Genomic DNA, 72,089 nt, shown 5'->3' with positions numbered 1-72,089 from the left:
GGTTGGGGGAGGGCAAAGAGGTTGTAATTCGCGTAACTTGTTTTTGGACTGTGGGCACCACAACCGGAAGCGCCCCCACCATCTTGGTTGTACAGTACCTCCCCACTCCCTAATTGAGGATCACACATGTGTGTAATAACATTTAAGCCATGGTCTTGCAAGGTTGAAATTAATGATTGAGTATTGGGTTTTTGTGTGAGTGTGTGAGGGAAGGTTCACTTTATCCATGTCACTAACCTGTTCCGGAGAGAATGGACCCATGTAAATTTGGATTGGGCAAATTGGGATGGCTCTGCAGGTTACGTTGGGTATTGTGGCATCCACCGGGGAACGCAGTCTTTAGAAGGGGGTTGGATAAACGTTAATGAGTTATTCAGTGAAGGTTTTGTCTGTTACGGTACATTTTTGTGTGTGCTTTCTGACAATTTCCACCTGCCCTCGGAGTTAGGAGTGAGGAACTAAGAGTTTTGCAAATATTAGAATTGTTGTGTTGAACGGGAGTAGAACGTTAATCAGAATAGTAAGTTAGCTCTGGCTCACTTCCCACAGCCCCTCCTAATTTATTTCATAGATTAATTAGGTGTGAGTCGGTGAGTGGTAAGGCTGGTATGGTAATGCTTGCATTGAACCTTGCAGGAGCTATGGCTCTGGGTGGGGAGGGAGTAAAATTTTACTCTGAGGGAGTAAAATGCCATTACTGGCAATATGTGCCAGCTGCCCACATGGTCATCCATCACCTGCTTCGATCGCTTCACATAACCCTGATCAATAAGCGAAAATGGGGTAGCACACCTTGCCTAAGGGTGTCCTTCAGGTTAATGAATACAAAGGCCACTTCCTTTAAAAAAAAGATTGTTGCCTTTACCCTGTTAAACCCATCGTTTTTGGTTTCAAAACCTGAACTGCAGGACAGTGGCAGATTTGTATTCAGAGTTTACTTTTCCTAGATGAGTTGCTACCAAGGCTAATAAGTCCCATCTGTCCAAAGCAACTGGCTTTAACGTGCTAGTAATTCGCCTTTCACCTCTATAGCCGTTAGTGAGAACAACCCCAGCATGAGAAGACCCATGCGAAGCTAAACTGTCAGAGGCTGTTTAAGATGCTGAGCTACTGGTGTATTTTATACACCTTGAGAGCTTATCCTCAATGTCACTCTGCACTAAAACAATCCATGGGGGTCTCATTGTTACTGAGGTCTTCATTTTCTGTTGTTTCAGAAAAGCGTTTGCAAAATTCATACCGTCTTTTGTGATGACTTTCATTAAGTGCCTGAAAAGTTTGAATTTTGTAAGAAAAAGGCCAATATCTTCCTTCAGTATTCGTTACACTGATTGATTCCTGTTGAATATTTCTCTGCATCCATTGCCTTACATCTTCAATTGTTTCTAGGACATGAGCACGAACACGCCATTCTGAACATTCCCTTATTCCTGTTTTGCAATGATCCAGTATCTTTCATCTTTCATCTTTCATACTAATGCGTTTAGTGTTTTGTATGCTGGTGCATGAGATGCTGAGAATCTTCTCTGAAATTCTCTCTACACCCTCTTTGGCGATTTTGTTTCAATGTACGTGTCATAAATAAAGATATGCGGCCCGCTATTAAATTGCCCCATTACTTTTTAATACCTGTTAAAAGAACAACATTGTATCACAGGCAGTCGAAGGAAATTTGAAATTTATTCACAATCATCTTACTTAAAAAATCTCTGCATGATCAAATGTTGCCCTTTGTTTATCTATTGTTGGTAATTTTTCTGCAAAAGCCTTGTTTTTGATTTTGATATCATGAAAATTTTTATGTCGTATGCTTGAATATCAACAATTTTAATCTTGTATTTTTGTTTTGCATAAGATTTTGTATGAGGTAGGCCAGTTTACCTCTTGCTGATACTGTTTTAAATATTTCATTTTTCGAGATTCTTATCTGCACTTTTTTTGTCACTTTGTAGTTAGGCTGCCTTTACTTTGTTGTGCCATCTTAGCAGGTGTACTTCATCTTGTGCTGCATTTATGCAACAGTCTCAATTGTTGAACAGTCACAGATGACAGCAAACAAAACCATAGAATACAAGGTAGAACAAGAAAAAGAGCAATCAGAGATTGCAGACCCTTGCCAGGACTTCTTTTGAGTGGTGTATTTTTTTTTTATAGGTTTTCGGGTAAATCCAATATGGCTGCCAAACCATGTGACCTTTTTGTTCCTCATGGGCAGGCGGTCATATTTTTAAAGTTTCACCTCGATCTGTTCAGCCACTTCAGAGAAGATTTTTTAAGGTTAAAAAAAACATAAAAAATCAATATGGCTGCCGAATCATGTGACTGATGATGTCATTATTTTTCTTCTGTGTACCATTTTATCCCTATTTGACCCTCAAAATTTTTCATACTGCTCGGAAGTGGCGTTCTACATATGCAATTATGACGTCATAACGAGGGCACTTATGATGTCCTAAAAAAAAAATCACACTTATTCCCCATGAGGAGTACTTGCCATGTGGCAAGTTTCAATTTTTTTCTTGGTGCGGTTTCAGCGATACAGAGGTCCAATGTTTTTCCGTTTTGTAACAGGGCTGCCCCACCATGTGACCTATGATGTCATAAGTATCATTAGAACATTCTGAATGAGTCTTCGCACCAATGGTGAAAGTTTTGTCTTAATCCGACAAGCGGTTGTGGAGAAAAACACGAAAGTTCTGTGTGGACAAACAAACAAACAAACAAACAGACACATAGACAGACAAACAGACAAACAAACAAACTGACCCAAATGCAATACCCTCTCCTTTGACGAGGGTAACAATCATTTATGATGTTGTACAGAAGTTAATCAAAAAGGTCAAAGGTCAGAAGATTTGCGTAACGAAAGCAACTTTTCTACCATATCTGGGGTGACCGAACAGGATATTCACAATCGTCCAAGAAAGGCCTTGAAATATATAAATTTAATGATGTTGAGATTAGTGAATGCATATTGGACTGTGTTTAAATTTTTCCTATTTTTAGGTAGGTATATTTGGGAATACAAAAACATTCATTAGCTCCTTTTTATATAACCCTCGATCGGAATAGAAAACAGTGAAGTTTATTGAACATTAATTTTCTAGCATTCACCTTTAATGAATTGAATTGTGTAAAATAATTTTGTGCTTTTTTATTGTGTGTCTAATAAAGTTTTTGAATACTAACCCGACAACAGTTGGATGGAGGCAGATATAGTTTTGTCATAAGTTTTTTTTTTTTCTGTTTCTTTTTGTTTTGTCTTCCTTGTGTGGGTGGGAGTGGGAGTGAAGTTAGAGTCATTTGACAGCAGGACAGAGCTGTAGTTAGAGCTGTTAGTTCATAGAGGAGGAAATGGCTTTGATCGAGGGATTGTGCATCGGATATTACTTTGCGATGGAGTGATAGAGGAATAAAGTTGGCAAAAACATCTCGTAAAAACTAATTGAATGTGTTAAAAATGCTAGAATCTAATGGAGTTAGACAATGACTTTTTATAGATATCTTAACTTTGTAATGAATGACTCAGTTGAGTTCATCAGAAGGTTTCCAAAAAAAGAGAACATCGGAAATGTCGAGCAAAACATCATTCAGGAACAAAGGAGACTCTGGATGTCACCACCAAGACGCTTTGAAAAATGTATCCAAGCCAGACTGTCATATGGGACACTTGATATATCAACATATTATATATGATCTAAACTTAATGCACAGCATGAACTTCAAAGAAGTGATGTTAATGAGTTAGTTCAAGAGAATTTCACGCTTTATTGCTGTGACTGATTTGACAACAATTTGTAGAAATCTGCCTGGTTGGAATCATGCAGTGAATTATTCTAATGACTCCAACAGCGTTGTCTTGCTTCCCTTTGTATACTGTGAAGAATATGCTGAGGAAATGACAGCAATGAGCAAATTCATCAGGAAAGGTGATTAGCAAGTTGGTGCTGATGCCCTCAAGACCTTACTGAATAAATAAGAAAGGTAGTTTGCAAGGTTCGTGGGAGATGTTACAAGTGGTTTCAACAAGTAAATCTTGATCCGTTGAATGCATGGGGGAAACCTTTATACGTATGTAATTTTCTGACCTTTTGGGGGATGTTGGTGGTGGGGGGAAAGTGAGAGTCGAGTGTTGAGAGGAGGGAGGTGGTGAGAACACAGTTTCAAAGTAGAGATTTCATGCTTGTCAGCTGGGGTTACTTTGAAATTTAATGAGGGATTATGGGAGCAAATACTGAAGCAAGACTTAAACTTGCGTGTATTATTTCAACCGAGATGTAGATCGAGCATTGCAAAGATTATAAGAACGGAAAAAAGTATTTTCTGTGACATAAATAATGAAAATAGTTTTTTGATAATCTTTCAAAATTGCTCTGGCGTTCACAAATGAAAGTTGAAGAATTGGGGGAAGGTATATGCTCACTGTTGAAGACATATATGCGAAGAACTGATCACTTTTTATGGTCCCAACCCCATCGGATCTCAGATATGAACAGAGTCGATCCTATTTCATCCATTGATGGGAGACATCAAGTGGAAGGCCCGATATTGCAGGGTAATGGATGGCAGAGCATCTGAGCTATTTGTTCCAGAATTTGTTTCATTGTAGGGTTAAATGTTTTCTGGGTGCAGTACCACCAAGGGACCACATCTCAGAGCAAACTATCCTTGAGATGGTGATATATGAGAGATGTTCAAAAAGTTATATGAACAAGATGCAATTGTCCAACTGATGCTGACCTTTTAATTTCCCAATACTGTAAATATATATAAACGTTTTATGGCACAAAACTTTAACATTTCAACAATAACAGAGACATGCCAAAACTTTTCAGTCCACTCTCGTCATGGACAAATACGCGAACAGAATGAAGCAGTAACAACATTAATACACGTTATATACACACAGAGTAATAATGTCAACACTCAGTGAACTCTCAAAGGAAGTCTATGAGGCAGACAGTGATAATGAGTAAGAATTGATATTCTCCAGTGTGTATATATTGAGATAGTCTAGGAAAAAAAAACATTGTAAACAGATTATTTTGATTTATCATGGAATGATTTGGAATAGTGGAGGATGCCCAGTATGTGGCTTTGGAGACAAGCTTTGTAATGTGGTCAGCACAGGAGAGTTTATGGCTGATTGTGAGGCCGAGAAGTTCAACAGGCTGAACTTCCTCCAGTGTCTGAGAATGTAAATGGATTGGTCGGTTCGTTTGATAATCTTCGGGAGCAACAGAGTGAGACTGTGAAATTTTCCAGGATTGAAAGATGTGTTCCATTTATTCAGATCAATTGAGAGTGACATAGAGACTGTCTGCCTGCCAACGGATGGAGTACTGTATGAGAATGTGGAGTGCTCTGCAAAAAGGAAGAGAAGTTTTTCATAGCATTGGAGAGATGGTGTATGTTGATGAGGAAGAACAGCCTCCACTCGAAGAGGGGAGAAGAGGATTCCATTTTTTTCCAAGAAGTCAGACAGCCCAGAGTGAAGGTGGCATTGTATGTCCCAGGTACCAAGCTTGACAAGCATAGTCAGACTGGCATGTCATGTCAAACATGTCAGTCTGTCGAATACTCAAGATTTGTCCAGGTACACTGCCCAATTTTATTTTTTCCATCCATCCATTGGGACCATACTCTGTGCAGAGTGTTGGTGATGCCTAAGCAGTCTCCTTGGCTATTGGACACAATCCTGGACAGGTCGCCACACTGACACAGTTTTTTTTCTTACTAAGGAAATATTTTCTTTAAATACAAAAGTTTTCTTGAAACAAGAAAACCACAATAATTTTTTTCCAGCTGTAATAGCAACAGTTTATTTCAGCTGGAAAGACCAACAACATCCACATGTACTCATGATACACTCTGGGTCAACCAACAAAACTGCCACATCAAAACTGATGCATAAAATGGAGGAAAGGGTGAAAAGTGGAAAAAAAAATGACCGTTTTTACAGCATTTTTCCCTGCTGTGCAGGGGTTTGGCTTTTTCTTGAGGCAATGTTTTATGGCCAGATGCCCTTCCTGACGCCAACCCTGGTCGCATCTTACGACACACAGGGATATGGTACACCTATTCTAACCGGGGCATACACCGGGACCAGGACACTGGTACTCATTTTGCCGACCTTGGAAGGATGACAGGCTGAGTCAACCCCCTGGTGTTAATTCAGCAGCCAACGGGGCTTGAACTCAGGACCCTGGGATCCCAAGCCGCCACCCTAACCACTAAGCCAACACCAGGCTTAAAGGGTGAAAAGTGGCAAACCACAAATTCGAGATGCATGTGCAGTTGTTGCAATGTTTCTCATACATACCGTTGTTGAGCTTACCTGCACCATTTGGAGGAATCCCAAAAGTTGTACTCAAAAGGTTGTTGGACTTCGAAAAGACAGTAGACTTTGCATGTGACACATACAAAAGCCCATCAATCAAAGATATTGAGCAGGACATGCGAGGACCAACATGTTCAGATATTGACAAAATCATCTCTGGTCCTGACCCAAATCACCCAAAAAATTTCAACGTTACACTAAACTCAGGAAAATTCAACACTGCCCTCTTGCACTTCTTTCTTAAGGAATGGAAGAGATCACCATTCTTCGAGCAGATCCAAGGACACACATTGATTGTGGGACTAGATGACAAGGCATGCCATTATCACGTAAAGAAAGGTCGTATTGTGATGGAAGCGGTACCCTACCGAGCCTGCGACAATGAAGAGGCACGTAAAACACATGTGTGATATTTGCCCTGATGGAAATATCATTATCCAATCTTCAGAAACAGATGTTCTCATCGTTCTTCTCACACATGCACACACCTTCCTGCCTACCTGTGGCTTGATGCTGGCATTAGCATAAACAATTTGTCAGTACATAGATGTATCTAAACTTGCTGAAAATATGTGATCAGAGTTGTGTGGTGCCATTCCAGGATTTCACACCGACACAGGATGTGACTACACTCATCCATTGACGTTGTTAGAGAAAAAAACACAAATTCAGAAAAGCCTTTGCCACACTGGGACAGTCTCCAGCCATATCCCCAAGTTTGTTTGAATTCATTGAGGCCTTTATCTGTACCCTGACTGGATGGGAAGCTGAAGCAGACGTTGATGAAAAGTTTGACATGTCCTCTTCCAACAGTATTTCACACCAAAGCACCAATCTAAGCCTGTGGAGAAAATCAAGGGATTAGATCCTTCCACTCTACCTCCATGGATGGCTGTTCTCTCCTTGAAAATGAAGCGAACAAACCTGGTTGCTTCTATGTGGAAGAGAGCAAACGCCATCTGATCACCATGTCTGGGAGCCAAAGGAGAATGGATGGATACTGGAGAATGACCAAAGTACCATAAGATGTGTTGAAGGCAGGCAGGTTCCAGAAGATGTTTGTCATCAGATTGACAAGGACACAGACGAAGAGATGAGTGATGACAAAGACCGATGGGACAGCTCAATACTCTTCTTCATCTGATGAGGCAGACAGTGATATTGACTGAGAAGTGACATTCTCCAGTGTAATTGACAAGGACGTCGATGATAATATGTGTGATGCACAGGATGATGAGATGGCTGAATACTCCTCTGATGAGACAGCCACTGATCTGGACTGAAAAGTGGCATTTTAAAATGAAATTTAGTCATTAAGACAGAATCGTGGCATAGGCAGGTCCATCATCGACGTACAACTTGGTTTGCCATAATTACATATAAGATAGTTTCATCGTACAATTAATTGATATATGCCTGATTTTCAAAAGCAATTACTTTTGAAAGACTTAACGATAATGGTTCAGTTTCTGATAAAATGGGGGTAGGGGAAACATTATCCACAAAAATTATGTTCCCATGGCAACTATTATTTTGAATGAACAAATGAGTACCTCCGCCAACTTTCTACATGTATAAAACACAATTTATGATGGGAATAAGACACCTGTTACGTGATTCATATCAAGTGCTGTACAAATCGTAGCAGCCACTTTTTCAATATTCAGACCATATCATCTCGAATAACCGTATTGTCCTTTTCAATATGTCTTTTTAATATTTGCCCATGTGCACCAAGAGGTGAGCTTTATTTGAAAACCTCACACGCATATGTCGTGGTGATGATTGGATAACTCTGAATGAAAAACGATATTTTGACACTTTTGAGTGAAAAAAGTATAAAATGGCGTTTTTCACCAAAAAGTCAGCCGCTGTGGCAATTAACAAATCGTTTTTCGGAATCGGCACAAAATTCTGATTCAGAAATCACCCTCACATCTTTTCCCTCAAACGCATGATTGAAAGTGCCGGAGCTGTTGGACGATCTTGCATCGTTCCTGTGAATGGGAGTGGTGTTGGTCGATTTCCAGGCAGATGAGTGCTGGCCAAAGATGAAGAACAGCTTGAATAAAACAGACAAAAGAGAAGCCAGAGCAGCACCACAGGAATTAATATGACTTGCAGGTACACACAAAGTTGTGCGTAATGTAAAATCAACAACATTGTGCAAAGAACAGTTAAATATCATGTGAATTAAATATGATCAAGCTATGTGCTCTCAAAATATTTTGTTTGATTATATAAATCCCCCACCACCCCAAATCCTCTATTCCACACACTCCAAGTCCTCAACCCACACAAACCTCAAGTCCTCAACTCCCCAACCCTCTCCCAACACCGAGTCCTCAATTCCCCCCCCCCTCTCAATCCGAGGTTCACAACTATCCTCCACAACCCCAAGTCCAAACCCCCAAAAGCCTCAACCCTTCCCTCCCAACTCTCTGCCCCCTTTCTGCCCCACCCAAACTCTGTCTTCCCTTCCCCCTTTTTTCCAGTCTTCAAAGCAAGAGGGCATTCTTATGTCATTACACATTATTACTTGCAAAATCGAAGAGTTTTCACGTATATTGGTTCTTCGATTTTGTCTGTTTTTGTCTGTCTGTTGGGTCGCCGAAATAGGTGACCTTTATTGTTGGGTCGCCGAAATAGGTGACCCTTATTGTCAGTAATTCTGTCTGTTTGTTTGGATGTTTGTTCGTTTGTCATCAGCATAATTGGTAGTAAACGTGGGCGGATTTTGACCAAACTCGGGTGGTAGGTACATCTTATGACCTAGTGCTTTGGAAATTGTGATGGTTGCTAGGGATGCTTTGGTTCTCTAGCAACAACCGAAAAACCTACAAATTCGGTACTGTTCACGCGAAATCAATTCCGAACGCCATTATCCCACGTAGGGTTATGAAATTTGGCACGAATGATCTACAGGTGATGCTCTATAAAATATATTCTGGTTTTTGTGATATATGGAATACTTTACCCGCAGCGCCCCCTACAATTAGGGTATGCGCGAAAATTGGCGAAAATTGAAGGCCCCCTAGCGACCAGGTGAGTGCATCTATACGAAGAAACTTTGCAGGTTCATGGTACTCAATGAGTACTACAACTTTGCCTAAGGACATATTGACCGATTTCGCTTCGGTCAGGGGTCAAAGGTCAATTAGTGCAAAAATCGATAATATGCGAGAGCTGGAGGTGCCTTCGCGCCAAATGCTACTCCTCCTAGGGTTATGGTCGGATGGTCATGAAAATTCACACTAATCGTCTGGAATACATTGTGCACAAACAATCGAGCCGGATTTTCGATTTAGATCTTTGTTCACCCACAGCACTCCCTCGAACCTTCGGGGATTTTGTCGATTTCAAACCACATTTTCGGTACTTTTCATTCAAATGGATACCGAGTAGTTATCAGTAGATGGAACTGGATGAGATTTGATATGCATAATCTTAAGGTGATTCCCTATCCGCTATATGACATCCATTTTGCTCTATGTCTTATAGTTTCCATGCTCGGTGACCCATCGCGCCTTCCGGCTTGTTTGTCTGTTTGTCTGTCTTTTTATCGCCTGCAGGTCACAATTTTAGACCGATCTTCACTAAACTTAACCACCTGGTAGAGTTTGTCATAAGGAAGAATACTATTGTTTTTTGAGGTCAAAAGGTCAACCAACTTTGGTGAGATTACTAAAATCCTCAATTTTCATCTGATTGACTTGAAATTTGAAGAGGATTTATATTTGAGGTCACTGAATTCAACCAGCCAATTATTTTTGAGGTCAACATGGACCAAAATGTCAAAAACTAAGGTGGTATTTCTAAAATCCTCAATTTTCATCCGATTGACTCGAAATTTGAAGAGGATATATATTTCACATCACTGAATTCAAGTAGCCAATTATTTTTGAGGTCAACATGGACCAAAAGGTCAACATAGGCCAAAGGTCAACAACTTAGGTGAGGTTTCTAAATTCCTCAATTTTCATCCGATTGACTTGAAATTTGAAGATGAGTTGAATATTTAGTCATTGACTTCAACCACCAATTATTTTTGGGGTCAAATTTGTTTTATGGATTTTGCAAGTATCGTGCTCTGCACGACGTCTTCTTCTTGTTTCTTCATTCTCTCATTCTTATATCATTGTGAAATAGTGAACTCTCTTTCCTCTCCCCTATCCACCTTAACAACCTGCCATTACCAACTTCACCTACTCCTACTTCCTCATTTCCAACTTCTCCTTTCACTCCATTCAAAATCTCAGCAGCAGCAATCAAACATGTCTCTTGAGAACAGTTATCCAAACTGCAGGGTGTTTCAAAAAGAGTGATGCAACTTCAAGTGTTTATTTACAAAGAAACAGAAACACCAGGAATGTGGACCAAACATTTCTTGAAAGCTTATGACATGGTATTATCTATCACTGCTTACTCTTGCAGTAAATCACTGCTAGAATTAGTGAGAGCCCAAGGTCTGAAATTGGCATTTACGCAAAATCCTAGTAATTGACGTTCTCGTTGTGTGCCCCTCCGCGGTTCAGACAGGCATTGATCCTGATTCCAAAGTTCTGTCCAACTTTTCTGGAAGTCTCATGTGGCACTGCCTGGAGGTAATCTGACACCTCCTGCTTCAGATCATCCAGTGTGGCAGGGTGGTTGGTATCCATCCTGTCACTGAGCCAATGGCACATATCAAGTTTCCTTCTCATGTCATCTTGACTCAGTTTATGCCTAATAGAGAAGATGTATGGGAAAAGCTTCAGTAGCTTAGGGGGGATACGCCAGACTGATGTTGGTTTGATGCCTAACTTCCTGGAGTGCTAGCCGTGGGACTTCTTGGGACTGTCCACTGCAGAATCCCACATTGCATCAATATTGGCTTGGCTCTTAGTCACTGATGCTGGCCTGCCATCGTTACCCTTGCTCTGGTTGTGCACTGTACCCTTGTGCTCAAAATGTTTCACAATACATTGAATGGCACAATTTGTGGGTCCATCACGTGTTCTGAGGTCATATTCCCGGCAGAACCTCAGGCGGGTGCCGACATATGATTTAGTCTCATACCGCAGAGCCACTACTTTTGTCTTCTGCTTCACTGTCAATGTCATAGTTCAGCTCTGGAGCTAGAAATCCCAGGGAACAATTATGATGATAACACCACCAAACCCCGAAAAGGAAAACGATATTGGTCAAAAAACAAAGAAATGGCAGGAAATCAAATTGTATCATTCTTTTTGAAGCACCCTACCCCTTCACATTGCCATTCACAATCTTGTGTGATATATTCCACAAGAATTCCATGGAATTTCCACTCTCAGGTGATTGTGAGTAGCCTAATTACATCATGTCTGAAGGTGGATGGACGGAGGTTATGTTTTCACCCCTGTTGCCTGTTTGGCTGTTTGTGAGCAAGATATCTCAAAAATGCGATGGACTTACTTGGACGAAACTTGGTGGACAGGTTGGGTGTGTGACAAAGATGAATAGATTTGATTTTGGTGAAGATCTGAATCCGGATACAATAATTTTTTCAATTTTTATATTTTTTAAACAAAACTTTATTTTCCTTCTAGTGGTGCATGTTAAAAAAAAAACAAACAGAAAGGATAGGAAGACATAGGGCTCCAATAATGTCAATCCCACAATCATTGATACTATGTGATGATGATAATAACAGAGAAAAACATGCATCTCATTCGAACCCCGATACTAATAGGCCCAGGAAAACAAATTTCCACGATAAGAAAAAAGTAGTTTTAAGGTTCTGAACCTTAGTCCTACCAACATATTTTACAACCTAATCTTACCAACTGGGGTTTATCAGACCCCAATTCAAAAATCACTCAATTTCACTAAATCTGCCAAAGTTTCACATAAATGACAAAACATGGTGTTTTATTGATAAAGTCAACAAAAATAAGAAAAGTAAATATAAATTTAAAATAAATTAACCTTCCAACTGGGTACTTTTATGACCCCAACTCAGAATCACTAAATTTCCTTCAATCTGCTGAAGTGTCACATCAATGTGGAAACGTAATTATTTTGATTAGATGATGTTTTAGTGATAGAGTAAACAAACATAAGCATAAAAAAAAAAAAATTGGAGGACTTGCTCGACACAAATACCACATGAAGTAATCACATGGACAAACTATAAGGGCACTCAGTGGAGCGCATACCTCTGCCAAGTAATGCCTGATCCACGAGAACATATCGGGCCCAATACATTTTTGAAATATCATGCTATACAGTACGATATCGTTTTTGGCCCTATCTCTCAAAGGTGAAGAATCACTTTTAAAATTAAATAATTCTCGTATCCAGATCCGGAATCCGATCTTCACCAAAGTTGAATCAACTCGACCTTGCCACGCACTCAATCTGTCCACCAAGTTTTATCCAAATCTGTCGACAAGTTTTGAGATACCCTGCACACAAACAAACAAATGAAATTGCTTATTGAGCAAGGAATTGCCGGAGTAACTTTGTCATATCTCCATGATCTCTGAAAAATCAAAAACCTGGAAATCAATTTGGTTCTTATAAGTAGATAGTGCTCCTGTTTAATGAGTTATAGCACTTAGTTTGGTCATGATCATAACTTGGAAGTCAATTGGACTTGAAATTGTGATTTTATCGCAATTTGAAATTTTTAACCCGACCCCACTGACATTCGACCCCCGACCGCTAAGAAGGGTGTTGGTGTGACACCCCAATGAGACATATGGTTGGATGCAGAATTGGCGATGCACATTTTGGATTTGGTTTGAAGTCGATACGACCATGTTAGCGGACGTTATTGCGAAAATAAGAATTTTGGTTTTTCGGTGACCTTGACCTTGACCTTTGACCTAGATTCACCAAAAACGACAAGTGTCTAAGTTGGACCATGGTCGACATCTGAACCCAGTTTGGTCATGATCGCTGAAATGGTGTCGCTGATACAGTGTAAACAAACACACAAACAAACAGACAGACAGACACACATAATGACACACACAACCGACCAACATAATTGCCGAAATCCAAAGGATTCCGGCAATTAACAAGAAGACGTCATGCAGAGCACAACACTTGCAAAATCCATAAAACAAATTTGACCTCAAAAACAATTGGTGGTTGAATTCAATGACCAAATATGCAACTCCTCTTCAAATTTCAAGTCAATTGGATGAAAATTGACCATTTTAGAAATCCGGCCTGTTTTGTCCTTTTGGCCTGTGTTGACCTCAAAAATAATTGGTGGTTGAATTCAGTGACCTGATGTGCAAATCCTCTTCAAATTTCAAGTCAATGAGATGAAAATTGAGAATTTTAGAAATACCTCCTTAGTTGTTGACCTTTGGCCTACGTGGACCTTTTGTTTTATGTTGACCTAAAATTAATTGGCTGGTTGAATTCAATGACCTGAAATATAAATCCTCTTCAAATTTCAAGTCAATCGGATGAAAATTTCGGATTTTGAAACTCCATCTTAGTTGTTGACCTTGGGACTGTGTTGACCTTTTAGTCCACGTTGACCTCAAAACATAATTGGCTACTTGGATTCAGTGACCTGAAACATAAATCCTCTTCAAATTTCAAGTCAATCTGATGAAAACTGAGGATTTTAGAAATCTCACCTAAGTTGTTGACCTTTGGCCTATGTTGACCTTTTGAACTTTTGACCTCAAAAGCATCAGGCTTCTTGCTTATGACAAACTCTACCATGTGGTGAAGTTTCGTGAAGATCGGTTTAACATTACGACCTGTAGGCGACAAACAGGCAGACAAACAAACTCGCCAGAATTTCGTTCATAGAACGAAAAATCTTGACGAACCGAAGCACGTGAAGCTCAAACTGAAACAAATACTTGTGACACATTGATCAGAGTCTATCGCTTGGCCTATAGAGACTTGTGGAAAGAGTCTATTGATAATGATCTAAAGATTAATCTTAAGATTGAAAACTACCAATAATATATGGATGCTGGAGAACGTTCTGTTATCGCAGGAAGCATTTTTGGTTCCTTGACAAACTACAGATCTGGAAAGCACTCATCAAGGGCTTTCATATGAGGTATTACTCGATATGGTACGTAAGATTTGAAAAATTGACCTTGGGGTCAAAACAATTCGACCTCAGGCACTAACCATGAAGGTCAAGGCTGATCTCCACCAAAAACTTATCAGCGGAGCGCTAAACCATATGCTACATTCCTACAAAGTTTTGAGAAGATTCGATCAAAATTACTCCTAGAATTAGGGTTTCGTTGAACTCCATGATTTACCACAAAGTGACCTTGACCTTTGACCTTGACCTTGACCATTATGTGTGCTGAAGGGTATTCCAATAATACTATGATATGTGTAACCACAAGAGATTTCAATGAGAATTGCACTCTACAGAGTGATTTAAAGGCGAAAAATAGGCGACGACAAACACTTTTATGAAACAAAGTGACAAACAAACAAATAAACAAACAAATAAATAAATAAACAAACAAACTAACTTACCGACCGATACAATCTTGCCGAAAATTTCGGCAAGATTAACAAACAGACAGAAAGGGGTGAAAACAAAACCTCCTTCACCTTCGGTGGCGGAGGTAAAAATTAAACAAAAACAACTGGGGTCTTTTTGGACCCCAGATCGGATTTGCTTGTTACTTTGCTCAATATGGTGGGATTTTAAAACATCATATGTATTTATTCTTGGCACATATAGGTCAACAAACCCATCAAACATGAAATACATTGTTAAACTAATGAAGATATAACACTTCAAAATGTAGGCTGCGGGTCCAAAAAGACCCCTCTTGGTAGGACTAGGGTTAAAGGTCAAAAATCCCTTGAAATAACCTCTTGCCAACAATTCAGCACTGAACCTCATATTACTGACTTGACTTCTTCAGGTACTTCAGGTACTGGACCTAGACTATCATCAGATTGATTGCAGCTTACAAAATAATGATAAATTGCACACCTCAATCCATCACGTGATCTTTCTCATTCACAAATGTAAACAAATGGAGTATGCATAAAGATAAACGAGTATAAAATGTTCATAAACATGTGGTTTTGGAGTGCATATACAATGTGTGTTTTGTTTTGATTGATCGTTGCGCTCTTTGATCCATTTGATACTTTCCAAACACAGGTGTCGTTGCTCCAGTTGGTATCACCCATAAAAGGAAGGCACCAAAAGATATATGCTTTCCTAATTTCTCATTTCTTCTTTCATCTACTGTATTTTAATCCTCATTCTTTCCTTGGGTGTTGACTGAAATTGACTGGTTTTCGTTGGCGGGTGGTCACATGACAATTCCCTGTTCTTTTGTCTGGCCAATGATTGAATGCCTAATTCTTCTTTTCTTTTCTGTTGATTTCCACATAATTTAATAACTATATATTGAATAATGATATGCTGCCTTGGCTATGGAAATTACACACACAATATTTTTTTATTTGCATATCGATTGATGTCATTCACTCTCAACTTGAGCACGTCTTCGTCTTTGCAATCAGGTGAAGCATGTATTTGCAGTAATGGTGGTGCAGTTGTTGTTTCTGTCAAAAATTATTGTGGTTTGCTATCAAAAAAAAATGAAGTACTGAATCTGGGCAGAATGGTATCTGGTGGGGGTTGCAGAGAGAATAGTATGGACAGACAGACAGAAGTGAACCTGTTGCTTACCCCTGCTTTTCGTTTCGCATGTGCGGGGTAATGAGCTCTATATTTGGGATGCACAATGGGTGAACGCAGTTTCAGCTGCTACTATGCTACACCATTGGAAAGCCATTATTTGCATACATTGCATTGGAGATTCTATCAGACCATCTGACGTGTAATGCTCATCTGAAATCATCACATTGCCATACCTTGTAACGATTGACTGCTCCAATTGTAAATGTATGGGCAATTGCAAGACCTCTCACTGATATTGAAATGTTGTCACTTGACTGGGGGTGAAGATAGCTCTCCAAGAGACAGAGACCCCACCTCCAAGGCTGGTGCCACATTCCCATTCTTAGAGCTGATTGGACAGCTCAGATGAATGAACAAATTTGGCGAAACAAAAGTAAGTCCTTTTCGGGTAGCAAAGCCAGGGGCAAACTAGTCCAGGGCAGCCCCAGGGCCACAAACGATTTTTCACCTCCCCCCCTCCCCCCCACCCGCACATCGTTTTACACTTAATCAGCACTCATCATGTTCTGGTCACCCTGGAGCGACTCGCCCTGGGGTTGACCATGAACGTTTTCAACCCGGGGTGAGAGATCATCGTGTGTACACAGGCATTTGATGGGTTGACCGCACACGAAGCTATAGAGTGCAATGGCCAAAAACACATGCTGTTTGGGTGCAAAATCAATCAAAAAACCATTGCAAATATTTTATTTAGGACGGACAAGTTGAGCTACAATATCGGGCATGCAAAAGTGAAAAGAGAACGATGCAGAATTAAAAGCCGCAGGGAACACACGCTTTCATTTTGACCTTTGTACCCCAAATCATGCTATGTTAATTACAGATGGCTCACTGTTTCTGCTTCCATTGCCCCGAGGCCCCAAGGTGAACTCAATCCCCCTTTTGTTCACACTATACTTTTGGCCCAGGGCTGTGTTCAGCCTGGGGCAAGACAAATCTTGGGTGTGGCCCCAGGGCGAAAACAGCAAATGTAAAAGCTCGAGTATGTTCACCCCTGAGATATGGTCCAGTGTAAAAAGGCCTTTAGAAAATAAACGGACACACACACACACACACACACACACACACACACACACACACACACACACACACACACACACACACACACACACACACACACACACACACACACACACACACACACACACACACACGGTTGCAGTGTATTTGTCTTCAAAAATAAATCCCGAGATCAAAACCAAATTGTCTAATTAATCAGTCCTTGCAAACCCAGGCCAAACCGCATCTTCATTATTTAACCTCATCTAAGCAAGTTACTTAACCCTACTGGTCTTGAGACTTAAAATGGTGGAAGGCTCATGAATGTCCTTGGTGGAAGTGCATTGTAGTGAACTGCACAACACCGGTCATTGGAGAATGGCACTGATAATGAGGGAAGAATAAGATAATCAAACTGTGGATAGCAGCCACACCGCTGTAATGAGCTGTAATGATGTTTTCTCCATGCTGGTGATCTAATGATGACATGTCCAATGGAGGCTGGAAAACGTAAAGCGGTCTCAGTTGCTCAGCGAACCGCTGTGAACAGCAGCATTCTCCGATCACAAGATGGTGGTCCACCGACATAATGAGCTGTAATGAGCATTACATCGACAGCTTCCATTGGCCAGGCATTGTTGTTCCGTGCAATTATTGGTTTCATGTTTGGAGCTCATTGTTAACTTCCTCTTATGTTTTTTTTAATAGGATGTCCTGAAACTGAAAGCGAAATATTGCATCGTCACACCAGGTGACTTTCTCTTGGCAGGTATTGCATGAACTTGTATTTTTTTTTTTTTGGCATTGTGTGGTGCAGGGATGGGATTGCATCAAGTGTCTCACCTGAGTGACCAAGTCCCGGGTGTGCATTCAAAGTTTTAGAAATGCTTATTCTCTAGAAATATTAAATTGGCTGAAAGTTATGTTTTCAGCTTTCTGAACCAAATGTTAACGTTGCGATTCCTTGTTGGTAACTTTGGGATAAACGGCTGGATTCCAAGCTTGGCCGCAGCCCCAGCTCAGCTGCTGCTGCAGTATGTTCACCATTTCTTGGACATGCTTAAAGGCGTGTAATGCCTTAAAAGCTGGCTCTTGATGGGACCAAAAAAAACCCCCCCAACAACCACAATCCACGCTTACCTGCAGCACTCTAATCCACGGGGTTTGCTCAGATGTGCGAATAAACTCTTTAAAAATCCGCACCTCCTCAAGCAAAGCACACAGACACGCTGAGTGAAGGATCAGGGTTGAATCATCGGGAATAATTTAAGCCACGGGATAACCCACGGAATTTCAGAGGCTAGGCCGCAGAGCAATTCTCGAGCTCAAACCGTCGAATTAAACAGCGGGGGAGACAGATGCTCCAGCCGCAGTGGTCACACAAGGCCCATTATGCCTAGCTCTTTTGCTGCTTACAACAGCATCGGTGCCTCGCAGCCTGCGGAGTCCTTTATTTTCCTCTCCGAGTGCAAACCTGGTGAGAAAAAAAAAAAAACAACCATAAAGAGGCCCGAACCATTGGGGAAGCCTTCCTTATAATATGCATTATGCTTATGAATCGTAATCTGATTCCAGGACAGGCTTGTTTGAAGTTATTAAAAATTGTGTGGAACTGCCTGACTGCTTGGGTGGCCACTGGATCCCATGGAATTGATGCAGGCAAGGCCTCACAAAATCATGTGTGCTATGCTAATCACGATAAGCAATAAACCTCCAGAATGTTATCACAAATTACATTCGCAATGATTTGTTTTGAAACAGCGTTTTGAATTCTTGCGGGCGTTACCTTTAGGGCTTGTAATATTCAATTCTCATGTGTATTTTATTTATTTATTTTTGTCCTTGGCTTTCATCTCGTCGTTATATAATGAATGCCTTTGTCTATTCCTTTTTGAGACAACAGCGAAATGGTCTCACCTTCCGCTCACGACTCTCTGCAAATATCGATATGGTAGTTGTGCATTCGGCTTCGCGAGGTTTCAATGATGATTAGAATGTGTTTAGATCACTGATTCTGACCTTGCTGGCTGCAAGAAGCCATGGTTCTCCAAAAACAAGATGCCCCCCCCCCCCCCCGGAGCAGAAATATATAAATGAAATTAGAGGGTGCTTACTCATTTTGACTGATGATAATGTGGAAGATGATTATTATTTTGATGAATACAGAGCCAAGCCAAATGATATGTTTGCTTACAGTTTAGCAAATAATTTGAATTCACAGCCTTTGCCTTTGTAACTGTTCTCTCCTGCAGTGAAAATGCTAGTAAAGCAGTTACTTACCTTTATGAACTGAAACAAAACTCTTTCAGCGTGTTGTTCTTGAAACTACCGGCATCATCTCCATGACCTAAACACCGAGTGTCACGACCACGGTGCTCCTGTTTTTTGAGCTTTCAGAAGGTTTTCTGCTTTAAGGGTCATCTTGCCTGCCCACCGAGTGTCCGGTCGCACCATTAAAGGCAGACCTACACTTTGGCAATCTAACACAACGTGGCATATGTGCAGGTGTAAATTGAATTTCTTTTGGGAATATTTCGTTGCTTGAGGTGCCTTGGCACCCTCTCTCTACCCAACACCTCAATGCAAGATTAAGTGCCCAATTTCTGTCCGTCCTTCAAATGTTCATCTCCGTTATCACTTTTTTTTGCTCTGTTTTGATTGTTCTTCCCGACAAGCAACTCGCTGTGACTTACGAGTTCACATATGCTAATGATACACGCATCATCATGGAATGAATGGTAAATTTGTAATATGGAACAACTTTGTAGCACAAACTTGGAATAGGTGGGGTTAGGAACTCCAAAGTATTTATCTAGAGTCACCTTCACCACTACATTGTCCTGGTTTTGGAACATATCAGGTGTAATATATGATTCCATACCTGTTATTGGTATGTATTTGTACCTCTGGTGGTTTGTACATGTTTCTGTGTTTGAGCCTGGAGAGTAACTGCTAAAATCTATGTCTGGGTTCTTCGCGACATCTTTATTCTTTGTTCCTATCACATTTATTTATAGTGAACGTAGTGAGCTTCATACTTAACACGTGCACATGAGAGAATAGGAAACAACAACAACAACACAATACCCTAGCAATTTGGAATCCGTGTCGTTGGCTATGACCCTTTTGCTTCCGTTTTTTTTTTGCTTCCGTTTTTTTTTTGCTTCCGTTTTTTTTTTTTTTGTTTGTTTCCGGTTTTTGTCATGGGGAATGATGCATGCCGGGAGATAAAGGCATCGTCAGAGACATGAAAAACCCAAATAATATCAGACATGGTGTGTATTTCCTCCACTGATTTTAATAAAGATATCTCCCACATCATCAAATAATAATTATTAATCGTGATTTACGTTATTTGATCGCTGATCCCGAATCCAGGCCGAAGTAACCGGAAATTGCGTATACAGTTGTGAACAAGTTATAGGTAAAGTCAGAAGTGAATGTAAGAAGAATTCTACGTTCGCTTGTAGTATTTATTTTTTTAGATGAGATCATGTTCTAGGCGGTGTAGTTGTTGTTAAAGTAATGTTGAGGATTTTATTTTTTTTCAGATGAGATCCTGTTCGAGGCGGTGTAGTTGTTGTGAAGGTAATGTTGAGGTAATATATATATTTTTTAGATGAGATCCTGTTCGAGGCGGTGTAGTTGTTGTGAAGGTAATGTTGAGGTAATATATTTTTTTTTAGATGAGATCCTGTTCGAGGCGGTGTAGTTGTTGTGAAGGTAATGTTGAGGAAGTATTTTTTTTTTTTACATGAAATCCTGTTCGAGGCGGTGTAGTTGTTGTGAAGATAATGTTGAGGAAGTATTTTTTTTTTTTACATGAAATCCTGTTCGAGGCGGTGTAGTTGTTGTGAAGGTAATGTTGAGGTAATATATTTTTTTCAGATGAGATCCTGTTCTAGGCGGTGTAGTTGTTGTGAAGGTAATATTGAGGTAATATATTTTTTTCAGATGAGATCCTGTTCAAGGCGGTGTAGTTGTTGTGAAGGTAATGTTGAGGTAATATATTTTTTTTTAGATGAGATCCTGTTCTAGGCGGTGTAGTTGTTGTGAAGGTAATGTTGAGGTAATATATTTTTTTTCAGATGAGATCCTGTTCTAGGCGGTGTAGTTGTTGTGAAGGTAATGTTGAGGTAATATATTTTTTTTCAGATGAGATCCTGTTCTAGGCGGTGTAGTTGTTGTGAAGGTAATGTTGAGGTAATATTAATTTTTTTTTAGATGAGATCCTGTTCTAGGCGGTGTAGTTGTCGTTGTTAAGGTAATGTTGAGGATTTTTTTTTTTTTTTAGATGAGATCCTGTTCTGGGCGGTGTAGTTGTTGTGAAGGTAATGTTGAGGTAATATTAATTTTTTTTAGATGAGATCCTGTTCTAGGCGGTGTAGTTATCGTTGTGAAGGTAATGTTGAGGTAATATTATTTTTTTCAGATGAGATCCTGTTATAGGCGGTGTAGTTGTTGTGAAGGTAATGTTGAGGTAATATTAATTTTTTTTAGATGAGATCCTGTACTAGGTGGTGTAGTTGTCGTTGTGAAGGTAATGTTGAGGTTTTTTTTTTTTCAGATGAGATCCTGTTCTAGGCGGTGTAGTTGTTGTGAAGGTAATGTTGAGGTAATATTAATTTTTTTAGATGAGATCCTGTACTAGGTGGTGTAGTTGTCGTTGTGAAGGTAATGTTGAGGATTTTTTTTTTCAGATGAGATCCTGTACTAGGTGGTGTAGTTGTTGTTGTGAAGGTAATGTTAAGGTATAATGTTGAGGTAATATGGAATAGGCAAAGCCGAGAAGCGAACGTAGAATTCTTCTTACATTCGCTTCTGACTTTACATAAAATTTGTTCATAACTGTATACTTGCCAACTATACCGTGGTACGTGTAAGCGCCGCACAGCTGATGATTTTGATGCAATTTCCGGTGACTTCGGCCTGGGTTTAGGATCAGCGATCAAATAATGTAAATCACGATTAAAAAATATTTTTTGATGATGTGGGAGATATCTTTATTAAAATTAACTTTGGGAAAAAATTAATTGAATAAATAAATAAATAAACGATCACTTCTGGTCAAGAATAAAAGAAATTAAAAGTTCCGGAAAGAGTTTCAAAATCACTCCCAGTAATGTTAAATACAAAATAAACACTTCCTGTCATGAAAAAAAAATCACTTTCGGAAGTATAAAATTAACTTTGGGAAAAAAATAATTGAATAAATAAATAAACACTCCGGTCATGATCTCCTGGCATGCATCATTCCCCATGACAAAAACCGAAAAAAAAAAAACCAGAAGCAAAAAAAAAACGGAAGCAAAATGGTCATAGGCAACGACACGGATTCACAATTGTCAGGGTATTGTGTTGTTGTTTACTATTCTCTCATGTGCACGTGTAAAGTAATATTCACAAGATAGAAATAAAACCCAATCGTGTTTATACACCGCATAGCGTTTAACAACAACCGGAAGCAAAAGGTCATAGCTACCGACACGGATTCCAACAAGCCAGAGTATTGTGTTGTTGTTGTTGTTGTTGTTGTTTCCTATTCTCTCACGTGCACGCGTTATGAAGCTCACTGCGTTCGCTATTATTTATTTTTTTAGATGAGATCCTGATTCTAGGCGGTGTAGTTGTTGTGACGGTAATGTTGAGGTAATGTTTATTTTTTCAGATGAGATCCTGTTCTTGGCGGTGTAGTTGTTGTTGTGACGGTAATGTTGAGGTAATGTTTATTTTTTCAGATGAGATCCTGTTCTTGGCGGTGTAGTTGTTGTTTTGAAGGTAATTTTGAGGTAATATTTTTTTTTTTAGATGAGATCCTGTTCTAGGCGGTGTAGTTGTTGTTTTGAAGGTAATTTTGAGGTAATATTAATTTTTTCAGATGAGATCCTGTTCTTGGCGGTGTAGTTGTTGTTGTGGAGGTAATGTTGAGGAATTTTTTTTTTTCAGATGAGATCCTGTTCTCGGCGGTGTAGTTGTTGTGAAGGTAATGTTGAGGATTTTTTTTTTCAGATGAGATCCAGTTCTTGGCGGTGTAGTTGTTGTTGTGAAGGTAATGTTGAGGTAATATTTATTTTTTCAGATGAGATCCTGTTCTCGGCGGTGTAGTTGTTGTGAAGGTAATGTTGAGGAATTTTTATTTTTTCAGATGAGATCCTGTTCTTGGCGGTGTAGTTGTTGTGAAGGTAATGTTGAGGTAATATTTATTTTTTCAGATGAGATCCTGTTCTCGGCGGTGTAGTTGTTGTGAAGGTAATGTTGAGGAATTTTTATTTTTTCAGATGAGATCCTGTTCTTGGCGGTGTAGTTGTTGTGAAGGTAATGTTGAGGTAATATTTATTTTTCAGATGAGATCCTGTTCTCGGCGGTGTAGTTGTTGTGAAGGTAATGTTGAGGAATTTTTATTTTTTCAGATGAGATGCTGTTCTAGGCGGTGTAGTTGTTTTTGTGAAGGTAATGTTGAGGTAATATGCAGTAGTGTTATCACGGTTATAGAAATGCACAAATAATTAATTTGATCTATAGTATACCCAATCACACCTGAAATGAGAGCGAGAGAAGAACCTTCAGAGTTTAGGCTTTATTCCATTTGATTGGAGCCGCTTCTACGGGCACACCGGGGAATACAGGTTCAGCTAGGAGTACATAAGCAGTAACGTATACATGTGCAATTAATAATCTCAGAATAAATCCGCGTAAGCACGGAGTTCGATATAATCTCCATTCTCACCAGTCAATGAGCACCTTCAGTCAATGAGCACCAAGTGAACAGCCGATGTAAATGGCAATGCCCCGGGGACAATCACCCCGTGCCGCGGAGACCTCCCCTTATACGCGAGACGCACAACATGTGATCCCGCGTCATGTCCCTCAATTCACCTCAATTCACCACATTCTCCCCACCTTTAAAATGCAACTAGGGGCCCAACTTACACACCATGATTGCTTTAGCACTATAGGAGTATACATTTCAAGCAACGCGGACTAATAGATCTACAGAAGCATACATGCCAAGCAGTGATTATTTTGAGTTGTAGGAGCATGGTAATGAGCATCGATATATGATATAATGAGCATATAGGAGCATGAGCAGCGAGAATGCCGATAATCCCCTTTACAGATTGAGTCGTCGAGGGGGCCTTATTCGTCGACCTCTCCGGGAGTAAATGGCAGTTTCACTTGAGGGAGGCTTCCGATCCTCTTGGTGAGCCTCGACTTGTGCCGGGGATGACTCCTCGATCGCTCTCGGGTGGAACGCGGCAGCCCCGTCGCCCGGTGGAGTTCCTGGGGGGGGAACACCTGGGGAGGGAATGTCAGAAGGAGGAGTGCCAGAAGGTGGTGTACCTGCGGGAGGAGTACCTGAGGTAGCCAGATGGCGAACCGACACAGTGGTCTCCCTGCCATCCGGGAGCCTGACATGAGCATACTCTGGATTAGTGTCAATGAGTTTGACCCCCTCCACCAGGGGTTCATACTTGCTTTGTCGTACCGGGCGTTTCATGAACACTGTTCCAGGATGGGTCAGCCAGTTGGGCACCGTTTGACCGTCAACATAATGTCGCTGGTGAGTAAACATTCGTTCGTGAGGAGTTGCATTGGTGGACGTGCAGAGCAAAGAGCGTATGGAATTCAGAGCGTCGGGAAGGGCTACCTCCCACCGCTCGGGGCCCAGTCCTCTTTATTTCAACGCCAGAGTTACGGCTTTCCAAATAACCCCGTTATACCGTTCCACCTGCCCGTTACCCTGTGGGTTGTAACCCGTCGTTCGACTAGTTGCTATGCCGAGCTCTAGTAGGAATTGTTTTAGCCCGGCCGACATGAAACACGGCCCTCTGTCTGAATGTATGTACGAAGGTTTCCCAAACATAGCGAAGAGGTCAGACAGACATTTCACGACAGTGCCCGAGGTCATATCCGAGCACGGAAATGCGAAAGGGAACCTTGAATATTCATCAACAACGGTGAATATGTATCTGTTGTCTGTCTCGGTCGGCAGGGGCCCTTTGAAGTCAATGTTTAGTCTCTCGAAGGCAGAAGTGGCCTTGATCAGTCTGCCAGATGCCGCGCCATAGAATCTGGGTTTCAGTTCAGCACAAACAGGGCATGAAGCATTCATTTGTTTAATATCTTCAACAGAATAGGGAAGATTTTGTCTGCGCACGAAATGTGCCATCCTGGTTACCCCTGGGTGGCAGAGAGACACGTGTAGGTCTTGCAAAGCCTGACTGATTGTTGCCGAACTGTAGACCCGAGAGAAGGTATCTGCAGCAGGGTTTTCCTTCCCGGGCCGGTAAACAATGTCGTAACTATAGCAGGCTACGTCTATCCGCCATCTCATAATTTTTTCATTCTTAATTTTCCCGTTATTTTTCCCATCAAACATGAATGCCACGGATCGTTGGTCCGTAACGAGCATGAAGTGGTTTCCCAGTAAATAATGTCTCCATTTCCGCAGCGCTTCGACGATGGTGTACGCTTCCTTCTCTATCGCTGAGTGTCTCTGCTCGCTTCGAGAGAGAGTTCTCGAGAAGAACGCGACCGGCCGCCCAGACTGATTAAGTGTAGCAGCTATGGCGTGATCTGAAGCGTCGGTTTCCACCACGAAGGGCACGGAGCTATCGATCGATAAAACCACGGACTTACTGATATCATCCTTGAGGCTGTGGAAAGCTGTTACAACAGCGGCATCTGGTGGAAAGTTTTTGCAATGCACTAGGGGATGTATTTTCTCGGAGTATTGCGAAATCCATCTCGCATAGTAAGCGAACATGCCGATCACCCGGTGCATTGTCTGCAAGTCCTGAGGTGGTGGTAGCTCACGGAGCGGGTGCAATCGTTCAGGATCAGGCTTAATTGTGCCGTCGGCTATCGTGTAGCCGAGAAGGTCAATTGACCTTGCCGAGAATACGCATTTCTCGTAGTTGAGAGTCAGATTATATTTTCTAGCAATGCTCAAGAATCTGTCCAGATTCATATCATGTTCCCCCTGATCCCTACCGCACACTGTGACATTGTCCACGTAAACAAGTGTCTTTGAGGTTTTCATCTGAGATGATGTCATCCATAACCCGTTGGAAGCAAGCTACCCCATTCGTGACACCGAAAGGTATTCTCCTGAATTGGTAAAGGCGCCTCCCTGCCTGGAATGCGGTGTAAGGTTTGTCTTCCTCTCGGATGGGAATTTGATGATAGGCGCTTCGCAAGTCGATGGTGCTGAATACCTTATAATTGGCCACGCGTTCGACCATCTCGTCTATGCGCGGCAGGGGGTAGGCATCGAGTTGGGTAAAGCGATTGACCGTTTGGGAATAATCGACAACCATTCGTTTCTTATGGTTCTGACTGCTGGTTACTAACACCTGTGCGCGCCATGGCGAATCGCTCGGTTCTATAATTCCTTCTTCCAGTAATCGCTTGGTTTCTGAAGTGATGAAATTCATGTCAGCAGTGGTATATCGCCGCAATTTGATCGCTATCGGTTTGCAGACCGGCGACAAGTTAGCGAACAGCTGGGGGGACGTCACCTCCGCGGTGGTCAACGCATTTAAAATTAGACGAGGCTTGCTTCCTCCAAAGGGTATTTCAATGCTCGTGTGCTGCTTGAGGACATTATGACCCAGAATTACGTCTGCGCACAAATCACGAAGCACCAGTACCCTTACATCTCGATGCGTGTACCCTTTTACGTCCAATTCAACATTGCAGTACCCTCGTGCGTGGGATTGTAGTGAGGTGGCGGCCATGCATACCGTATTGTCTGTCGGGTGGATTATCCATTTCCTGCCCTTTACTAGCGAGCTGTTGACGAAACTTTCAGAGCTACCGGTATCAATCAGTGCCTCAGCCATATGCCCGTTAATTCGTACGTTGATGATAGCCTTGGATAGATTCCCCGGGGAGGCTGCAGTTAATTTATTTTGCGAGTAGAGAGCCGCAGAAGTGGGTTTATTTCTCCTTAGAGTAGATTTACATACCCTGGCATAATGCCCTTTCTTGTCGCAATTCATGCAGGTGGCATCTCTGGCGGGGCATTTTTGACGGGGGTGCCTTTTGTACCCACAAAAGAAGCATTTACCAACCGGAGCAGTTGCTGAGGAGTTTGACGTGGCCTGGGTATCCGGCTCCTCGGGTGTTTCTCCATCCCCTATGTCTGGCTGTGTCTGTGCCAGTGGGGTTCCTTGGGTTCCCATCGTAGCAGCGTTCATTAGCAGCATCGGTGTCCCAAATGACTCAGATTGCTGCTGAGCCGTATCCATCGCTCGTGCCTGATCGACTACCTTGTCAAGAGTGGGTTGCGCTTTCTCTAGTAAGCGTTGCCGTATGTGGGCTGATCTGAGTCCTTGGATGAATGCCTCCCGTGTCGCTTCCTTTCGGTGTTCCTCGGCGCTACGGCCCGGAAGCTGCCGTCTTTTCCCAGCTGATTCAGAGCTTGCAGGAACTGATCGATTGTCTCCCCGGCTGCTTGCTTGCGTGTGTTGAGAAGATGTCGTATGTATACCTCGTTCTTGGGCTTCACGTAGAGCGCCTGCAGCATGTCGATCGCTGCTTCGTAAGTGTCGCACTCCGAGAAGAGCCTGTACACGCTGGGCGAGACATGATTCACGAGAGCGGCAAATTTGTCAGCTCCCTCCTCGATGATGGTCAGATAGTGTGAGAAGGAACAGAACCAATGCGACCATTTCATTTCTGCGTCAGTCGCGTTTGGGTCTGCGTCGAACCTCTCTGGTTTGTAGATCTTGTCCATCGTTGGTTGAGAGAGCCGAGAAAACCAAATGGAATAAATTGAAATGAGAGTGAGAGAAGAACCTTCAGAGTTTAGGCTTTATTCCATTTGATTGGAGCCGCTTCTGTGGGCACACCGGGGAATACAGGTTCAGCCTGGAGTACATAAGCAGTAACGTATACATGTGCAATTAATCATCGCAGAATAAATCCGCGTAAGCACGGAGTTCGATATAATCTCCATTCTCACCAGTCAATGAGCACCTTCAGTCAATGAGCACCAAGTGAACAGCCGATGTAAATGGCAATGCCCCGAGGACAATCACCCCGTGCCGCGGAGACCTCCCCTTATACGCGAGACGCACAACATGTGATCCCGCGTCATGTTCCTCAATTCACCTCAATTCACCACAACACCTTTATGACTAAAAAATTAACAACAAAACTAGAGAGTAAATACTCTCGCAGTTTTAAGTCCACCTAATTTTATAATAAAGATAACTCCCGCATCATCAAAAAACAATTTTTAATCGTGATTTACATTATTTGATCGCTGATCCCGAATCCAGGCTGAAGTAACCGGAAATTGCAGCATCGAGTGTAAGAAGAATTCTTCGTTCGCTTCTCGGCTTTGCCTATTCCATATTATATTTCCTTTTCATTTTTTTAAATTAATTATTTTTTTATTTTACATTAATTTTATTATTTATTCATTTATTTATAATTCTCTTTATTCATTCTAATTCTTGCTTTTTCTTCTCTTTCATCTCTCTATTTCTCTCTTTTATTATCTATCTCTCTAAGGAGAAGTGAATTCTTACAGAGATTTTTCTGTAAGGATCACTTTGCTGTAGCTGGATGGGTTTTGAGGGTCGTGGAGTAGTGGCTAGAACCAGAATCCTATCCAGGTTCCTCCTGATGACTCCATCTTTGCTCGATACTTCGGGTTCTTTCTTGGTCTTCCACTTCATATTTGTGTATTATTATGTTTTTCATTTTGTCTAAGATTTTCTATTTTTGTGTAAGATCTTGCTTTAACAGGGGTAAGTATGTATCAAAAACATCTACCATTTCAAGTGTTTAACCAACCTCAGTGGCATATTGGTTAGGGTGTCTACACTGAGTCTGTCAACCCTGTGGAAAAAGAAAACCTTGAGGGAAATTTTCATCGCAGGTCAGAAGTCCAACTTTTGCTTTTTACCTCTGCCACCGAAGGTGAAGGAGGTTATGTTTTCACCTCTTTCTGTCTGTCTGTTTGTCTGTGTACAGGATATCTCAAAAAGTTGTTGATGGATCCGGATGAAATTTTGTGGACAGGTTCAGTGTGTGACAAGGACGAACTGATTAGATTTTGGTGAAGATCCGGATCCGAATCCGACTACAAGCATTTTTTAAGTGATTCTTCAGCATTGATAGATCGGGCCAAAAACGATGCATAGCACAATATCTCAAAAAGTTCTGGACGGATTTGGATGAAACTTGGTGGACAGGTTGGGTGTGTGACAAGAAATAATTGATTCAATTTTGGTGAAGATCTTGATCCGGATCCGGATTTGATAAGTTTTTTTAAAGTGATTCTTCACCATTGAGAGATTGGGAAAAACTGATATATAGCAAGATATCTCAAAAAGTTGGAGATGGATTTGGATGAAACTTGGTGAATAGGTTGGATGTGTGACCACAACAAATTTATCTGATTTTGGTGAAGATCTGGAACTGGATCCAACGACTAGAATTTTAAAAGTGCTTCTTCACCATTGAGAGATATGGCTAAAACTGACGGATTCGGACACAACTTGGTGGACAGTTTGGGTGTGTGACAAGGACGAATGGATTTGATTTTGTGAAGATCCAAATCCAGATCTGGATACAAGAATTATTTAATTTTCAAAGTGATTCTTCACCATTGAGAGATTGGGCGAAAAACGATATCGTACTGTGTAGCATGATATTTCAAAAATGGATTGGGCCCGATATGTTCTCATGGATCAGTGCCATTACATTTTAGTTTTCTACTGTGTGCAGCCTTTTTATTTTTGAACACCACTCAAGTGACTCATCACTGGTATCTACTGAAAAAAGATTTAAAAAACATAATCAATTAACCATGCTCTATACAGAGCTTCTGTTCGACTGAAGCAGTTACGATGGCGAGGGTTACAATCCTGGTTGGGTTACCACTCCGGCACAAAGTCAGGGTCGGAATTTGATGTTTGTTCAGCTACTCTTCGTGAAGGACACTGTGGGGTTGTTATCATCCACCAATTAATGCTGGCAGTAGGGATGCCTAGTATCATGTCCATCCGAGGGACGACACACTGATGAATCACCATGCCTTTGAAACACCCGGATGACTGTTTATAGCTGAGTCTGGATTCAAACCTTGGCTCCACTGTTTATAGGTGAGGGTGTGTATGTCTCGGGCATCCTGCTAGCCCAGTATCTACTATAAGCTATTATACATATTTAGAACGTTATATAAATTCCACAATTTCGAGTTGTTTTTGTTTTATCACATGACAGTATATTACCATAAAATTTTCAGATTTAAACATTGTACATTAAGAAAGTTTTGCACATAGGATAGAGGAGGAGGAGATCATGACCATACTCTGTGCAGAGCGTTTGTGCTGCCTAAGCAGTCTCTTTGGCTATTGGGCACAATCCTGGACGGGTCGCCACTCCAACAGAGTATACCAGCATGCTGGCACTCATTTTGCCAACCTCGGAAGGATGACAGGCCGAGTTAACCCCACCTGGTATTAATTCCACAGATGAGCGGGATTTGAATTCAGGACCCGAGGATCCAAAGCCCACCACCCTCGTCGTTACCATTAAAGCAACACCAGGCATACATAAGATAGGCAAATCTGATAATCTCCCAGAGCAAGAGCAAGTTGAGTGTTGGGTCATCGTTTGTTGACTCTGGTCCTCAGGTGTCATTCCAAGATGATCCAGAATGATTTGTTGGGTTTAAATCGGCTCTCTGGATTGGCCACAATGTATTTCAACGTTGTTTCCCAGAACCAATTCCCAACAGACACAGCAGGTTGGCAAGGCGCATCTTTATGTTGAAAGTAAGAATGGCCTTCATTATAGCATTGTGCTAAAGATAGTAGTACAGCATTACCACAATGTCACAATTAGATACGTTATGAAACACGCGATAATTTTCAGTGTGGGGCAAAAATAAGCGCGGGCAGGTTGAGCGGGTTCATCTAAACTTTGAGTGTGTTGTCAGACTATCTTTGTGACTGTAGTCAATGCAAAATGGGCTGAGTCCTCCAGGTTCACGTTATGCAAACCATTTTTCACATTTATGGACAGATTTACCTGGAAGAAATAGTTTGTGCAGCTATTGGTACAACAACAACAACAACAATAAAAAAAACAATCTGAAAAGAAAATCTCCCACCAAATACATACACTCAACATTTGTCAACTGTAAAGGACTTGTAATGCATCGCTCAGCCACCTGAGTGAACGAGGGAAGGGGCCATGAGTGGAAGAGTGGAGTGCATTGGATAAGGAAAAGTTTTTGTGTTGAAGCACAGGTTATGTCAAAGTAAAGAGTGAATGAAGAGGAGGGGATGGATGGGTTACAGAGTTGTCTTTTTTCAGAAAACAAACAATATACAGAAATCAGAATTATTCCGCTGAGCGACAAAGATTTGCCAATTGCCGAATACAAATGGTAATTTGATTTCCAATTTGGAATGTCAAAGAAATGCAGTGACATGCATTTTCATAAAGATATATGAATGTTTAATAAAGACCAAAACATTTCACAAGAGATCCACGTTAAAAAAAAAAAAAATGATTTTTCACATTAGCAACATTAAAGTGCACTACACGATACAAACTTATGGATGCATGTCCTACAAATGTCTTCCTCTTTTTCTCTCCCTGGAAAAGTTGAAGTCTGAAGTATAATTAAAAGTGATGGTAAGACATGGAGATGGTGTAAGTGTCATGTATGCCTTTAACGGTTCTATTATGTGTGTGGCTGTGTGAAAACCTGTGATCGTTCAAATGAAACGGACAGCGATAGAGATTCCAAATGACGAGAAGGAATTGTCTGGGCAATGCTGTCAGTCCGTCCCGTGTTACCTGAGGTGAAACATGTCCCGTGCAAGCGACAAGATGGTTAAAGGAAAATAGCAGTAATGTTGAGGGGTTGCTGTTTCATAGCACTCATCTCCAGCATTAAACAGAGAATAATTGTTCACTTCAAATCTGACTTACAACTGAGATATGACTGAGTAAACAGTAAACCAGATGAGAAGCTGCCCCTTGGTGCAGAAGTCTTATGGCCTACTTGGTAGTCAGTGTCCTAACCACTCGAAAATTTGTGTTGGCAGCTGCAGGGCGCTGATGTGGAGATGTGGCGTCAATGATGGCGCTCGTCGTACACCATTTGACTGTCGCATGGAGTCACAAATGATGGAACACCTTCTCCTCTGTGGACTCCTGCCTTGACCAGCTACCTTTGCTGACCTCCACAATAACAACAAGAAAGCCAATAAATGCTTTCAATAATGGAAGAGAAATGTGTGAGGATATGAAAGACAAGGTAAGAATGGACCCTTGTTGATATGAGTGCTAAATGGTGGAAAATGGCCAGCCATTGCCACAACTGAAACTCTTGCCTCTCTTCCAGTCTTGCAATCACCTCTATCGGTTTAACGTTCAACCTTCATGTAGAGCTAACAGGATACCTCAGAGGTAGTGTATTCATCATTTAGTTGTTTCCTCACACACATCGTGCAGAGCAGGGTTAAGCAATTGGTTCACTCAGTCAGTCCATCAGTCTATTTCAATGATGGAAGAACTACTTGGTTTATATTGAATGTTCTATTTTGAGAACTAGAGAACACGAATCGGACCGTGAATTTGGAATACGAACCTGCAGTTTCGGATTACTTCGGCTCTGAATTTGGAAAATTGTATGGAATGTCGTCCCGATTGTGCGTGCACACGGAGTATAGCAATTACTTCAGTCTGCCTGTCTGGCTGTCTGGCAGTCAAACAAACTGTGTGGCAGGTGAACTCTTTGGGTTCTGTCCAGCTACAGTACAGGTAATGTTAATTAGAGTAAGTGTTATCAGGGGCTTTTTTCTGCCTCCGGTGACAATGTCGCTAGTCACATTATGTTTTCAGGTTGTCCATCCATTCGTCTGTCCGTACGTATGTACGTACGTATGTATATGCAAATGTTCTCAGCTTTCTCTACAACCGCTTATCTGATTAGCACGAAATTTTGATCATAGATGCGACTCATCATGCAAATTTTTTTTAAATGACAATTATGATGTCATAGATCACGTGGGATGGCAGCCATGTCAGAAAAACGGAAAAACTTTGGACCTCTGTATCTCCTAAACTGCAAGATGGAAAAAACTGAAACTTGGAACCTGGCAACTACTCTGCATGGGGAACAAGAGTGATTTGACTATGACGTCATCGGTAAAGCGTTATCCCGGTCAAAATTCGACAAGTAGAATGCTGCATTCGATTAGTATTAAAATTTGTGAGGTTGATCTAAGGAAAGATTTCAACACAGAAAAAAATATTATGACATCATCCGTCACATGGTTTGGCAGCCATATCGAATAGAAAAATGAACATTATTCGATCAAAATGAAACTTCACACACATGATCCTCTACTAAATCTTGGGCAGAGTCCAAATTTTTACTGCCATTGATCATGTGGTTTGGCGGCCATATTAGTTTGAAAACTCAAAATAAAAAACCCTTTTCTCCACAACTGCTTAACAGATCAACATTTAACATATTGCATTATCACATGGAGCAAGGGCAGTGAATCACAACTGCAAAGTTTTGCATCAATTGCTATCGTAGTTTAAAAAGTAATTAAAAACATTTTTTTCCTTCAAATCAATGTGGCTGCCACATCATGTGACTGATGACATCATTTTAAGTCAAACTAGCAGATACCCATCTACGACAATACTCGGTTACGGTAGCTGCTTTGGATGTTTTGCACCGCATTCAACAGCTCAGTTCATATTGGTGGCGTGTCTGGGTGCCCATGGTAGCGTTTGAGACTGGTCGCTTTAGATTGTTGGCCTTGACAGTTGACACATCGTGCCGGATGAGTAACACTAACGATTTGACATATTCCTCATTTCTATATTACCTCCATCAGCAGATTAACAACATGGCAGGATAAAAGTCGTAAATGCTGAATTGAACAAACGTCCTGAACTCATGGACTTGGTTAAGTAAAGCACGTCATCTGGGACCATGCCGTCGGTTTGCCGCCGAACGCTGCTGATTGTGACGTCATGGATTCCCTCTGAAAATTATATCTCTGTTCGATTTTTTGAATCTGCTATCACCTGCGTAAATACATGGAACACATAATGTGAAGATTTCGGAAGTATAAACAGAATATGTTCTGAGAAAAGCGTGTTAGAAGTTCCAGGCTTATGCCCATTATATTATGATTTATGAAGCAGAGACAGTGGATCATAACTACAAAGTCTAGTATTGATGGGTTAAACAGTTTCAGAAAAATAATTGTTTAATTATTTTTTTTAAAACCAACGTGGCTGCCACATCATGTCACTGATGAGATCATTGTTCAATAAAATATTTGTAACAAGAGTATGTATTGGATTATCACTGCAAAGCCTTGCATTGAAAGACTAAGCAGTTTCAGAGAAATTTTTTTTTATATGATCGACACGGCATGGGGAATATTGATTGAAAATTTTAACATCATCGGTCACGTGGTTTCGCAGCCATGTTGGACAAAAAGCTTTATCCGATCAACACAAAACTCCAGAGATGTGATCGGCCATCCATTCTGAATTTGATTTGATAAAGAGGACATCGTGGGTCAGGTGTCTGATCAAGGGGGGCGGGGGGTGTTGTCATTGTTCTGTCATTGTTTTCTTATCATCATTTTATCATTGGGTCTATCATTGTTTTTTTTTCACCATATAAATTTCACGAATTTTTCACCATTGATGCGACTGCTCATGTTTTTGTGATAACTATGATGTCATAGGTCACATGTTGTGGCAGCCATGTTGGAAAAAAGGAAAAATGTGGACCCCTGTATCTCTGAAACAGCTCCATAGAAAAAATTGAAACTTGGCACATGTGAAGTACTCCCCATGGGAAAGAAGGGTGATTAAAAAAAAATGATGTGATACGTGGCTTCCTTATGACGCCATCATTTCATATGTCAAACACTTTATCTGATCAGTATGAAAATTTTTGGGGGTCATCTAAAGATAAATTGCAATTTGCAAAAAAATTGATGACGTCATTGGTCACGTAATTTGGCAACCATGTTGTTTTTAACATACTACCTTCAAAAATCTTCGTCTCCATAATGGCTGAACAGATTGAGGCAAAACTTTACAGGTATAATTGCCTATCCATGAGGAACCAAAAGATCTTCACCGATGACATCATAGGTCACATAGTTTGGCAGCTATGCTATGAAAATCTTCTTCTGCAGAACAGCTTGACAAATCGAGGGGAAACTTCACTTACACATTCCCCAGTCCTTGGGGATATCAGGGTGTTCACAAATAATGAATAGGCCACATGGTCTGGGAGCCATATTGGTTTGAACAAAATTCTTTCAAAAACAAAATTTCTCTTGAACCGCTTAATCAATCAATGTGAAACGTCACAGTTATGATTGAGTAGACATGTGGAATATATGTTTTAAATTTCAATCTGATCAGACACATGGTCTGGCAGCCAGAATTATTTAATATTTTAAATCTGGGTTCAGGGATTTAAATCAAACTTGGTACAAGTATCTATAATGATATAATAATGTGGGTGGAGGCATATCTGGTGACATCTTGACGTCGAAGGTTGTCATTCTAGTTGTGTCATTGGACTCCCCTTAAATCCTGATGAATATCAATATTATTTGCATGGAGGAACCATTATTGTAGTAGCCTTGGCATTGCTTGGTTGTGAAGCTGATGGTCCTAAGGTTGTTGGCATTGCTGACCAGTCAATCCCAGAGATCTTTTTTGGGTGAAATGGGGGAACCATATTTTGTTGTTTTAACAGGTGCATAAACACTTTATTATATACCTCCATTATTGTAACACTCAACAAACGTGATAAGTTGGATGTAATATTTTGTTTACTCAATTTGTGCAGCAGATTAAATCATGAAAATATTGGGACAATGTTTGTAATGCACCAAATTGGTTTATGTTTTGACTCATGTTCTTTTGCAGACATTCCCCTTTCTTCGAACATATATCATCTCGCTTTCTTCCCTCAACCCTCCTCCCCCCTCTCCAGACCCCTACCTAAAACCTCTACACACCCATCACTCCCTTCTTATCTCAATGTTCTTTTTGTGAACACCCTCCAACCCTTCCACTCCTCATGTTTCTTTGTAAGTAATTTGTAATACTCATATGTTGAGGACATTTATGTATATTCTCGCAGTGAGCGTTATGTTCAGATGTAAACCTTTTTGTCAATTTGATTTCTCGCTGTGATACCATACATTTCAGTGTTCACTTAGATCCCCTTTTCCATTCACATGATAATATACTCAACAAAAATAAAACTTTACACTCGTTTCAAAGTCAATAATTTGAACACTTTGGAAAATCGGTTTGAAATAACGATTGTATTCAATTTTCTTGTCATTAAAGATGCTATAGCATACAGATGATGTTTGTCATGGAATCGGTTCCACCGGAAATGTGACGACAATGTCCATGATCAAAAATTGTGAGTCACAACTTAATGAAATCATGTCAATATCGGGTGTGTCCTCCATGGGCGTTCACAACTGCGATACAACGTCTCCTCATGGATTGGATGATACGTCTGAACACAGCTTGGGGAATGCGCCGCCATATTTGTACCAACATGGCACCAAGCTCCTGCAAGTTCTGTGGAGGGTTCCTTACTTGATGGAGCCGCCTGCCTAACACATCCCACACATGCTCTATGGGGTTGAGGTCAGGAGATCTTGAGGGCCACTCCATGACATTGATGCCAGCGTCCCTGAGGAAATTAGTTGTTAAATTGGCCGTATGAGGTCTGGCGTTATCCTGTTGGAAAGTCAGACCTGGGCCATGAGCTGCCATGAATGGTAAAAGCTCTGGAACGAGCACCTGATCCCTATATGCTGCCGCATTAAGGTTTCCCTGGATGACAATGAGTCGGGATCGAGCATGACCATTGATACCACCCCAAACCATAACGCTACCGCCCCCAAAGCGATCCACTTCCTGTACGCAACACTGGGCATTGCGTTCTCCTCGTTTTCTCCACACTCTAACCCTTCCATCAGCAAAAGTTAGTGTGAACCTTGATTCGTCACTAAACACAACCCTATTCCAATCTCGCTGGGTCCATCTCAGGTGCCGTCGTGCCCAAAGAAGACGTTGGCGTCGATGGAAACGGGTTGGAATTGGTCCACGATATGGCCGCCGTGCATGAAGACGAGCAGAGCGCAGGCGATTTCGAATGGTTTGGGCAATCACTCGACCTCCAAACAATTCATTCCCAGTGGATGTGGCAGTGACAAACCGATGACGTAAGACAATCTGTCGGTCTTCTGCGCGTGATGTAACACGTGGTCGACCAGGACGGGGGCGGTCAGCTGTGGTGCCAGTTTGATGGAGACATGTCTGGAGGTTATGGATGGTCTGTCGACTGCATCCCATAACCCTCGCAATGTCAGTGATGGATGTTCCCGTATTCAGCATGCCAATTGCACGTTCACGCTGAATGTTTGACAGTCGTGGCATTGCAAATTAACGAATAATTAACCATAAAACCTTGTTTTTCTGAGATGATACTCTCCTCTGCTACCTTGAGATCAATTGCAGATGTATCAATAGGCCACGTGACTTGTGTCACGTGGAAACGTGATTTTAGCGTGCAGTGCTCTGTTACGTGCTACGTAGGCCCGACCAGTAGAAGGAATGTGTGGAGTAATGCCCTCGACAATGCCTTTAACCATAATCACAACAAGAACTCTTTCAAGAAAAGTTTCTAAACACTATTTGACAAATAATGAGTGTCAAGTTTTTATTTTTGCTGAGTATATTTACCACACACACAAAGCGAAAAGCGGGGTTAAGCAATTGGTTAATGTCCATGCATCCATCTGCCTACAATTGGCAGTTTATGATTGAGTAACAACTTATTTAAATTGGATGTTATATTTTGAATACAAATCAGAACATGAATCAGAGAACGAGTTTGCCGTTTTACCGTACTTTGTCTCTGAATTTGTCGCGATCGCACATGCGCAGAGAGGAATGAGACAATTTTTTACACCCCATCTGCCTGCCTGGCAGTCAAACAAATTGAAAATCATTCCAAACAGGAAACTTGCTGTATTTTAAGACATCATAAAGCATACAAACAACAGGCACGAATAACTAATTTAATGTGTTAAACAAGGTGGTGTAAAAGAGGCTGCATCAATGGGGGTAAACTTCCAATTCAATGCTTTTTTTTTCACTACTGCCTTTAAAACTTTTATTTTATTTCAATTGAATTATACATTTGAACACAGTCGAACACAAATCGCCTTATTTGCACTTCCAAATACCTCCAGTTTAGCAATACTTGGGCAGATTTGTACGCCATCTTGACCAATCAAATTTGCCGCGGACTCTGAGGGTTTAGTCACAAAGAGATTCAGACAAAATGGTGTCACATAGTGATGAAACAGTAGCAGTAGCATTACCATATGTGTTTTTTTTCCCCAGACATGTCATCCTTTTCGTTCCTTAAATCTCCTTTCGGCCGTATTTTTTAAAGAACAAAAAATGTGCGGGAATTTGCCATTTTTTTGCTTTTGAATTTTGAAAGGGATAAATTTTTAGATTTGGGATACTTTTTTTAACTTGATTAACATGGTTGAACCATTTTTGTTGTTTTCTTGCTGTGGTAAAATGTGGTTATCTAATGTTTGGACCAGGACAGTTTAGTACAAGTCTGTACTGCTCTACCATGGCGTAATGGACGTGTTTGAAGATTGACACTCACGTGTTCACTTCCTGGAGAGAGAGAGAGAGAGAGAGAGAGAGCTCGGGAGAGAGAGAGAGAGAGAGAGAGAGAGAAAGAGAGAGAGAGAGAGAGAGAGAGACACAGAGAGAGAGAGAGAGAGAGAGAGAGAGAGACAGAGAGAGAGAGAGAGAGAGAGAGAGAGAGAGAGAGAGAGAGAGATATATATATATATATATATATATATATATATATATATATGTATATATATATATATATGGATGAAAAATGTCTACAATTCAGAGTCTTCTCTGAGTCCATACCATACACACTTGTTTGATTTTTTTTTTTCAAGAGCTCTTCACAATGCTAAAATGAAAGTGTAAATTTACTGCAAAACTAAAAACAAAATTCCCATGTTTTGGAAGCGGTCGAGAAAAATAGGAAGCCGAGTGCTTGGTCTGTAGAGCTGGTACATATGTCTCTCCGGCAAATATAGGTGTTATTGATTTACAATCTCATGTGGACTCAGAGAAGCACAATATTTCCAGTAATAATTCAGTATTTCAGCGAGAAGAATGGCAGTTTGCAGTCAAAATTAATCGAGCTCCGGAACACACCTCATGAGACTGCCGATACGATTGGTCAATATGTAAAGGAAACTCTTTTCAAGAGTGTCCTCTTTTGTCGGAGTGTCACTCACCAGTGTCCTCTTTTTTGAAAGTTTAAACATGGTAACCCTATGCAACAGCAGAGCTAACTTCATCCAAAAACGTCTGTTTGTTTAAGTACATCTTTTTCTCAAAGATCATTCTAAAATTGTCATTTTTCTCGGAGAAAAGTTGGCAGAAGGTTCAGCTCTGGACTGTTCCATTTGATCAACCATCTTCATATGGTTACCATTACATCTGTTATTCAAATTTCACGAAGAAAGCTCTAATATAGATCGTGTTCGGAAAGGCAAAGCAAGAGTTGAAAAGGTCCTTCCCATGTCCTTTTTCTCAAGACTGTATGGGGTAAGGTGTTCTATGAACTCTCTATTTTATCTGGATCAGATTATTGGCTCATCTACAATCTGTCATTCTGGTGCTCCATCACAGGCAAGACTCGAACCGAGTAAACTGTATTGGAGGGAATGTGAAACTTGCTATTACATCTGCTCGCATCCACCGGTAGATGTCAAAGATCCTAAGAGATATGTCGAAAGTAATAGGCCATTGTGTACATAGCCAAATTTTAAAATGCTGCCCTGATCTGCAGAGGGATCTCTTTCGGCTGCATATAGCCATGCCTTCAGAAATGATGCAACCAACAGCCTGGTACTACGTAATCATTAATTTACTTTTCCTCAGAGCTGCTATATTGCACTTGCAAGAGTGTCACACCACCATTGGTCAGGACTCGAAGTCTGCGTCTGCTCAATCTTAAAAGCCTTTTGCTTTGGTTGCAAACGGCTTTCATGATGGAGCAAAGAGGTAGACAAATGAAAACCCATGCACATGATGGAGGAGAAGCCTCGTTTGCAGTGGATGATAACTGGATATTAACAAGTTGATTACTTGGTCCATTGCAAGATAATTATATAGAAATGAAAAAATGTGGAGAGAAAGAAAGTAGACAGGGGACAAGATTAATGGAAGAAAAAAAAAGAATAAAAACAAATGAAAACAACAAGCATGCTGGAGGAAAAGGTCAAAAAGTTTGAGTTTGAGGACAGACAAGTCATTAGCAGCAAGGTCAAGGGAACACACCAGCTGCAGAAGCTGCCCCTTCCTTACTCAAACTTCCTCCCCAGCTTTGAGCATAAGCCACGAAGAAGTAAACACAGTGAGCTGGTGTGAAGACAATGTCTAAATATCCCATGCAAATGGAAAGTTGCTCTCTCTCCTTAAATTGAGGCCTTGTACCTCTCAAGACCAAAGGCTCATCACCAATGGCTGCAACTCAAGAAACTTCCCATTTCTAGAATCTGCCCAAACAAAACAGCTTGCATCTGGTCACTCAATGCTATTTAATTTACCTGACTTTCCAAATCATGTCGGGAAAAAGACGACAATTTAATTTAGAATTTATAGGTTATTTAAACGGCTTCGGAAAAAAGTTTTAAGTCCCCAGGACTGACCTGTGTGAAATAAAACTCTAATGGCATCTTCTTTCCAATGTGACATTCAACCATTAAGGGCCTGAGACTATAAGAGAAGGTAATTGTATTCCCTAAATAGAAAGGATCTTTCGCCTAATCGCCAAATGTTAATTCAAGAAGCTGTGGCTAATAAGAATTTAATTTTAAAAGTTGTTTGCTTTGTAGTTGAGTGCGAATCATTTTTGGCTTTGCAGTGCTCACTATGGTCTAATAATTGATAATCTTTACAAAAGCATATTCTCTAATTTGCAAACCTGCTTCTCAGGACTAATTAGATTAAATAAAATAAAGTTGAACACAATGTTCCGCAAACCTTGCTGAGTTGTCACACCATGACCAATTATAAGCACTGCAGACTGGATCCAGAGAAAAATCACACATCGGGTTTCAGTGGAATATTCAAATTAAATGCACACAGGACAGCAGCTATAGGGGTCATCCATTTAATAGATGCACAAATATAGCGGAATTTTTGACCACAGCCCCAATTACCCCCTTCTCTGCATGCACGTCCTTGACCTTGGCCAAAGTATAGCTCCACTCAGCAGATCCGTGCCACGTTGACTTGTTATGTTGTACGCGGTCTTCTAAAGGGCCCAAATTCAGGAGGCCCACCCATGTCCCAGAAATTGCTTTAAGATCTCAGCTCTATTTAATGGGAAAAGTAGTGGATGAGGAAGGTGCTTTGTGAATTATATATTCACAAAAAAGTTCATATCAATAAACTAGTAGGATATTTGTATTGCTCTTGTTTGAAATAGGCAGATAAAAGTTGATTTAATCAACTCGCTTTAATATCCGGTTTTCAATCATAGAATGACGATCATATTTGAAACTGGAACACAAACCATGCCTCAGAGCCTTCGACACATCATGCCATGCAGCGTGCTCTCCGTATTTGAATATAGTTCGGGGAACTTCCCAGCATGGCACCATTATTTATCCAAGTCGACTAACTGGATGTGTGGGGACAGAAAGAAAAATCAGATTACTGGATGTTGTTCGATTTATTTTCCATCTTTCTTTTGCTGTTCGGCCTCTGGATCGTATTCAGGGAGTGATGCTCGTGATGTGCACGATGTACGGCCTGATGCTGGAGGGATAAGGGAACAGTTATTTTCTTCATATATGTTTTTTGTGCCGAATATTCATTGACTTGGGTTGGCAGGATAGCCAAGAGGTATTCACACTCACCTCTGAGCTGTCTAACCTCGGTTTACATCTCAGCCCAGCTTATAAACTGTCATCCTGGTGTTTGGCAGGTGGAGCAGAGTGAGGCATCAATGTGTGTGCCATTCCTCAGATGGCTGTTAAACCTGGGCATCCCTTCTGCCAGTATTAGTTAGTTGCCAGCATGAAGATCCCACAGTGTCCTTAATGAAGAGTTGGTGAGCTATCGCCGACACCCTGAACAAATTACAAATTATTGGCCTGACCACTGGGAAGGCAACGGCAAACCATCCAGTGGAATCCTTGCCATGAGGCTGCTTTTGCAGCACTGAGTTTACCTTTAGGCAGAATACCAGAATTTGATTTAAATTAGATGCACTGATCAAATCTTCAGAACCAATGCTCGCAAAATACCTCCTTTTTTGGCTACTACCGTTGGCCTCAGCAGCTCTGTTTTTAGTATCTTAAACATCATTTTTAGGATTAAGAGGAAGAGTAGGTGGGAAAACCTGTTTGATGAAATTTGTTACCATTTACCTTTTTAATTTGTCCACCTATTCAATATAATGATTAGTCCCAAACTCTCAACTACAAACCAATAAGCTTACTTCAAATTATAAGCAAAGTCATGGAATCCATGAATGATGCTGCCATCAAGTCTATCCTGTTTTCAAACAGCCTGATTTCTTACCATCAATTTGGATTCATCCTGGTCACTCAACTCTGGCATGATACTGCTTCTCCTCGAGAAATGGGTGGAGGTGCTAAATCTCAAATAGACCTGTCTTCCTGGAGATATCTTGGGCATTCAACAGTATTTGATATCCTGCTGTGCTTGCCAAATTTGCTGCCTGTGGGATAAAAATCTGTCTTCAACCTTGGATCTCCGATTTCCTCCACCCTCACAATCATCATGTTATTAACAATAGATCCCTCTCCCTTCATCTCATCTACCCTCCTCTCCCAGTGGAGGCTTGAATTACCAAAGGCAGTGTGCTAGGGCACAGACTTGTTCATCATCTTCATAAATGAACTATCCGATGGTCTGGAAGCCTTCTCTTCATCAAAATTTGCTTATCTGGAATTGCATAGGCACTGAACTGACAGATGGAACATGTCCTTCAATCCTGGAAAATGTTGCACTTACCATATCACTATGGAAAGATCCTCAAACAAAACCACCCACTGTATCTATTTTCATCTTCAGCCACTGAAAGGGGTGCATTTTCTTGAATTTCTCGGTCTCACCATAATCCATGACCTCTCCTGGGCTGACGACGTAGCAAAACAGTCCTCCAAAGCTACCTTCAGTCTGAGCATCCTCCTTCATTCCAGGTGTTTCCTTGAAAAATCATATCTACTCACAGCATACAAGGTCTTTCTCCATACCTCAATGGAGTACTGCTCTTCTCTAAAGGCTGGCAACCCAGCATCACATTTGATTCTCCTGCAAATTGTGGCATCTAAAGCCCTCAATATTTTTGAAATCTCATGTGATGAGGCCATCATAGCACATGGCCTGCCACAGGTCAGTGGCCTCTGTTTTCTACTGCCTATTTACCGTGATTGATCTCCATGGTCTCTCACTCCTCTGACCCTCCATATTTATTCCAGGAGGCACAAGTTCTTCCAGTAACTCCCACCTCGTTGGGCTCCAAAATGCCAGATGACTGCACACCTCAACTCTTTTATTCCTTGCCTATCCAGTCTGTGTAAACAAGTTCCAGAGTCTATTCTGTCTCACTATTCCCTCCAGGGCATCAAGCAAGCAGTGCATTGCCTTCTCTTGTCATCCCTAAGTCTGACCCATGATCTTTATTATTCCCACTAACCCTTCCTAACCCAACCATTTCACTTGCCCGTTTCAGTGTCCCCCCCCCCGCCCCCTGTCCCCTTCCTCACTCTCCTCTTTTCCTGTTCATCCATTCCCTTGATGTTTGTTTGTCCCATTGTCAGTTTTACTTTGTTCTTCCATGAACCTTGCTCTTTTAAAGAAAAAAAGGCTTGAAGCCCAACATTTCAGCCACAGAGTGATCCTCACCATGCAGAGCACAGCGCAAGTACACTCAGATTCTAAATGCCCTATACCAGAGGGACAGAGCGACACAAATTTGCAGTAGATGACAATACCCAGAAGAGTAATGCTTCTGATTAGAGAACAAGCTGACAAAGAAAGCTTTTTAAAGCAACTCCATATTGTTGTCGGGTATATTTTCACTAACATTCCGAAATTGCTTTTTTTATTAGTTCATACTTCTGAAACCTTTTCCTGCATTCGATTTAGAAACTTTGAAAATTGATTCATATTAAGGCATGAGTGATAGACTATTTGATGTATTCTGTTTGGGCACCATTTGCAAATTTATATAGTTTGTGAAAGGACAGAATGTATTAAATAAAAGAAGTTTAAAACTCTGGCAGTGCACTGACTGCACAAAACAGATCCTGCTGAACATCACAGCCCCTTTCAGGCTTGGCCATACTGCAGTGTCATAGGCATGAGAACATTATGAAATTCTCAACCTGTACCATTGGGCCAACTTGCTCACGGGGGATCACCACTCGTGATTGTGTTTTTGGGTACTTGGCTGTCGTCGATACATAGCAAGTGCTTCTACTCGTGAGTGAGAGCTCCCACGCATCCATGGATCATATTATGGGGCTGCTTTTCATCAGCAGGGACTGGCGAGCGTGTCAGGATAGAAGGGACAATGGACGATGCAAAGTACAGGAGAATCATTGCTGAAAACCTTCTTGAGTCAGCCATGAATCTGAAACTGGGTAAGATATTCACATTTCAGCAGGGCAATTATCCAAAGCACAGAGCCAAAGCCACACTTGGAATGGCTGAATAATGTTAAAATAAATGTTCTTAAGTGGCGCAGTCAAAGTCTTGACTTGAACCCAATTGAACATTTATGGTGAGACTGTATTATTGCAGTCCATCGACGGTCTTATCAAACTTGGCAGAACTAGAGAAATTTTCACATGAAGAATGGGAAAAGATTTCACCATCTCACTGTGCAAAGCTGGTCGAGATCTTCCCCAAAATACTCAGAGCAGTCATTGCTGCAAAAGGTGCTTCCACCAAGTACTGACCTAAGAGGCTGAATGCTTTTACAACCATTGAATTTTGATTTGTTCATGTTTTTTGCAGGAATTCCTGACATGTAACCTCCTTCAATGATAACAGTGTTTAGTTTGATCTCTTCAGTTATGAATAAAAAAGTTTATTTGGAAAAATTGTTTCTTCATCATTAATAATCGTGGAGTACGGTAGTACTCCATATGGAGGGATGATATGGGGAAAAAATGGCCACCCATTGAAACGTGTACACAATAATAGGCTTATAACCTACTATAGGGTGAAGTCATTAGTATTTAAGAGCCATACCTTTTATTCTCGAGCATTTTCTGAACTACCAAGACTTAAAAAGATGCCAGAATACATCACAAAAGTACCACAATGCCATCCCTAAAATGCTAATTTGTACTTCTTCTGCTTCTTCCCCTATGAAAACGATGTAAAACTGTAGCCCATCCTACCTCAATAACTGTTGAAGCCATGATGGTGAATCCAACATGAGGAAGTTAATTTGTCCCTGGGCTCGTGCACGCAACCAAAAATTGAAAAATGCATAAAACATTCATCGTTTTATTAGGGAAATAAATCAAACATATATGTGGATTCAACCGAACCAGGCCAGGATCGTGGCAGGGGGGAAGATGGACAGAACCATGCCAAAAGTGCTTTATATCCAAACCATTCCCCAAATTAACTGAAACAAGTATTAAAACAATTTAATAACATTGATGGATTTAATCATTACAAAATATATAAAATATTCAGCATTTTATTATTTTTTTTAAAAAACGATAATTGCATCATTTCACAAATGTGGTAATCCACAAAGTGGACTGAACCAAAGCCAGCATTTAGTGTTGAAGGGGAGGCGTGGGGGGTAAGCGGGGAGGGATAGAATGTACTACAAGCCAAATTTAATAACATAGATGGATTTAATCCACACCAAAATATCAAAATATATAAAACCTTCGGCATTTTATTACTTTAAAAAAATTGCACAGACAAGAAAAAAAACATTTTGAAAAAATGTAAAAACAGAGGGATGAAATCTCGAATAAACAACCAAAAAAGGTAGGAATATGTCTGGTGTTGGCTTCATGGTTAGGGTAGTGGGCTTGGGATCCTTGGATCCTGAGTTCAAATCCTGCTTGGCTGTTGAATTAATACCAGATGTGGTTGACTCTGCCTGTAATCCTTCTGAGGTCAGCAAAACGAGTGCCATCTTGCTGGTATCCTGTGTCAGAGTGGTGACCTGTCCAGGATTGTACCTAATAGCCAGGGAGACTGCTGAGGCAGCACCAATGCTCTGCATAGAATATGGTCCCAATGGATGGATGGAAGGTAGGAATGACACCGCGCATCCTCTTTTGGATTATCATCATGACATATTTTGACATTTTACTTTTGTTGCGGGATTGTGATGGCTGATGAAGAAGAGGAAGAATGAAGAAGAATAACAATGAAGAATGACACCACATAACAATGCTACAATATGACACCACAATCATCTTTTGGTTTAGCATCACGACGTATTTTGATGTTGTTCCATGACAATCTCACAAAAAAAGTAAAATGTCAAAAGATGGCATGTTGCTCATCCATAAGAGGATTATGGAGTCATTCTTCATTGTTATTCTTCCTCATTATTCTTTTTCATCCATCACAATCCCACAACAAAAGTAATATATCAAAAGATGTCATGATGGGAATCCTAAAGAGTATTGTGGTGTCATTCCTATCTTGTTTGGCTGTTGTTTTAAGATTTAATCCCTCTATGTTTTCACATTTTTTCAAAATGTTTTTTTTTCTTGTTGATCGTGATGTGGCATTATTGGTCGGGGTTAAATTATTTTGCAGGCCACTGTAAGCTTTATAAAGGACTAGACGACCCGTGAACCCGTTGGGTTCCCGTTGTGACAGCGGTTGATAAAAAAGATAGCTCCAGCGAACTATACTGCTGAAGTTGTTTACATTGATCAAATTCTCCCGAAGAGTGCTTGACTGAATCGGGAATTGATTTTTTTAATAATTTTTTTCATTGCCCGAATTGAACAAAACTTGATACTGCACACCACAGGTGAATGGTGTGTAAGGTGGCCCTAAAATTTTTGCGCTATCGTGTACCGTTTTGGCTGTATTTCGGGAACATACATACACACATACAAGAGGAGAGTTTTAGTAATATATAGATGGCGTTGTGTGCAGCAGCCTTGAGAGCCCAAAGGGAAGAGGGGTGGTGGACACAGTCGACAGTGGCATGAAGATGCCTTCAAAGGTGGAATAAAAGAAATTACAACTTGATTTCAATTGAATGTTATATTGTTACGAATCTGGAACCCATCGCACACAACAGCCAGAGTCCTTATAGATTAGTTATATCGCTAGGTATGTGTTTCTCGGTGGGGTCCCGTCCTATGTTTAATGGGTGATTAATTGTACATGCGTTGTGAATTATTTTATAGCTAGGATTTTTGTACCACCAACAACAACGACAACAACGCCCATCTTCGCTTCTTCACCACCAACTACTAGAGCTACTACTACTACATCCACTACAACAACGCCACCTTCCCGCACTCGACCGGTCGCCATTACGCATGTGTTTTTGGCTGAGGACGTGGGTGGAGCCTTCATCACCTCGGGTCGAAGCTCCGCTCTGAGGAGGGGCAGAGAGCGTTTCCTCCAGCCAATGAGCGGAGGGCGAGCACCACACGCGCGCCCCAGCCAATCGGGAGGCCGCCACGAGTCACCTGACAACCCACCGTCCAATCAGGAGGCGAGTGGCGGGGAGAAGAAGCCGCTCCCTCCTCAAGAAAGCGGAGAGGACGGCAGTTCGGAGAATCGTGGCGATTGCGGCAGACGGTCGGAGATTGGCTTGGTCTGGACCAGTTTTTCTGGAGACTGTGTGATCGTGGCGACTGCGGAGGGTTCTGCAGATGGTCGTGGTCGTGGTTGGAGCGGTTTGTGTTCCTTTGGAGGGCAGGTCTGGTAGTCGAGCAGCCAGGATCCGAAGCCGTGGACTTCGGGTCGTGTTTTCGAGTCCCACCAGTGGTTCGGAATCGGTGTGGCTGCACGAAGCGGACAGGTACCCCGGCCCGGCCTGACCGAGATAGACCCATGGGGTCCAGTTCTTTTGGGTGTGTGTCTGTGTCCGTGGGCCCCATCTGTTAAGTAGAGCTGTTTAAGTGTTTTCTTTTCATAATACCTTTCTTTATTCGTGATAACTCTGCTCTGTGTTCCCCTCCCCGATTATTGTTATAAATAAACACCCCTTTTTTAAAATGTTCCAGCTCATTTCTGTGTTTCTTTCATTGGCTTAGCATGGTGCGTGTTGAGAAATAGCGAAGCAGTAAATTGTTCATTTGGACTGACAGGCCTCGGTAACCATCCGCTCGGGTTACACACGGTTCGAGCACGGTAACGGCTTGTTCCGCTTGAGGCTTGTTGAGGGTGTGAATTCCCTGGTAAGCTTTGCCTCGTGGGTAATTAGGTATATTGAAGTTTGGCAATTAACCCTACCCCACGCAGTTGAATTATTGGCGATTCATGGTCCTGTAAGGGGCCCGTGCCTTTCGGACTTATCCAAGGGTCACGACCTAAATTCCGGTGTGTTTGGTAGAGCCGACTCTACTGCTCCCCCTAGCGGTCGTGCTCGCCACCGAGACCCGACCCCACAACAATATTTTGAACACAAATCGGAACATGAATCGGAAGAGGAACCTGTTGTTGAGCATTACCTTGGTACTAAATTTGTCCCAATCACACATGCACAGGGGGAGTGAAATAATTTTACTCTGTCTGCCTGTCTGGCGATCAATCAAAATTGAAAATCCTTCCAAACAGAAAACTTGATGTTTTTAAGGACTTCATAAAGGGCACAAACAACAGGCACAAACAACTAATGTAATGTGTCAGATATGGTGGTGTATAAGATGCTGGCTGCAGCAGCAATTGCAGTAAACTTCTGAATTTTTTTTCAACCTCTTTTAATATTATTTTATTTCAATTGAATTATATACATGAACACTGAAGGTCACAAATCCCCTTTTTTTCACTATAAAAATCCTTCCGTTTCGCAGTACGCGGACAAAAATTTACAGCATTTTGTGTCATCATGACCAATCAAATTTGCCTCTCAGAGACCCTGCCCATGTCATTGTTTTTAGCATTTATTTTATTTTTTAAATTCTTCTTAAATAGTTAATGGAGCTTGAATTGCTGATTTGCTTGAAGCTGCCTTGCATCAAAGTTGCCAACTAGCCATAAAAACGAGTTATTTGGAAAGGTCTTTAGATCCCTACATTGTATGGCTTCAAAGAACAGCTGGCTTTTTGGTGGAAAATGTTTCCATTCATATCACTGTGAAGTAGATATCGATGTAACGAAACATCAGCTTTTCTTAACCGCGTAATTCAGTGACTTTGGTGAATTCTCAGTATTCGGGGTTGATAAGTTAAACAAATCTTCACCAGTGTTTCTGTTCAAATACTTTAAGGAGCGTTTTGATGATCTTTTTGAATTAATTGGAACAAGTAAAAGATGTTTAAAGCTATTCCCACAACAAAAAACGTTTTGTTAAACTTCCCATTATTCTTGTCACCTCCTGGTCTGCCATTTTATGTAAACCATGCAGTTTGCTGCCGATTAGTCATTGTGATAATCAATAAATTTAAACCTAGATTCATGGAAGTACGATCCCTGAAATGTTTGCTCCTATTTTACTGATATGTCAGTGTAATTGTAACATCCACAAGTCATTGGTTAGGACTCTAAACTGTCTTTGTTCCTTGACGATAGATTTGTTGACTGCAGGTAAATGTACGACTTATAATGCAGGAATCCTCATATACCATTGTATGGCATTGTGGTGCAGGATGGTAGTGATGTAGGATAAATTGATAGAGATCCAAAGTAATAACTGAATTCAACATAGTGTATGGATTGTGGCTTATGGGCCAATGTAAGAGTAACCCCTCCTTGTCCATTTTGGATTATTTTCCACAAGGGGTGATTTTGTATAAGTTTGTTATGCATTAATTTGCAAATAAGATTAAAATTGCCATTGTGTTTATAACGATATGGCGGACCAGTCCATCATCTCCCTTTGCCTGTGTAGCTGAACTGCAGTAGGTGTGCCAATGTCGTCGCCTGGGGCGAGTCACTGCGTGATATATGTTCAATTTAATAAAAAAAATTTTTTGTATACCTTGGTCGAGGCTCGTATGAGAGCTAACACACAACTCACAGCAAGGAGGCATGAGACAAGAGGGGCGGGAGTGGAAGGGACAAAACAGTGGGGAACAGACACATTAGGTGAACTGTGGAAGGGAGAGGGATGGGGATGGGACGGGGAACATGGCGAAGAGAAGATGGACGTTTCAGGGACTTTCAGGAAGGAAAGCAGGAGAAATGAAGGAAGTGGGCTTGGGTGGATTATCGGGGGTAGAAAAGATCAAGGATTTGGATGGGGGAAGATAAGAGGTGGTGGTGAACAGCTGTTTTGAAAGCCTGGAGGGAAGAATGGGAAAGAATAGAGTGAGGAAGTTTATTCCAAAGGCGGGAAAAAAGAGGAATGAAAGAGTGAAGATGAGCAGTGATTCGTGATTTTTGGTAGTTTTACCAGAAGGGGGTTGTTGGCGGACCTTGAGCGCCCTGTGGAAATGTGGTGGGGACAAATCGCAGAGAGAGCAGGGGGGGCAAGGCTGGAGAGGAGTCGGTAGAAGACAGAAAGACCACCGACCAACCTGCGGTGATTGAGTGAGAGGCTCAAAGACTCAGCTTCATTGCGGGAGATGCCGATGATCTTAAATGCCCTGGTTTCGACAGCGTGAAGCCGAGAAAGGTGGGAAGCAGGAGCACCAGCCCAGAGGGGAGAGCAGTACTCCATCAGGCTACGGACAAAAGCTTTGTAAGTGGTCAGGAGCTCAAGAGGGCTGAGGAAGGACTTAGCACGGCGGAGGATTCCCAGTCGGCGACTGGCTTTTGAGGCGAGGTTGGAAATGTGACTTTCCCAGGAAAGGTCATAGCAGATAGTGAGACCTAGAAGCTTGAAAGAAAAGACTTCTTCCAGAGGATTGTTGAGAAAGTGGATGGGGGGGGGGGTTGTAAACGGTCCTTTCGAAGAGACATAGTGAGAGTGTGAGATTTGTCTGGATTGAAAGACATGTTCCACGTGTTGGACCAGTTTGTGATTTTATCCAGATCTGCAGTGAGCGAAGAAGCTGCTGCTTGCCGGTCTGAGGGATGACAGATGTTACGGCAGAGGGTGGAGTCGTCGGCAAAGAGAAATAGAGGATTTTCCAGAGAGTCCGAGATTGAATGTTTTTCTCTCTTTATTATTGTAATGTTAATATTGATATGGAAATATAAATTTCTCACAGTATTATATCATATTTACTGTGAGTCTGGACATACTAACTCATGCATTCAGTCATATTCAATGATAACAGAAATGTTACAAGTATCGTACATCATTTCTTGGAGAAAAATTTTGCTACTACAGTTATTAGTTGATTTCCTGTAATATTTTTAATGGTCAACGATAGAATAATTGTCCTCATTAGTGATGTTGGAATGTCCAATTGTTCATTAATTATATCATCTTTAATGGTTCACAATAACATTACAAGTCTGGCGTTGGGTTAACAGTTTGGGCGGCTAGTTTAAAATATTAGGGTATTGAGTTCAAGCCCCTGGTTTTCCTAATTAACTAACACCAGGTTGATTGACTCAGCCTGTCATCCTTCTGAGGTTGGTGAAATGAATACCAGCATACTGGTAATGGGGCATTGCATCAGTGGCACAGCTGTTCCACAAGAAAATGATGCAGCCACCGGCCGCATATACATAACAATAATATCTTAATTGGTTCACAAAGGAATTAATAACAGAATATAGTTAATCAGAATTGTGCAATCGGTAGTTGATTGTATTAGTACTGTAATATATTTACTCTTCAACTATAGTAAATTATAACGGCAATGGTAGCAGTGTCTATCATTGACTATGTTATAGTATTGCCCTGTAGTTTGTAACCTAAATTGTCAATGATTGCATCCTCACAGAGTAGTCATTGTACCTTTTTAGGTTTTTTTCCATCATCTCCACCTGCAATGCTCAAATAGACTATTGAAGCAAGACAAGTCACTCCTTTCTCGCTCTCAACATTACCATACGGGCATCCTCAGCATGGAATAAATGCAATGACTTTACTACTACTTAGTAGAAAGTTTAACAAAGATACATTAGGAACACAATCCTTGGAAGTGGATGACAGGCTTGAGCACTCGCTATAAATGGAATTTCGCCAGACCATCTAACGCCTCAGTAGCTTTCAGAAGGTGACTCGTGAGATGGAGGCAAACATGAGAACATGATCATAAAGGAGCAGCAGAAGAATGTGTGCTGTAAGAAACGTTTATCATGATTTGCAGATGATGTATGGTTCTGCAGTTAAGAGCCAGTAATATGCACTGCGAGTGGTTTACAAATATTCCTATATAGGCCTTTTCGGTTTGAAAATGTAATCGAGCCAATAAAAGAAAAAACGATTTTCTGAGGAATCATTCCTTTTTGCCTCAATGAGCAGCACAATGTGGAGCCCTTTTCGTTGTAGCTACACCTGCGTTGCACCAAGGGAATGGATTGGTCACTAATTAGATAAAATTCGTTTTCCTTAATCCTTGAAAACAAATGTACGCAACAGGCATGCAATCCGCTGCTTGGCCGCACTCATCAGATGGCCAATGGCTAATCATAAACTTTGTTCTTAGTGGGTGCACTTGTTCGTATTTTCTAAGTCTAAATGCAAGTGGTCGATATGATGCATCGAATGACATGGAGCAACATCAAATGCAAATCTCATTATACTGAATATTCCTTTCTCAGCCATCCGCTTCCACAAACTTAATGGAAGTCTTATTCTGTTATTCTTCTTCTCCTTCAGGCACCATGACTGCAGGGAGACCAGAATGAGATTTGCAAGGCAGGTCGAGCTTCTCGGTGAATGAAGGTGATACTTTGCGTTGAAAATATGATCAGCGCAAGACCCTGTCATTGGCTGTATCTGATATAATAGGATTGCTCGTAATACATCAAGAATCAAAGGAGAGGTGGTGCAGTCCAGGCTCACACATACCCTGCACACTTCTGCCTTGTACCACTTCTCAGTTGCATCAGTTGTATAACTCTCTTCTCTTTAACTTCAGTGTGTTTAATGCAAGGACGATTTGCTTGAAAGAAAGTAAATAGTTTTTTTTTTTTTAATTCAAATTTTTAAGAAGTCATCAAGCCCATGATAGTGTTGTCAACACATGGCTGTTTGTCCATGTTCTTTCCTTTGAAATACTTAGCATCAAAAAAAGGAAGCAGCACATACAATCTTTTAAATCTTTGGTTTTACTCAACCAGAGTTTGAATCACCAACCCCCCCCCCCCAGACTGGGAGCTGACACTCCAATAATTACCCCACTGAATCTTCAGTCGGTGAGCTTTCACTGATGCTCTCGACAAATTCCAAATGCCTGCCATGATTGACTGTTGGGAAGAGAACGGCAAACCACCCAAACACCTACCTGTGCCAAGAAACTGCTTTGACAGCATCAACACTCGTAAAGAGTTGGCGCATTGATCATAATGTTGATTAGGATGATGAGAATGATGATAGGAAATTCCCAGTGCTCATCATTCTTTCTCGTAAATTTGATCATCACTCCAATCCTCAAAGCACTTCACTGACTCCCATTACACCAATATATAGCTTTTATAATACCACTGATAACATTTAAAGATAAACTTAAATTGGTTCCTGCCTACATTTCGACCCAATCTTCTGGGGGTTCCTCAAACGAGGATTAAGACTTTGGTGATCGAGAATTCTTACAATATGTTCATCAACTATGGCACTCTCTGCCTCTTAAAACCCTCATAGCCTCATTGATCCTAAAAATTTTTTTTTTTACAGTTGCCTTTTCTTTTCATACCTCTTTCTTTGCTTGTAATCTCCATTTGCGGATTTCAGAAGGTGGAACAGAGACCTTCCAGGACTTAAAGTATCCAACTCTATTTTGGTGTCGGATCACATTAAATGGACCAAGTTGTGAACTTTGTTATTCTCATATCTTTGTTCCCCTGCAATTCCTCATGAAACGTACCTGCACGTTACAGGGATGTGCTTGCACCCGATGGTGACATCCCTGCGCTGTAGGGTGACATGCGTATTCCCTGCGAGAACATGCCTGCACCCTGTGGGAATGTGCATGGGCTCTGCATGGTGGCTCCCAAGGTGTGATTGCCAGCTCCCACAGGGTCGGGGTTAAATTTGGGAGTATCAGATGCTGAAACGTTGATATGACTTCTTCAGTTTATCCATGAAACATTCTCCATTTCCATGTATCCCCTGTGCCTCATGCACAGAATGCCTTTTGGGGTAGAGCACGGTCTCCTACTCTGTGCTGCAGTTGTCGTGTGCAACCTGTGGCTGCTGGTTGCATCGTTTACTGAGGGCACGGCTGTGCCACTGATGCAGTTCCCTCTATGACTAGTACACTGGTACTCATTTCGCTGACCTCAGAAGCATGATAGGCCGAATCAGCACCACCTGTTGTTCATTCAACTGAAAAAACAGGTGCTCGAACTGAAGACCCAAAGATCTTAAACCAGCCATCTTAACCCTTAAGCTAAACACTGGGGTTTATGCTGCGGTTCACCTCTTTATATTTCTCTTGAGCTTAGTTCCTGTTGGTTTTGGGGAAGGTGATACTTCTTCAGTTTTTTTTGCTTTGGTGCAGAGCTCTGTCTCATTGTGAGGTTGAGATATTCATCACTGGAGAAGGTTCAGTCTTTATTCTTTTCAGCATACATTCTGGGTGCTCAGTGTGGCCGCACAGACATATATCTCAGCTTAGGAGGGGTTTTGTGTCTATTTATTGACTTTTTGTAATGGTTTCCAACAATTAATGGGCATTCTTGGTTACAGCTAACCAGAGACATCCAACCAATTCGTTTTTCAAGTTTCAGATAATTAATTCGTTTCCCCAAGGGATCATATGGCCCTGGCTGCTTGTCATGGGCCACCAATGGCACTCTGGAGGGTGGGGGTGGGGGGTAAGGGGGGAGAGGTTTGTGCCAAAAAGATAAATGCCCAAACTCTCTCTTAGGGACCTTGAGATTTTGTGTCAAAATGAAATATCTTATATAAGTAAATGCTAAACAAGTAAAATATGTAAATAAGTAAAAATTCCAATGTAAGAAAAGTCCTGATGTGGCCATAGTACTGACCCTTCAAAGCTTAATTTCAGCCTCAAAAACCCTCCAAATACCCTACATGATCCACGATGGAATGCATAGTCAGATCCCATTCTTCATGTCTGCTCAATGCATTTTCCAGGTGATAACATACTACATTTACCCTTGCGTTTAACAAGTGGGCAAGTTGTTGCTAATAAATTTCATCTTATTGTTGCCTTTCTTCTGTGAATGAGCCATCAAATCATATCAAAATATTACCTGAACATTTGCATGAGTATAAGCATTGGCGCAACTCGGGGCGGGGAGCTGCGGGGGCTCGATCAACCTCCATGGCATTTGTATGGAGAAAATTATCCGACTGGATTCGCACTACTGGCAGTGCATCGCAGTCAGTGCATCTCAGTGGAGACTGTGATTGACACTCTTGCATTCTCACACTATCACCTGTATTTTGTTCTTTAATATTTGTGGGCCTTTGCTCCAGTACTTACCCATTTAACAGGTAACAAAAAAAAACGGACGTTTAAAAAAAACAAACGAACAATATTTGCACGGACCTCGAACCGATGTTCTACAATGTGACATGTGCACAGACGAGCAGGCAACATTGCGGATTTTCTTGCAATGTTTATTTCAGGGAACCAGTTTCACTGAGCTATACAATTGAATACATTTACTCCAATGTCTGTTCATCACAGCTCCGAATCGTTGTGTACATCGCTTTTGTAAGTACTATAGTTTTCAAATTAGGAGTTTGGAGCGATTTCATGCATTATATGAGACGATTTTCCGCTATATACTTTCACGGACTAATTAAAGTATATATATATATATATATATATATATATATATATATATATATATATATATATATATATATATATATATATATATATATATATCATCGAAATATTATTTCGCTTTTTAGGATCGGATGTCGTCCGGACTAAATTCATGTCGAAAGTGCCAGTCCTAGAAAAATTTATGGTAAATAAATAAATAATTGGAGGCGGTGTGTCGGTCTTGGAATCGTTTAAGGTAAATAAATAAATAATTGGGTGTGGTGTGTTGGTCCTGCAATCGTTCAAGGTAAATCTATACCAATAAAAGTGTGTGTGTGTGTGTGTGTGTGTGTGTGTGTGTGTGTGTGTGTGTGTGTGTGTGTGTGTGTGTGTGTGTGTGTGTGTGTGTGTGTGTGTGTGTGTGTGTGTGTGTGTGTGTGAACATATGGGGTTTCATAGTGTGGAAAGGAGTCCTCCGAGGATGGGCCCAAAGTATCCACCTTTATTTTTTTTCAGTAAGGGGTCACGATTCACAGACCAAGCTGTGAAGTTTTCTGTTTTCAAAGTTTTGTGCCGAGGGCTGTCTTCAGGACAGGAAGTTACTGAGCCCAGGACGGCTGCCAACTGCAGTTCGTTTGTAGTGATATTTCCAGAGATGGTTTTTAATATCTCTTTGGGGTTCTTCGTCATCACTGGTACAGCTTTGGCATTCTTCAACTTCCAGGATCTTTTCACTTCATGTTTGAGGTCTTGGTATTTGGTCATTTTCCTGATTTCTGCTTTGGTAGTCCAATATCACTGATATTAACACCTCAATTAGCAATGCCTTCTTCTCTCCTTTTTTAGCACCTAAGTTTTATATCTGGTCGCAACGCTTTGTTTTCGATGTTCACGCTCGATGGGATCATGAGGTCGTACGTGAGCGGTACTTCAGTGTTTTCAGTGATTGCTTTTGGTTCATTTTCCCACAAATTTTCTGGAACTGGAATATCAAAGTTTTTGTAGATGTGCTGGTGGATTACTTTACAAACTCTGTTGTGTCGTTGAGTGTACAGCTGTTCTGACACGTTTTTTTTTTCTCGTGCTCGGTCATTAAGCATCACACATCATTCTCTTTGCTAACCCCACCTCCACCCCTCAACCGTATCTTTTTTCTCTCCTCTCCCCCACCCTTTTCTCTCACCCTGTTCCCTCCTCATAAAACGCAGCACTCTCCTCCAAAACCTCTGTCGCTGTCTCACTGTGTGTGTGTGTGTGTGTGTGTGTGTGTGTGTGTGTGTGTGTGTGTGTGTGTGTGTGTGTGTGTATCTCTCTCATACACACGCACCCCTCTCTCCCACAGTGAATAGCAACGTCTGGCGAGGTGTCGCTCTTCCCACCTCTGTGAATGCAATGAACAGAAATTGACTAAAGGGGAGAGGTAGTCGAATCAGCGACGTTTGGATTTCAACCTGCAATCATGGGATTATAAAAGTTTAGTGGTCGAGCCATTCCAGAATCGTCATTGTTGCTTTTGTAAACTTACACGAACAAGCACACCAATGTGACAGTTTTGAACTGAATGGCGTTATAAAAACTCGTTTCTGAAAATGGAACTAAAGCCATTACAGCAGTTTCCAGAGTCATTCATTTGTATTCACCACCTGGCTGTTGGTTTCCATCATTTCTGGAGGTGAAGCTATGCCGCAAATGCATTTCACCCCTGTAGATTATATGAGGAATTTAGAATTTGCCCATGGTACCGGTGCACAATGGCCTACTTTTGAAAGTTACTGTGGGATCTTTAACATCCACAAGCAATGACAAGTAGTTTGAGAAGCTGGCTTCATGGTCCCCACAGGCATACTCCTTGATGCAACACCAATACGACAATTTGTACCCAGGCTCGGGATAAACCTACCATGGGTTAGCTCAGTTAGTAGCTCACTTACCTTTGTTGAGAGATGAGGAGTTTGATTTCCAATTGAAGAGGATCACACCACAAACTGAGCTTCAAAGCCAACACCTAATTGGCAGTTTAATCTTCCTGCTGAACATTAACGGGTTTTTTTTCGATTTTAGTCCTGGTCCTCTGTCCTGAGGCAAGTAATAGCACTTATTGATCAGTGAAGGTCCCAAGTGGCTGGTCCTGTTGGCCAGTGAATAATATCTGTGTGAAAATACCATTCAAATCCTGCTGTTTGTGGAGCTCGTCAATCACATTCGGCCGTGGGCGATAATCGGTGCAATCTGTAAGTTGATCATGTCTACTTCAACTGCCTTAACAAGGATTATACTTGCGAGTAATCTAGTGCAGGGTAGTCCACTGCATTATATTTCCTAAAAACAATAATCCTTGTTACCTCCACCACCGAAGGTGAAGGAGGTTATGTGTTCACCCCTCTCTGTCTGTCAGTTTATTGGGTGGTCACGAGACTACCCTTATTGGGTGGTCACAAGACTACCCTTATTGAGTGGTCGCTAGACTACCCTTATTGGGTGGTCACAAGACTACCCTTATTGGGTGGTCGCTAGACTACCCTTATTGGGTGGTCACAAGACTACCCTTATTGGGTGGTCACTAGACTACCCTTATTGGGTGGTCGCTAGACTACCCTTATTGGGTGGTCACAAGACTACCCTTATTGGGTGGTCACTAGACTACCCTTATTGGGTGGTCGCTAGACTACCCTTATTGGGTGGTCACAAGACTACCCTTATTGGGTGGTCGCTAGACTACCCTTATTGGGTGGTCACAAGACTACCCTTATTGGGTGGTCACTAGACTAACCTTGTTGGGTGGTCGCTACACTACCCTTATTGGGTGGTCACAAGACTACCCTTATTGGGTGGTCACGAGACTACCCTTATTGGGTGGTCGCTAGACTACCCTTATTGGGTGGTCACAAGACTACCCTTATTGGGTGGTCGCGAGACTACCCTTATTGGGTGGTCGCGAGACTACCCTTATTGGGTGGTCACTAGACTACCCTTATTGGGTGGTCACTAGACTACCCTTATTGGGTGGTCACTAGACTACCCTTATTGGGTGGTCGCTAGATTACCCTTATTGGGTGGTCGCTGGACTACCCTTTTTGGGTGGTCGCTAGATTACCCTCATTGGGTGGTCGCTGGACTACCCTTTTTGGGTGGTCGCTAGACAACCCTTATTCTCAGTTTTTGGGTGGTCGCTCGACTACCCTTATTGGGTGGTCGCTCGACTACCCTTATTCTCAGTTTTTTCGTCTGTCTGTATGTTTGTATGTAATGGACAGCTCTGGAGGTCAGAGGAGTCAACTGATTTTGATGAAACTTGATAGGTAGGTTCATACCAGGATATAGTTGTATGCTTTTGAGCACCGTTGCTATGGACACCACCATTGCCTCGCAACGGGACTTTGAAATTTTTGAAAAATTCCCAAAAATTTTTTTTCCAAAAATCGGCTTCCAGGCTTTTGTGCGCACTATAATCAACCTCTTTGTCAAAAAATTTCAGCCCGATCCATCAAAAATTGAATGACTAGTGTGCATTTATATAGCGACCACCCATGTCGCCTACCAGCTTGTCTGTCCGTCTGTGTGCAGGATATCTCAAAAAGTTGTGGACGGATCCGGATGGAATTTTGTGGACTTGTTCAATGCGTGACAAGGACGAAACGGATTAGATTTTCGTGAAGATCCGGATCCGGATCTGGCTACTAGGAATTTTAAAGTGATTCTTCACCATTGAGAGATAGGGCCAAACACGATATATAGCACGACATCTCAAAAAAGTTGTGGACGGATTCGGATTAAACTTGATGGACACGTTGGGTGTGTGACAAGGAAGAATTGAGTCAATGTTAGTGAAGATCCGAATCCGGATCCAGATAATTTTTTTCAGTGATTCTTTACTATTGAAAGTCAGGGCTAAACCAATATATAGCAGGATATCTCAAAATGTTGTGGACGGATTCAAACGAAACTTGGTAGACGTGTTGGTCGTATGGCAAGGATGAATGGATTCGATTTTGGTGAAGATGTGAATGCGGATCTGAATACGAGAATTATTTAATTTTTAAATGTGATTCTTCACCATTGAGAAATAGGGCCAAAAAGGATATATGTAACATGATATTTCAAAAATTTATTGGGCCCTATATGTTCTCGTGGCCCGGGCATTGTGTGGCGGAGGTATGCGCTCTACCGAGTGCCATTCTATTTTTTTCAGATGTTTTTGCCATGAAAAAATAGTTTCATCAGTGCAATTTTATGGTAATTTCACGGACACAAGCCACATTGCACTGGTCATGTCAGTATATCACGACGAGCTAATGATGAAAACATGTTCTTTGCCAGGGCTGTGTGAAAAATCACACAACAGCCATTTTCTGTCCAGAATATTTTTATTTCGTGTTTGAAAATGTTTCATTGCAGAGAATTTGGGTTTATTATGCTTGAAGGGGTGCCATTGAAGTCACGGTGACAAAATGATGCCTTCTGTGTTACTTACACTTGTTAATTTTTCACAAATAAATGGCGTCGTCCCAGCAGACCCCCAAGTGACAAACAACCGTTTTTCCATAACGTGATGGCCTCAAGGTTAAGAGAGTTTTTGGGAAAGATGGCAAAGTGCATCTTTCCAGCTTTGAGGGCCGTGATGATGCCAGGACCTCATGGACCATGACCAGCCGAGAACCTTTGGCCTTCTTGGTGACGTCACTGCACGGGAGGTAAGTTGTGCCGTGTTTGCCGCTACCGTCACAAATCCAGACATAATTTGAAAGTTTATCATGGATATGTGAAATCCGACATAAAAACAATTAAAAAATACAAGCTGTCTGAGGAAGAAAAGAGAGAAAGATCAGTGTCATGACCCTTCAAAGCGTGCACCTTCCTATCAAACTTCATGGGAGTGGCTGACTTCTGAGCTGATAATAATATGGTGTTTTGCACAAAACACAATGAAATGCACAAACAAATTGCAGGGTAATCTCATTATGTTCTGATAACAAAGAACATTTTACGTTAATTGGTAATAGATAAAACATTTTGTGCATTTAAACACCTAGAAACACCCACTCCATTTGGGAGCAGCCAGGAGGATGGCGGAGGGTGTAGTGCGGGAGAGTAGTGGGTGATGTGGGGAAAATTTATTTTGTGCAATGGCTAATAATTAATCCGCCATGTCTGCAGCAGGGGTCAGTAAACCACGAGCACTGTGGTACGTGTACAGGAGAAAATCGTAAGTCGTCTCCTCCCCTCTTGGAACGGGCATTTTTTTTTGTCCCCGTGACCTGATCATGGCTACTACCGACACACGTGTAAAATTTGATGGAATATGGTATATTGTGTTTCACAGGCAGGGTGATTTATTTATCAATGTGTGTGCCGTTTCTCGGATGGACGTGAAACTGGGTGTCCCATCTGCTTGCATTATTTGGTGGACGTTAAAGATCCCACGTTGTCCTCCACAAAGAGTAGTCGAGCTATCGCCAGCCGGCACCATGAAAAAAATACAAATTCCTGCCTTTAACCTGAGTTGAACTTCAGGCCTAGCCAGGCGGTTTGTGAAAGACTTTGGCAAAGCTTTCCCCGGTCAACCACACAAGAACGTGGGAATGATTGTGGAAGTTAAAGAAGAAGTCGTCTATGTGGACCGGTGGGATTCTGTACTGCAGACTGGTGAGGTTTTCATCATGCTGGGGTTTCACGGGCAGGCGATGCATCGATGTGTGTGCCGTCCCTCGGATGGACCTTAAGCTGGGTGTCTCGTCTGCCAGCATTGGTTGGTGGACGTTAATGACCCCACGGTGTCTGTCACGAAGAGTAGGCGAGCTATAACCGGTACTCTGGCCAAATTCCAAATTCCTGCCACAACAAGTCATACTCCCAACAATGATGCAACCAGCAGCCAAAGGCGACATGCAAAATAAACGGATGAATATGAAGACTGTGTGTTACCATATTTGGCCTTGCTTGACCGTACTGTAATGTTCTTATTCTCGAAAATGCACCAAAAATAGAATTTTCCACAAAGTGATGTTTTGCGGGACACACTGTGCACCTGAAAATTATTTTGGGACATACTGTAATAATATTCGCCTTGCTGGACAACACTGTCTAGCTTTTGTGATGTAAAACATCAAGTGATCAATTTTGAAGTTTTTGTCATGTACAGGTCATGAACAAAAAATGGAAACATCAATGTAAAGTCACTTAATAGGACATTGGGCCACCATGTATGGCCTGTATGATTTGTATGCACTGTGGCATGTAATCCACCATTCTCTGGAATTCTTGGTGACAATTTAGGGTTGGAAAAAAATAAGCTCCTGACCACTTACAAAGCTTTTGTCCGCAGCCTGATGGAGTAATGCTCTCCCCTCTGGGCTGGTGCTCCTGCCTCCCACCTTTCTCGGCTTCACGCTGTAGAAACCAGGGCATTTTGGATCATTGGCATCTCCCGCAATGAGGCTGTCTTTGGGCCTCTCACTCAATCACCGCAGGTTGGTCGGTGGTCTTTCTTTCTTCTACCGTCTCCTCTCCAGCCTCACCCCCCCCCCCCGCTCTCTCTGCGATTTGTCCCCACTACATTTCCGCAGGGCGCTCAAGGTCTGCCAACAACCCCCTTCTGCTAAAACTACCAAAATCACGAATCACTGCTCACCTTCACTCTTTCATTCCTCTTTTTTCCCACCTTTGGAATAAACTCCCTCACTCTATTCATTCCCATTCTTCCCTCCAGGCCTTCAAAACAGCTGTTCACCACCACCTCTTATCCAAATCCCCCATCCAAATCCTCGATCTTTTCTACCCCCGATAATCCACCCAAGCCCACCTCCTTCAAATTCCCTGCTTTCCTTCCTGAAAGTCCCCGAAATGTCCATCTTCTATTCCCCATGTTCCCCGTCCCATCCCTCTCCCTTCCACAGATCTCCAAATGTCTCTGTTCCCCACTATTTTGTCCTTCCCACTCCCTCCCCTCCTGTCTCATGCCCCCCCCCCCTTGATGTGCGTTGTGTGTTAGCTCTCATACGAGTCTCGACAAGGTATACATTAAAAAAATAAAATTCTGCAGGAGGGATGTGGCACCATTCCTCCACGAGAAAGTCAATCAACTCACACCTGTTTGATGGAGGTGGAAAACGCGGTCTCGAGCGTCATTCCAGAATATCCCATAAATGCCTGATTGGGTGCAGATCTGGTGACTGAGAAGGCCGTGACGTATGTATAACATCAGTGTCATGTTCATCAAACCATTGGGTGACCACACGTGTTCTCTGGATGGGGATTTTGTTGGAGGGGGGGGGGATTTCCTCTTGTAGCCGTGCTAGCCATAATTATAGGCAACTACGACTATGCAGAATATTTATACATGACCATAATCATGCTGGGATGTTATTTAACACATGGGGCACACCTGTGTGGAAGCCGTTGCTTGATGTCCCTCATTTACTTAGGTGTTTTCCATTTTTTTTCTTGTCCACCGCCTGTATCTACTGTTTTCGTTTTTTTTTCCTGGCAAGACATTGTATTTCTACAGGACTAGCAAGGGCTACAGACAACACCAACCTCAAGGTGGTGAGTAGCACAAGGAAACATTTATATTGAGGAAAAACGAAATACCAGAGACAGTCAAAACTCAAGACTTGCCACCTATGTTTATGCTTTTCAGTCCAGCTGCTAAGTTATTCTGCATATCTGTTCATCAGTATTGCTTTTCTCCTGAATCATTTGGAAAGCTCATTTCATAGTCAGAAAAATGCCAGGATTTGAATGGCTATCTAAATGCAGATTCTAAGGGGTGGGTACCATGCGTTGTGTGGTATGATTTCTCTAATATGCTGTTATCCCTTTTAGGGTTGGGAAAAATGTACCACGAAGGAGATCACCTGACATAATAACAAATACCATGGCAGAAATCAAAGGGTTACTCGTGCGTATTAAGACCAATTAGGGTAAGTCGGTTTTGAGGCCTATACAGCACCGTGATGGATGTGGCATGGCAATGATTGAGGTGCCTACAGACAAATTTGGTTTTGTAGCTCCTTGTGCAGCTGACAGCAAATATGCAGGCTCACATGCTTTATTCCCATCACTGCTATGGATGCCTGAGGGACCTGCGGACAAATCTTCGCTGAGTACTCTTTTCTGCGTGGTGCAGGCCTCGGCCACACTTTGTACATATTCGTGTTCACCCAATCAATCCATTGGCGTTGCTCCCAATGTATTACCAGATGGATGGGTTGACAGGTAACTTGAGCACAATTCTTGTCATTGTTTCATCAAATTTGGCATTCTTTTGAATCATCCAATATTTACATTGAAAGGATTAAATATAAGGTTTGAGTGTTTTTTTTTGTTTTTTTTCCTAAAGAGGAACTATATCATATATCGACGATAACAAACCACGATGTTTGACTGATACGCCATCAGTTGTGACTCGTTGTCAAACTAGTGTCGATATCAATGATCTAACTAGGTATCTGCGATCACAAAGCGATCGCCAATGGTAAGTCTCCACCGGTGCGCACAATCCAGTGATGGCTGTATTCTTTTCAGCCCACCCTATGACCTCAACCTTCAACATTTAGGGATAAAGTGTAAATTAAGAAAATGTGTCCCCAATCTACAATGTATCGATGAAAACTCAACATCGTGAAGATTGGAGTAAAATTATTCAAGTTATGATGAAAAAGGTTTTTTGTTCATTAAGGCACAATCTGAAAAAGTATCCACGAATCAACGATCAGGTGCACAACTTCAATGCAGGTACACTATTATAATGCAAGAACATCTCAGTAAGTCAAGTGATCTTTAAGATTCCGCATTATCAAAATTGAGGGATGACAAAACACGCATTTTTTTCCATCCTGCCATTTGATCTTGACCTTTATCCTGGATGTGTACGATGTAAATTAAATGTAAACGCACCTTGCTCTGGGCTGTCGGTAGAGGGCAAATTCGTTCCAATAGAACAAACCTTATTCGAGTTATTGTGAAAAATGTTAAAATGTCTTCAATTTGGTGATGACCTTAAAATTAAGTCAAGGTCAAAAATTGTGTCAACCCCACATTCTTTTTATTCCATTTATTGATTAAAAATTTCATTCCGAAAGTCCCAGCCGGCTCCGAGACATCGCTCGGAAATTGTCAGAAAAAGGGAAGGAAAAAAACACCAAAAAAACCCCCGAAATGGTGGTTTAGCACTCGTGGGGTCTAATAAACTCTGAGATACCTTTAAAAATTGGGAGGGGGGTACTAATTTTAGAAACAAACCTTACAACAGCTATAAGCCTCACCCTATCCTATAGGGGAGGCTTAATTATTGGACTTGAATTTTGTTTTGCATGTAAATATGATCTAGCTCAGTTATTCATTCAATCACTCAATCAAAAGCATCAGCTGGCATAACTTCCTGACCCATTTCTGGATTTTGGTCAGTATTTTGTGTAGATCATAACAACTCACTTTAGTGGGGCAACTTAGCTAAATATAGCATAACAATTGTGCATTTTGTGAGGAAAGCACCAAATTTGGCACACTAGTAGCCGATCATATTATGAACAGATTTGGATGTTGGGCCATCTCAAATTCAGCCGCTGATGGTTGTGGCAGCCCTTTTCCACTGCCATCAAAAATTTTGAGATGGCCCAATATCCAAATCTGTTCATAATATGATCAGCTACTCGTGTGCCAAATTTGGTGCTTTCCTCACAAAATGCACAATTGTTATGCTAAGTTGCCCCACTACTTCTGCAGTTATGCAACTGAACAGCCTCAGTGGTGTCATGGTTAGTGCATTTGCTCTGAGTCTGGGAAGTTGGTGGCTCAAACCCTGGCTAAGTCATACCAAAGACTTAATAAAAAGTTGTAAGTCCTGTTTCCTAGCTTGATGTTCAGCATTTAACAAGTTAAAAACATGAACAGTTCTCATTGGTTGGCATCTATGGGGAGGACATTCCTCTTTAGAAATGCCCTAGAGTGTGCTGAAAAATGTGGTGCCATGGTTTGTGATGTGTAGTTTTCATCAGTGCCAACTTGTTTGTACTTTTACATCATGAACTTTGTTCCATTTACTTGTCCACCCAATGGCAGTAGTTTGGTGTGGTTTTTATTACCTCGTTTATAACCAATCATTTTTTCCTCATACGACTATTGGGCTCTTGGACCTCCCTCCCAAGCAACGAGTGGTGAAGAAGGCATTAACAGAAGTGTGATGATGCTTCCCTGACTGGCAGCTCGCAATTTACACAATCGTGGAAATGACTCACGGACTTGAGTTTCACTGATGTTAAATTAAAGTTCGTTGGAGTTCACTGGTGTTAAACCACATTAGCGTCCTTGTCCTCCAGCAGCACTTTGCTCTCTGCACCCGCAACTTTTTACCATGTTCCACATTGCGGCTCTATCTTTAGTGGGTTTTTGCTCTTTTGGAACGTGAAACGACTATCATTAACTCCCTTTTGGTGAGCAAATTGTTCCCATGGGCACTGGCCATTTATGACACCCGAGTCACCAAGTGGATCATTATTTTGTGGACTGGACCCCGAATCAGTCCACTGGTGATACGTTATTTTTTGCTTCTTATTCCCTTTGTGTACGGCCGTGCTTGTATACGGCCATCATTGGTTAGGGGCTGCTTTGGTTAGGGGCTGCTGTATTCCGCTTATGCAGTGCCCCTATTATCAGTACACTGGTGTTCATTTCTCTGACCTCAGAAGGATGACAGGCTGAGTCAACCCTCTGGTGTTAATTCAGCGGAAAACGCGGCTCGAACTCAGGACCCCAGGATCCCAAGCCACCACCCTAACAGCTAAGTCAACGCCAGGCTTTTGCTTCTTATTATCTCTGCCACCGAAGGTGGAGGAGGTTATGTTTTCATCCCTGTCTGTCTGTCTGTCTGTCTGTCTGTTAGTTTGTCTGTCTGTTTGTATACAGGATATCTCAAAAAGTTGTCGACGGATCCGGAAGAAATTTTCTGGACAGGTTCCATGTGTGACAAGGCCGAACTGATTAGATTTTGGTGAATATCTGGATTCGGATCCGTCTACTATAATTTTTTTCAGTGATTCTTCACCATTGAGAGATTGTGCCAAAATTGATATATAGCACGATATCTCAAAAAAGGTTTGGACAGATTTGGATGAAACTTGGTGGACATGTTGGGTATGTGATAAGGACGAAGTGATTCGATTTTGGTGAAGATCCAAATCGGGATCTGGATACGAGAATTATTTAGTATTAAAAGTGATTCTTCACCATTGAGAGATAGGGCTAAAAACGATATAGTATTGTATAGCATGATATTTCAACAATGTATTGGGCCCGATATGGTCTCGTGGATCAGGCATGACGTGGCGGAGGTAGGCGCTCTACCCAATACCCTTCTAGTTGAACTTGTGACAGTATTCAACCGCACTCAAGCTTAACATCTTATTGGATACCGCTCAGACTGGATGAAGTCAACTTTTAGCGGTGAGTGGAAGTCGATAACTCGATTTTCAATAGTGATGTCACTCATACCCAGAGTGCCCCTGCAAGTGACGGCACATCCCCCAAACTCAGTGACTGTTTGTCTCGTCTAACAATCTTGCGTTGTGTGTGTGTGTGTGTGTGTGTGTGTGTGTGTGTGTGTGTGTGTGTGTGTGTGTGTGTGTGTGTGTGTCCCTATGGCAGCTACACTACGAGCTTTAGATCATATTAAAACAAAAAAAATGGAAGCCAACCAATGCAGTGAATACCCAAAGCATTTAACTACTCAACCAAACGGCTGTTGCTCATTATTGATTATCTTCCAGATGGGAAGTTGATGAGTTTTCAAATTTCACCTGGATTTTTGTTTACACGTGTGAAAAAAAAGATGCAAGATTGGTAAATAATTTACAGAAATAAATTTAATTGGATGTGACTGACAAATGGTGTGATGGACCATAAAAAAAATGCTTTTCCTGTGTCAATATGGTCAAACTTTGGGTCGCAATGCCGTTGAACATCAGACTCCTTTGAAACTCGCTGTTCTCAACAACGAATGAAAAACAAAGAGAAAAATGAGAGTCGAATTCCAATTCCTGATAAGAGAAATATTGCATTTGGAATATGTAATGTCAGACCAGCTGCTCACCTATCAACTTGTAAACATCACAGCTCTCCTGCGAATCATGGACAGATAAGCAAGCTGGATGTGGCAAGTATTGCTCTGAGGGATGCAGGCAGACAATGAACGTGCTATTTCACTTCCTCTTCTTTCCTCTGTTTATTTTGGAGTTATTTGGTTTTCCACTTCTATTCACCCACGTCCTTGTTCTTGGTGGCATTTTATGAGTTGCTCAATTGTCAACTTTGCATGCGTGCCCATTTCAGAAAGACTTTTTCCTGCAGCCTTACACCCCTTTAATTTAATAATGCTTCATACTTGTTTCAAGCAATTTCACCAAGGACATGTCATTCCTCATCATTTCTTGAAACTAGGCATGCGCCAACAGAATAATATTCCGTTCATCAAACTGGCTGCGGAACAGCACCTGACGGAACACATATAATAACTGTTGTGCAGTTGACTTTCTTGGTACTCTTTTGATGTTCTATGTGACTCGTATGGAAAATTTTATTTTGTTGGTTGATGTCCACACGAATCAGAAAGCTAAAGATAGGTTAATGACCACCTGTATGTTTTTTTGTTTTTTTCACCTGCCAAATGAATAACTTTGCCTGTTCGGCATTATTGTTGATGAGCTGTATTTTTCACATTTTCATGATGATGAAACTTGCACCAAAACAAAGACCTCAGTTGTCTGAGCGGATTGCAGCAAAAGAGACACTGAGCAACACTGACAACTCAACTAGTCTTTACTGTTGCAATTTCTACAAGCCTCAGTCCTTTTTACTGGATGATAGCATTACAGGAAGATGATTTTTCACCTTATTATTGGAGATTTGCAATGACAGCAGCAATAAAAGCCTGGCTCTGCCAGGGAGCTCCATTTCAGGTGTAGCTTCTACAAATGCTGAATTTGCTAATCACTCCAAATAAACTGCCAATATAATTATTCATTGAACATAACAGCATTGATTCTTGGTAAACCAGCTTAGTCCGATTCTTGGATTGTGCTAAAATATGGCCCAGGTGCAATGTGTGTCACGTGACCGGCTGCATTAAATGACACTAAGATAACCTCTTCGAGTGGTTCATGATACAAAGATGGAAATTATTGGAGCAACATGAATGCGAAGTTTTCATAATCGAGCGCAAGGGCCTTTAGGAATACAACAGACGTGTTGCATTTCACATCAAACATGTGTGAACACGCTGTATTAAACCATCCGGGAGTTGTATGGAATTTATCCAAGAATGAGAGGTCAACGAACATGGAGGCCACCAAGTTATTGAGAACTAGCACTGAGATCCAGTGAAGAGAACACCCTACACACACCATTTTTGTGCAGGGGCATCCACTCGGCCTTTCCAATTTTGATGTGAAACATTTTCAGTTCTGAGGAAAATTGCAAGTTACTTGATGCTTTCAATTTTGGTAATATGATCTGGAACAGAAGGTAATGATTTTCAGGATTAACCCGACTCACAAAGCCTGACTTATAGTCCAGGTTTTATGGCTGATGAAGCTATTTTTTTTTTTAAGGTATAAACTATCAAGTACATTAGATACATCAATAGTCGTTCATGAAAACATGGTATTCGGGAGCCCCTCTTTGAATGGTTATCAGATATTCTCTGTGAGCAGAAACAAGAGGATGCTCATGGAAGCATCAAGAGTGTTTCTTTAGGCAACATAAGCCGCATCACCTGCTCTTGAAATTTTTTCCATTTTCTTCACATCCTGAACTTGATCAGTCTTGGACTGCAAGCACGGGAAGAAAAAAATGATTAATTGGTATTTCGAGTTGGTGAAAAAACCCCAGAACTTTTTGAGATATTTTGCTACAGTATACATCATTTTCGGCTTTATCTCTCAATGGTAAAGAATCACTTAAATATTATAGTATCTGGATCGAGATCCGGATCTTCACCAAAATCTAATCAATTCGTTCTTATCACACACATAATCCCAACCTGTCCTTAAAGTTTCATCCAAATTCGTCCGTAACATTTTGAGATCTCTTGCTCACAGACAAACTAACAGACAGGGGTGAAAACATAACCTTCAGTGGCAGAGATAAACACTTTGGATCCAGTTCGGAAAACTTAGCTTTGATTGAGGTGGAAGGAGCAGTCGCAGATTGAGCAATTTCGAACCAGAAGCTTTATGATATCTCTGTCCAGGAGAGGTCACTCCTGATGGTGAGGCATAAAGGTTCAAGGTACTAAATCTCTTGGCATTGCTGACCATGGAAATAGAGAGGTGGGTTCATTTAATAATCTTTTCTGAGTGATGAAATGAGACTTGGATTTGTCAGGATAGAAAGCTATGTTGCATTATCCAGACCAGCATCCCAGTTCAGCAGAAAGTTTGCAGCCGCTGTCTGCCTGTCAGTGGGATGGGGGTACTGTCTGGAGTCTTAGACGGTTGAGTCATCTTCATAAATGAAGAGAAGTTTTCCAGGATATTAAAAAGGTTGTTTATGTAGATGAGGAACAAGACTGGGCCCAAGATATTCTCTTGGGGCACTTCAACCTTCACTAAGCGAGGAGAGGAAAGGGTTCTATTGATAGAACTGGTGGACGAAGGGGATGTGGGGAGGGTGGTCTGCCGTGGGTGACAGCCCGCGGGCGAGGGGGGATGGTGCCATTGGGAGAGTTGAAATACCAGTATGATGATATAACGATGGTTTTAGTTGCAAGATACATTATATTATTATTATTCGCCAAATAGTTATTATTATTTTCCTCATAAAAAAGACAGAAACTTGGAACTAAACCCATCATTATATCATCGTACACGGAAGCGAACATAAACAGGAAGCAGGAACACAGCATTACATTACAGGGCGGGAGGTGGTGGAAGTGTTGGTTAATGGGAGGAGGTGGGAGGGGGTCAGAGCAGGCGGAGCTGATGATGTTTTGGCATGGGTTCATGATGTGTTGGCATGGGTTCGTGATGTGTTGGCATAGGGTCATGATGTGTTGGCATGGCTTTCGTGATGTGTTGGCATGGGTTAGTGATGTGTTGGCATGGGTTCGTGATGAGTTGGCATTTGTTCGTGATGTGTTGGCATGGGTTCGTGATGTGTTGGCATGGGTTCATGATGTGCTTGGCATGGGTTCGTGATGTGTTGGCATGGGTTCATGATGTGTTGGCATAGGGTCATGATGTGTTGGCATTTGTTCGTGATGTGTTGCCATGGGTTTGTGATGTGTTGGCATGGGTTCATGATGTGTTGGCATGGGTTCGTGATGTGCTTGGCATAGGTTCGTGATGTGTTCGCATGGGTTCATGATGTGTTGGCATAGGTTCATGATGTGTTGGCATAGGTTCATGATGTGTTGGCATAGGTTCATGATGTGTTGACATGGGTTCATGATGTGTTGACATGGGTTCATGATGTGCTTGGCATGGGTTCATGATGCATTGACATGGGTTCATGATGCGTTGACATGGGTTCATGATGTGTTGACATGGGTTCATGATGTGCTTAGCATGGGTTCGTGATGTGCTTGGCATGGGTTCATGATGTGCTTGGCATGGGTTCATGATGCGTTGACATGGGTTCATGATGCGTTGACATGGGTTCATGATGTGTTGACATGGGTTCAAGATGTGTTGACATGGGTTCATGATGTGCTTGGCATGGGTTAATGATGTGTTGACATGGGTTCATGATGTGCTTGGCATGGGTTCTTGATGTGTTGACATGGGTTCGTGATGTGTTGACATGGGTTCATGATGTGCTTGGCATGGGTTCATGATGTGCTTGGTATGCGTTCATGATGTGCTTGGCATGGGTTCATGATGTGCTTGACATGGGTTCATGATGTGTTGACATGGGTTCATGATGTGCTTGGTATGCGTTC

At 41.6% G+C, this 72,089-nt stretch overlaps 1 long non-coding RNA gene across 1 annotated transcript; it reads left to right on the top strand.

Annotated features, from left to right (window-relative positions):
* The first annotated feature begins 17,663 nt into the window (after nt 1-17,663).
* Nucleotides 17,664-54,218, top strand: LOC147032668 (uncharacterized). The gene is made up of 3 exons (XR_015052139.1): nt 17,664-17,793; nt 32,105-32,316; nt 53,074-54,218. It is a non-coding gene; the product is annotated as an uncharacterized LOC147032668 (long non-coding RNA).
* Nucleotides 54,219-72,089: the final 17,871 nt, after the last annotated feature.

The sequence above is a fragment of the Eptatretus burgeri genome, chromosome 2 (genome assembly GCF_056783735.1).
Source record: "Eptatretus burgeri isolate ZD-2024b chromosome 2, Ebu_testis_v1, whole genome shotgun sequence".
In the NCBI taxonomy this organism is placed as follows: domain Eukaryota; kingdom Metazoa; phylum Chordata; class Myxini; order Myxiniformes; family Myxinidae; genus Eptatretus; species Eptatretus burgeri.
The sequence above is the reverse complement of the archived record's forward strand: the minus strand, read 5'-3'. Positions and strand labels throughout refer to the sequence as shown.